The sequence below is a fragment of the Procambarus clarkii genome, chromosome 62 (genome assembly GCF_040958095.1).
Source record: "Procambarus clarkii isolate CNS0578487 chromosome 62, FALCON_Pclarkii_2.0, whole genome shotgun sequence".
Taxonomy (NCBI): Eukaryota; Metazoa; Arthropoda; class Malacostraca; order Decapoda; family Cambaridae; genus Procambarus; species Procambarus clarkii.
Genome location: NC_091211.1, coordinates 27,034,736 through 27,104,696, shown reverse-complemented (window position 1 = coordinate 27,104,696; position 69,961 = coordinate 27,034,736). Strand labels below are relative to the sequence as shown.

The 69,961-nt window shown below is 54.0% G+C and overlaps 5 protein-coding genes across 5 annotated transcripts; 3 read left to right on the top strand and 2 right to left on the bottom strand.

The window, feature by feature from the left end:
- Nucleotides 1-3,059: 3,059 nt before the first annotated feature.
- On the bottom strand, nt 3,060-11,310 carry LOC138354369 (suprabasin-like). Its single transcript, XM_069308543.1, has 5 exons — nt 11,268-11,310; nt 6,054-6,478; nt 5,433-5,786; nt 4,110-4,490; nt 3,060-3,437 (listed from the first exon to the last, which is right to left on the bottom strand). Exons 1-5 carry the CDS (start codon nt 11,308-11,310, stop codon nt 3,060-3,062), a joined length of 1,581 nt encoding a protein of 526 aa, XP_069164644.1.
- Nucleotides 11,311-33,527: 22,217 nt separating this feature from the next.
- LOC123766671 (mucin-4-like) lies at nt 33,528-40,338 on the bottom strand. The gene is made up of 3 exons (XM_069308542.1): nt 40,332-40,338; nt 35,484-36,807; nt 33,528-35,259 (listed from the first exon to the last, which is right to left on the bottom strand). The coding sequence occupies exons 1-3, from the start codon at nt 40,336-40,338 to the stop codon at nt 33,528-33,530; spliced, it is 3,063 nt and encodes a 1,020-aa protein (XP_069164643.1).
- A 48-nt stretch (nt 40,339-40,386) lies between these two features.
- LOC138354368 (A-kinase anchor protein 5-like) lies at nt 40,387-57,075 on the top strand. The gene is made up of 3 exons (XM_069308541.1): nt 40,387-40,586; nt 44,742-46,089; nt 56,554-57,075. The coding sequence occupies exons 1-3, from the start codon at nt 40,387-40,389 to the stop codon at nt 57,073-57,075; spliced, it is 2,070 nt and encodes a 689-aa protein (XP_069164642.1).
- A 5,510-nt stretch (nt 57,076-62,585) lies between these two features.
- On the top strand, nt 62,586-63,824 carry LOC123766672 (defective chorion protein, FC106 isoform-like). The gene has a single exon (XM_045755951.2). It carries the CDS (start codon nt 62,586-62,588, stop codon nt 63,822-63,824), a length of 1,239 nt encoding a protein of 412 aa, XP_045611907.2.
- On the top strand, nt 63,824-65,110 carry LOC138354367 (defective chorion protein, FC106 isoform-like). Its single transcript, XM_069308539.1, has one exon. The coding sequence runs from the start codon at nt 63,824-63,826 to the stop codon at nt 65,108-65,110; it is 1,287 nt and encodes a 428-aa protein (XP_069164640.1).
- The last annotated feature ends 4,851 nt before the right edge of the window (nt 65,111-69,961 follow it).

Below are 69,961 nucleotides of genomic sequence, written 5' to 3'. Positions count from 1 at the left end.
CTGAGCCGCCTGGAGCCGTTGTCCGCCCTGGCCGCCTGGAGACCGTTGACTGTCCTGGCCGCCAGGAGACCGTTGTCCGCCCTGGCCGCCTGGAGACCATTGACTGTCCTGGCCGCCTGGAGACCGTTGTCCGCCCTGGCCGCCTGGAGACCGTTGTCTGTCCTGGCCGCCTGGAGACCGTTGTCCGCCCTGGCCGCCTGGAGACCGTTGTCTGTCCTGGCCGCCTGGAGACCGTTGTCTGTCCTGGCCGCCTGGAGATCGTTGTCCGCCCTGGCCGCCTGGAGACCGTTGTCTGTCCTGGCCGCCTGGAGACCGTTGACTGTCCTGGCCGCCTGGAGACCGTTGTCTGTCCTGGCCGCCTGGAGACCGTTGTCCGCCCTGGCCGCCTGGAGACCGTTGTCTGTCCTGGCCGCCTGGAGACCGTTGTCCGCCCTGGCCGCCTGGAGACCGTTGTCTGGCCTGGCCGCCTGGAGACCGTTGACTGTCCTGGCCGCCTGGAGACCGTTGACTGTCCTGGCCACCTGGAGACCGTTGTCTGTCCTGGCCGCCTGGAGACCGTTGTCCGCCCTGGCCGCCTGGAGACCGTTGTCTGTCCTGGCCGCCTGGAGACCGTTGTCCGCCCTGGCCGCCTGGAGACCGTTGTCCGCCCTGGCCGCCTGGAGACCGTTGTCCGCCCTGGCCGCCTGGAGACCGTTGTCCGCCCTGGCCGCCTGGAGACCGTTGTCCGCCCTGGCCGCCTGGAGACCGTTGTCCGCCCTGGCCGCCTGGAGACCGTTGTCCGCCCTGGCCGCCTGGAGACCGTTGTCTGTCCTGGCCGCCTGGAGACCGTTGTCCGCCCTGGCCGCCTGGAGACCGTTGTCCGTCCTGGCCGCCTGGAGACCGTTGACTGTCCTGGCCGCCTGGAGACCGTTGTCTGTCCTGGCCGCCTGGAGACCGTTGACGGTCCAGGCCGCATGGAGACCGTTGACTGTCCTGGCCGCCTGGAGACCGTTGTCCGCCCTGGCCGCCTGGAGACCGTTGACTGTCCTGGCCTCCTGGAGACCGTTGACTGTCCTGGCCGCCTGGAGACCGTTGTCCGTCCTGGCCGCCTGGAGACCGTTGTCAGCCCTGGCCGCCTGGAGACCGTTGTCTGTCTTGGCCGCCTGGAGACCGTTGTCCGCCCTGGCCGCCTGGAGACCGTTGACTGTCCTGGCCGCCTGGAGACCGTTGACTGTCCTGGCCGCCTGGAGACCGTTGTCCGCCCTGGCCGCCTGGAGACCGTTATCCGCCCTGGCCGCCTGGAGACCGTTGACTGTCCTGGCCGCCTGGAGACCGTTGTCCGTCCTGGCCGCCTGGAGACCGTTGACTGTCCTGGTCGCCTGGAGACCGTTGTCTGTCCTGGCCGCCTGGAGACCGTTGACTGTCCTGGCCGCCTGGAGACCGTTGACTGTCCTGGCCGCCTGGAGACCGTTGACTGTCCTGGCCGCCTGGAGACCGTTAACTGTCCTGGCCGCCTGGAGACCGTTGACTGTCCTGGCCGCCTGGAGACCGTTGACTGTCCTGGCCGCCTGGAGACCGTTGTCCGCCCTGGCCGCCTGGAGACCGTTGACTGTCCTGGCCGCCTGGAGACCGTTGTCCGTCCTGGCCGCCTGGAGACCGTTGACTGTCCTGGCCGCCTGGAGACGGTTGTCCGCCCTGGCCGCCTGGAGACCGTTGACTGTCCTGGCCGCCAGGAGACCGTTGTCTGTCCTGGCCGCCTGGAGACCGTTGACTGTCCTGGCCCCCTGGAGACCGTTGTCCGCCCTGGCCGCCTGGAGACCGTTGACTGTCCTGGCCGCCTGGAGACCGTTGTCAGCCCTGGCCGCCTGGAGACCGTTGTCTGTCCTGGCCGCCTGGAGACCGTTGACTGTCCTGGCCGCCTGGAGACCGTTGTCCGCCCTGGCCGCCTGGAGACCGTTGTCCGCCCTGGCCGCCTGGAGACCGTTGACTGTCCTGGCCGCCTGGAGACCGTTGACTGTCCTGGCCGCCTGGAGACCGTTGTCAGCCCTGGCCGCCTGGAGACCGTTGTCTGTCCTGGCCGCCTGGAGACCGTTGACTGTCCTGGCCGCCTGGAGACCGTTGTCCGCCCTGGCCGCCTGGAGACCGTTGACTGTCCTGGCCGCCTGGAGACCGTTGTCCGCCCTGGCCGCCTGGAGACCGTTGACTGTCCAGGCCGCCTGGAGACCGTTGTCCGCCCTGGCCGCCTGGAGACCGTTGTCCGTCCTGGCCGCCTGGAGACCGTTGACTGTCCTGGCCGCCTGGAGACCGTTGTCTGTCCTGGCCGCCTGGAGACCGTTGACTGTCCTGGCCGCCTGGAGACCGTTGACTGTCCTGGCCGCCTGGAGACCGTTGTCCGTCCTGGCCGCCTGGAGACCGTTGTCTGTCCTGGCCGCCTGGAGACCGTTGTCTGTCCTGGCCGCCTGGAGACCGTTGTCCGTCCTGGCCGCCTGGAGACCGTTGTCTGTCCTGGCCGCCTGGAGACCGTTGACTGTCCTGGCCGCCTGGAGACCGTTGACTGTCCTGGCCGCCTGGAGACCGTTGTCCGCCCTGGCCGCCTGGAGACCGTTGTCCGCCCTGGCCGCCTGGAGACCGTTGACTGTCCTGGCCGCCTGGAGACCGTTGTCCGTCCTTGCCGCCTGGAGACCGTTGTCTGTCCTGGCAGCCTGGAGACCGTTGTCTGTCCTGGCCGCTTGGAGACCGTTGTCCGTCCTGGCCGCCTGGAGACCGTTGTCTGTCCTGGCCGCCTGGAGACCGTTGACTGTCCTGGCCGCCTGGAGACCGTTGACTGTCCTGGCCGCCTGGAGACCGTTGTCCTCCCTGGCCGCCTGGAGACCGTTGTCCGCCCTGGCCGCCTGGAGACCGTTGACTGTCCTGGCCGCCTGGAGACCGTTGTCCGTCCTTGCCGCCTGGAGACCGTTGTCTGTCCTGGCAGCCTGGAGACCGTTGTCTGTCCTGGCCGCTTGGAGACCGTTGTCCGTCCTGGCCGCCTGGAGACCGTTGTCTGTCCTGGCCGCCTGGAGACCGTTGTCCGTCCTGGCCGCCTAGAGACCGTTGTCCGTCCTGGCCGCCTGGAGACCGTTGTCTGTCCTGGCAGCCTGGAGACCGTTGTCTGTCCTGGCCGCCTGGAGACCGTTGACTGTCCTGGCCCCCTGGAGACCGTTGTCCGTCCTGGCCGCCTGGAGACCGTTGTCCGCCCTGGCCGCCTGGAGACCGTTGTCTGTCCTGGCCGCCTGGAGATCACTGTCCGCCCTGGCCGCCTGGAGACCGTTGTCCGCCCTGGCCGCCTGGAGACCGTTGTCTGTCCTGACCGCCTGGAGACCGTTGTCTGTCCTGACCGCCTGGAGACCGTTGTCCGCCCTGGCCGCCTGGAGACCGTTGTCCGCCCTGGCCGCCTGGAGACCGTTGTCTGTCCTGGCCGCCTGGAGACCGTTGTCCGTCCTGGCCGCCTGGAGACCGTTGTCCGCCCTGGCCGCCTGGAGACCGTTGACTGTCCTGGCCGCCTGGAGACCGTTGACTGTCCTGGCCGCCTGGAGACCGTTGTCCGTCCTGGCCGCCTGGAGACCGTTGTCAGCCCTGGCCGCCTGGAGACCGTTGTCTGTCCTGGCCGCCTGGAGACCGTTGTCCGCCCTGGCCGCCTGGAGACCGTTGACTGTCCTGGCCGCCTGGAGACCGTTGACTGTCCTGGCCGCCTGGAGACCGTTGTCCGCCCTGGCCGCCTGGAGACCGTTGTCCGCCCTGGCCGCCTGGAGACCGTTGACTGTCCTGGCCGCCTGGAGACCGTTGTCCGTCCTGGCCGCCTGGAGACCGTTGTCTGTCCTGGCCGCCTGGAGACCGTTGACTGTCCTGGCCGCCTGGAGACCGTTGACTGTCCTGGCCGCCTGGAGACCGTTGACTGTCCTGGCCGCCTGGAGACCGTTGACTGTCCTGGCCGCCTGGAGACCGTTGACTGTCCTGGCCGCCTGGAGACCGTTGACTGTCCTGGCCGCCTGGAGACCGTTGTCCGCCCTGGCCGCCTGGAGACCGTTAACTGTCCTGGCCGCCTGGAGACCGTTGTCCGTCCTGGCCGCCTGGAGACCGTTGACTGTCCTGGCCGCCTGGAGACCGTTGTCCGTCCTGGCCGCCTGGAGACCGTTGACTGTCCTGGCCGCCTGGAGACCGATGTCCGCCCTGGCCGCCTGGAGACCGTTGACTGTCCTGGCCGCCTGGAGACCGTTGTCCGTCCTGGCCGCCTGGAGACCGTTGACTGTCCTGGCCGCCTGGAGACCGTTGTCCGCCCTGGGCGCCTGGAGACCGTTGTCCGCCCTGGGCGCCTGGAGACCGTTGACTGTCCTGGCCGCCTGGAGACCGTTGACTGTCCTGGCCGCCTGGAGACCGTTGTCCGCCCTGGGCGCCTGGAGACCGTTGTCTGTCCTGGCCGCCTGGAGACCGTTGACTGTCCTGGCCGCCTGGAGACCGTTGTCCGCCCTGGCCGCCTGGAGACCGTTGTCCGCCCTGGCCGCCTGGAGACCGTTGACTGTCCTGGCCGCCTGGAGACCGTTGTCTGTCCTGGCCGCCTGGAGACCGTTGACGGTCCTGGCCGCCTGGAGACCGTTGACTGTCCTGGCCCCCTGGAGACCGTTGTCCGCCCTGGCCGCCTGGAGACCGTTGACTGTCCTGGCCGCCTGGAGACCGTTGTCAGCCCTGGCCGCCTGGAGACCGTTGTCTGTCCTGGCCGCCTGGAGACCGTTGACTGTCCTGGCCGCCTGGAGACCGTTGTCCGCCCTGGCCGCCTGGAGACCGTTGTCCGCCCTGGCCGCCTGGAGACCGTTGACTGTCCTGGCCGCCTGGAGACCGTTGACTGTCCTGGCCGCCTGGAGACCGTTGTCAGCCCTGGCCGCCTGGAGACCGTTGTCTGTCCTGGCCGCCTGGAGACCGTTGACTGTCCTGGCCGCCTGGAGACCGTTGTCCGCCCTGGCCGCCAGGAGACCGTTGACTGTCCTGGCCGCCTGGAGACCGTTGTCCGCCCTGGCCGCCTGGAGACCGTTGACTGTCCTGGCCGCCTGGAGACCGTTGTCCGCCCTGGCCGCCTGGAGACCGTTGTCCGTCCTGGCCGCCTGGAGACCGTTGACTGTCCTGGCCGCCTGGAGACCGTTGTCTGTCCTGGCCGCCTGGAGACCGTTGACTGTCCTGGCCGCCTGGAGACCGTTGACTGTCCTGGCCGCCTGGAGACCGTTGTCCGTCCTGGCCGCCTGGAGACCGTTGTCTGTCCTGGCCGCCTGGAGACCGTTGTCTGTCCTGGCCGCCTGGAGACCGTTGTCCGTCCTGGCCGCCTGGAGACCGTTGTCTGTCCTGGCTGCCTGGAGACCGTTGACTGTCCTGGCCGCCTGGAGACCGTTGACTGTCCTGGCCGCCTGGAGACCGTTGTCCGCCCTGGCCGCCTGGAGACCGTTGTCCGCCCTGGCCGCCTGGAGACCGTTGACTGTCCTGGCCGCCTGGAGACCGTTGTCCGTCCTTGCCGCCTGGAGACCGTTGTCTGTCCTGGCAGCCTGGAGACCGTTGTCTGTCCTGGCCGCTTGGAGACCGTTGTCCGTCCTGGCCGCCTGGAGACCGTTGTCTGTCCTGGCCGCCTGGAGACCGTTGACTGTCCTGGCCGCCTGGAGACCGTTGTCCGTCCTGGCCGCCTGGAGACCGTTGTCTGTCCTGGCCGTCTGGAGACCGTTGACTGTCCTGGCCGCCTGGAGACCGTTGACTGTCCTGGCCGCCTGGAGACCGTTGTCCTCCCTGGCCGCCTGGAGACCGTTGTCCGCCCTGGCCGCCTGGAGACCGCTGACTGTCCTGGCCGCCTGGAGACCGCTGACTGTCCTGGCCGCCTGGAGACCGTTGTCCGTCCTTGCCGCCTGGAGACCGTTGTCTGTCCTGGCAGCCTGGAGACCGTTGTCTGTCCTGGCCGCTTGGAGACCGTTGTCCGTCCTGGCCGCCTGGAGACCGTTGTCTGTCCTGGCCGCCTGGAGACCGTTGTCTGTCCTGGCCGCCTAGAGACCGTTGTCCGTCCTGGCCGCCTGGAGACCGTTGTCTGTCCTGGCAGCCTGGAGACCGTTGTCTGTCCTGGCCGCCTGGAGACCGTTGACTGTCCTGGCCCCCTGGAGACCGTTGTCCGTCCTGGCCGCCTGGAGACCGTTGTCCGCCCTGGCCGCCTGGAGACCGTTGTCTGTCCTGGCCGCCTGGAGATCACTGTCCGCCCTGGCCGCCTGGAGACCGTTGTCCGCCCTGGCCGCCTGGAGACCGTTGTCTGTTCTGACCGCCTGGAGACCGTTGTCTGTCCTGACCGCCTGGAGACCGTTGTCCGCCCTGGCCGCCTGGAGACCGTTGTCCGCCCTGGCCGCCTGGAGACCGTTGTCTGTCCTGGCCGCCTGGAGACCGTTGTCCGTCCTGGCCGCCTGGAGACCGTTGTCCGTCCTGGCCGCCTGGAGACCTAGCCTAGCTTAGACCAAGCATATGCTAGACTGAGCATATCCTGGACTAAGCATATCCTAGACTAAACATATCCTAGACTAAGCATATCCTAGACTAAGCATATCCTGGACTAAGCATATCCTAGACTAAGCATATCCTGGACTAAGCAAATCCTAGACTAAGCATATCCTAGACTGAGCATATCCTGGACTAAGCATATCCTGGACTAAGCATATCCTGGAATAAGCATATCCTGGACTAAGCAAATCCTAGACTAAGCATATCCTAGACTGAGCATATCCTGGACTAAGCATATCCTGGACTAAGCATATCCTAGACTAAGCATATCCTGGACTAAGCATATCCTAGACTAAGCATATCCTGGACTAAGCAAATCCTAGACTAAGCATATCCTAGACTGAGCATATCCTGGACTAAGCATATCCTGGACTAAGCATATCCTGGACTAAGCATATCATAGAACTAGCAAATTCTGGATCTAGTCTATCCAAAACATAACCTAGCCCAGGCTATCTAAATAAAATAATTTGTTATAATTAGCTTATTGGTGAAGCCTAGGTTAGGTTCAGTTATCTATAGTTATAATAACATGATTATAATAACTGCATAATTCATGAAGGAGGGAAGGAGGGAGGGAGGGAGAGCGGGGGGGAGAGAGAGGGAGGGAGGGAGAGCGGGGGGGAGAGAGAGGGAGGGAGGGAGGGAGAGAGAGAGAGAGAGAGAGAGAGAGAGAGAGAGAGAGAGAGAGAGAGAGAGAGAGAGAGAGAGAGAGAGAGAGAGAGAGAGAGAGAGAGAGAGAGAGAGAGAGAGAGAGAGAGAGAGAGAGAGAGAGAGAGAGAAACAGAGAGACAGAGACAGAGACAGAGAGAGAGAGAAAGAGAGAGAGACAGAGAGAGCAGGGAAGGAGAAGGACTTAAGGCAGGTGCCGTTAAGATAAAGACAGGAGCAGACAGCCACATCATGCCGGATCAAATTAATGTGAGGAAAAAGGGGGGTAGTGATCACGAGGCAAGGGATATATTGGATATGTAAATCAACATGAGAGGGACGAATTAATTTGTCGTGGGGAGAGACGCGACCAGAAGACGCGGCGACAAATGGAGACAGATGGTGGAGGGAGGGAGGCCAGGTGGCTCTCTCCTTGTATGATTTAACCTATTTTTATTCTCCTATTTGTCCCTGCAAGGTCGAGCTCTTGGATCCCACCTCTTTAACCGTTGCTTGTCTAATGTACTGAATGTCGACCTATTTTCTGTATCATATCTTACATTTATTTATCTCTCTCTCTCTCTTACACACACACACACACACTAACCCACTCACACACCCACACACAGATAATGGAAATCTGTGATAATTTGCCAGCTAATGGAAAGGAAAAGAGCTGTAGTAGTGGTAGGTGTGAAGGAACAAGAGGGCTCCACAAGGGAGGAATGGAGGACTAAAGACAAAGCTGCAGTGGCAGGGATATTAACGGAGATAGGAATGGAAGGGGCTGAACAGGGCATAGAACAGTTTTTCCAGATTGGCCAGTACAACAGAGACAAAAAGAGATTTATCAAGGTAGTATTCAAGAGCGAGGACATCAAAGAGGACATCCTAGTAAAGAAGAGCAAACTGAGGTATACAAGGAACTACAAAGAGGTATATGTTCAAAGGGACAAGATCAGGGACGAGATAGTAATGGCAGCAGATGCAAGGAAAAGGCGCAAGGAGAAGGAAGGGAGCCAGGGAACCTCCATCCCAGCAACCCCAGAGGGGAGTGGGGAACCCCAATCTAGCAACCCAGGAACCCCAGGGGGGAATGCAACACCTCAGCCCACCACCCAATAGGGCCCCCCCTATCCCCCAGCACAAACCCTTCCCTGCACCTGCACAATGCCCATCATAAAACCCAAATCCTCCCTCTGTCCTTACCCCAAGTATACCCTGCTTTCCCAGCCCCTGGTCTTCTCCCTGCCCCAAGCAGGCCCAGGCGAGACCTAAGCCCTCCATCCCCCACTCCACCTCCCCCGAAACCCCTGTCAACTACACCGCAGGAGGGCGTGCCCTCTCCCCAAGCAATCCCTGCCCCCTCACCCCCAGACTTCTTCTTGCCCCAAGCAAGCCTGAGGAAGACCTAAGCCCTCCATCCCCCACTCCACCTCCCCCTGAACCCCTGGCAACTACCTCACAGGAGGAGGAGCCTACCCAAGTAGCAATGACCATAGAACAACTTCCTACACTTGTGGGGAGTGAGGGTGAAATTGAATATAAGAAAGTGAGCTTCAAGGTAATGTACTCAAACATTGATGGGATTACCAATAAAGCAAGTGAACTGGCAGAAAGGGCACAAGAAGGAAACCCTGATGTAATAGGACTCACGGAAACAAAATTGTCAGGAGTCATAACAGATGCTGTTTCCAAAGGACTACTATATAGTAAGGAAAGAAAGGGAAGGGAGAGGAGGTGGAGGAGTGGCCCTGCTGATAAGGAAGGACTGGAGTTTTGATGAGATGGAAACTCCAGACTGTGATGGGTTCAGAGATTACATAACAGGAACTATAACAATGGGTGGACCTAAGATAATAGTGACAGTTATTTACAACCCTCCCCTAAATGACAGAAGACCTAGACAGGAGTTTGATAGGAACAACATAGCAACCATTAATATAATAGAGAGAGCAGCTTCAGTTGCCTGTAAGAATGGTTCAAGACTCTTAATCATGGGCGATTTCAACCATGGAAAGATAGACTGGGAGAATGGGGACCCACCTGGTGGTGCAGATACGTGGAGAGCTAAACTCTTGGAAGTGGCAACAAGGAACTTTCTGAGCCAGCATGTCAGGGAACCCACAAGAGTGAGAGGCAATGATGAACCAGCTAGACTCGACTTAATATTCACCCTGAATGAGTCAGAAATAAGGGAAGTCAAATTTGAAGCCCCCATAGGAATGAGTGACCACAGTGTACTGACTTTTGAATACTTGGTGGAGGTAGGGATAACCTATCCAAGGATGGGATCAGAGGGAAAAAGACTAAATTACCGAAGAGGAAAATATGACGAGATGAGGAACTTCCTCAGGGGAATACCAAAGGAAACAGAACTTAGAGACAAGAATGTGCAGGACATGATGGATTTTGTCACCCAGAAGTGCCAGGAAGCTGCAGACAGGTTTATCCCCGTCCAAAAGGAGAAAAACGAAAAACAACAGAAAAACCCATGGTTCAACCAGGAATGTAAGGTAGCGAAGCAACTGAGTAAAAGAACATGGAGAAACTACAGAAATAACAGAACACCAGAGAGCAGGAAGAGATACCAGAGGGCCAGAAATGAGTACCTCAGAGTGAGGAGAGAAGCAGAGAGACAGTTTGAAAATGACATCGCGAGTAAAGCTAAGACCCAACCAAAGCTGCTCCACAGCCACATTAGGAGGAAAACAGCAGTGAAGGAACAAGTGATGAAACTGAGAAAAGGGGAGAACAGATACACAGAGAATGACAAGGATGACAGAGACTACAGGATGACCTGGACAAACTGGAGGAATGGTCTAGAAAATGGCTGCTAAAGTTCAACTCAGGAAAGTGTAAGGTAATGAAGTTAGGCGAAGGGAGCAGGAGGCTGAACACAAGGTATCATATGGAGGTGAAATCGTGCAAGAGTCAAATAGAAAGAAATATCTGGGGGTTGATATCACACCAAACCTGTCCCCAGAGGCCCACATCAAAAGAATATCATCAGCGGCATATGCTAGACTGGCCAACATAAGAACTACCTTTAGAAACTTGTGTAAGGAATCGTTCAGGACCCTGTATACCACTTATGTAAGACCAATCCTGGAGTATGCAGCTCCAGCCTGGAGTCCATACCTAGTTAAACACAAGACAAAAGTTAGAGAAGATTCAGCAGTATGCCACCAGGCTCGTCCCGGAACTGAGAGGATTGAGCTACGAGGAAAGGCTATAGGAGATGAACCTCACATCCCTGGAAAACAGAAGAGTAAGGGGAGACATGATAACCACCTATAAAATTCTCAGGGGAATTGACAGGGTGGACAAAGACAAACTCTTCAGCACGGGTGGGACACGAACAAGGGGACACAGGTGGAAATTCAGTACCCAGATGAGCCACAGAGACGTTAGAAAGAATTTTTCAGTGTCAGAGTAGTTAATAAATGGAATGCATTAGGAAGTGATGTGGTGGAGGCTGACTCCATACACAGTTTCAAGTGTAGATATGATAGAGCCCAATAGGCTCAGGAACCTGTACACCTGTTGATTGACAGTTGAGAGGCGGGACCAAAGAGCCAAAGCTCAACCTACACAAGCACAAGCAGGTGAGTACATCCCCAAGATGCAAGATGTTTATAAGATTCTTATGTACATTCCAAACTCAATACTGAGATGGGATGTGTTGCTTCTCCACTTATGACTCTAAGGTCGAAGATTTGTGATATTGTGACACGTTTTAGGTCTCCAGTTCCCTTCTATGTCCCCTCGTCTTACTGATCCCTGTTTGAAAATTACACCTCTGTCTATTAAGCAAATTCTCTGTTGAAGCTTACTTGTGTTGGTTATGTCTGCTCTGTTCTATCTTGGCTCCATCGTGGCGAGCTCCAGTTTCTTGTTAAGGTTCCTAAAAGCACTTTCGTTATTGGCCAACCTTGCCCATGTAGCCAATATTCGTCCCACGTTGGCTTCGGGAGACATAGCCAGTGTTATCAACCTTTAAGTCTTTTGTTTGTTGTTTAAGATTCGCTACCTGGAACAAAAAGTTCCAAGTAGCACGGGCTATGGTGAGCCCGTAGTTGACTTACCTTTAAGTCTTTTTCCTCCATCCGATTCTATTAGTGTTTCCATTCTTATTTGGTGTATTGTATCAGCCCGTCTGTTGTGTCAACCCCATAAGGGATGTCCCTACCCTATAAGACATACACCCACCCCATAAGGGATGTCCCTACCCTATAAGACATACACCCACCCCATAAGGGATGTCCCTACCCTATAAGACATACACCCACCCCATAAGGGATGTCCCTACCCTATAAGACATACACCCACCCCATAAGGGATGTCTCTACCCTATAAGACATACACCCACCCCATAAGGGATGTCCCTACCCTATAAGACATACACCCACCCCATAAGGGATGTCTCTACCCTATAAGACATACACCCACCCCATAAGGGATGTCCCTACCCTATAAGACATACACCCACCCCATAAGGGATGTCTCTACCCTATAAGACATACACCCACCCCATAAGGGATGTCTCTACCCTATAAGACATACACCCACCCCATAAGGGATGTCCCTACCCTATAAGACATACACCCACCCCATAAGGAATGTCCCTACCCTATACTCTCTGCTAGCAGCACTTTTAGGTCTAAAAGGTCTAGCAGTGGTCTAAAAGGAGGCTTTTAGACCACTGCATATCAGCAATGTGAGGCCAGTGAGGGACTATACCGCCACAACGTGAAGCCCCAGCTTACAAAAAACACACAAGGAAGCTCGAAAAGGTGCAGAAGTTTGCGACGAGACTCGTCCCGGAGCTGCGAGGTACGAAGACAGACTGAAAGAACTAAACCTGACCACGTTAGAAAAACGGGAGGGAGAGGAGGGACATAATACAGACATATAAAATACTTAGAGATCGACAAGGTGGAAACACAGGAAATGTTTACAATGAATAACAATAGAACAAGGGGGGCCACGGATGGAAGTTTGAGACTCAGATGTGCCATAGAGATGTTAAAAAGTTTTCCTTTAGCGTAAGACTAGTGAGTAAATGGAATGACCTTAAATAGCAGGTTATAGAGGCTAACTCCATTCATAACTTTAAAAGCAGGTATGATAAGAGCAACAGGCCCAGGAGTCATTGCATTAGACAACCAACGGCTAGAAAGGCGGGGTCTAAGAGCTGGAGCGTGATCCTGCAGGCCCAAACAGGCGGGTAGTGCCCCGTCGACTAATGAGGAAGGAGTGCCAGGCGTGTCATCTGACACACAAGCCCACAGTGCATAACTGATGCATAAATTACCAGATATACATTATTCAATGACTTAATCATCAGATAACCCGGATGTGATGATACGGAATGAACCTCGTTACTGCGACCGCATGACACACAACCCCATAGCTGACAATCAAGGGTCAAGGGGTCCAGGACAGCTGACAGTCAAGGGTCAAGGGGTCCATGACAGTTAACAGTCAAGGCCCAAGGGGTCCAGGGTCGCTGACAGTCAAGCCACAAGGGGTCAAGCACAGCTGACAGTCAAGACAAGGGAGTCAGCCACACGTAATAGTCACAGCAAGTGTTTGGGACAAATTTCCTTCCACTTGATTCCTCTGTTCACCCAGTAGTTTAGAAAGCTCTTGTGGGATACATCCTCGAAATAGTCAGTAGTTACCCTAGTAGATATGATAGAGAAAATAGTTCAGGGGGTCAGTACAACAGACAACCGAAGGTTTAAATGGTTAAAAAGGCGGGGTCCAAGAGATAAAACCTCCATCGTATAGGCAGAAACAGGTGAACATACACACACACACACACACACACACACACACACACACACACACACACACACACACACACACACACACTCTCTCTCTCTCTGGGTGAAAAGTAAACCCACAGAAATAGTTGTGGTCCGTCGTACTTGTGCTCCTCTCTATATTCAACCCGTTCTCGCACTTGCTTATAGTCAATATCTTACTTATGAATAAGTGCATATGTGACACACTAATTTATTGTGAATATTTGAGTTTACCTTGAAAAGCTGAATAGAAAACCACAACCTAACCTAACTTTCTTAGTATGTTAATACTAAGTACAATTAGTACTGAACCTATACCTTTATGGTATACAATTAGTACTGACGCTATACCTTTATGGTATACAATTAGTACTGACGCTATACCTTTAGGGTATACAATTAGTACTGAAGCTATACCTTTAGGGTATACAATTAGTACTGAAGCTATACCTTTAGGGTATACAATTAGTACTGAAGCTATAAATATATTGATATTTCAGTTTTATACAAATAATAAAACAAAACTAAAATATATAAATTGTAAAGTAACTCAGGATATTGTCAAATTTTGTATAAAATCTCTATTGTTTAATAAAACTGAGAGAAAAAGTTAGTGCCTTGAAAAAAAACATGGCTTGGAATATGTCACATATATACTTATTTATAAGCGAAATAGTGACTATAAGTAATAAGTAATATTTGTGCGAGAGTAAGTTGTAACATTTACCAGTCAACAGGTAAACAGTGTAAGGTGTAAAGAATAGGTGAATAGGGAACATTTATGTACACTAAGCCAACTATATATGTGCCCACGTGTATGAATAAAGTATTTCAATTAAACAATGTCAAAACATTGCCCATTGCATGGTTGGGTGTTGATGGTGAGGAGACACAGCCAGGGGGGATGTTGATGGTGAGGGGGAGACACAGCCAGGGAGGGTGTTGATTGTGAGGGGGAGACACAGCCAGGGGGGGTGTTGATGGTGAGGGGGGAGACACAGCCAGGGGGGATGTTGATGGTGAGGGGGGAGACACAGCCAGGGGGGGTGTTGATTGTGAGGGGGAGACACAGCCAGGGGGGGTGTTGATTGTGAGGAGACACAGCCAGGGGGGTGTTGATGGTGAGGGGGAGACACAGCCAGGGGGGGTGTTGATTGTGAGGAGACACAGCCAGGGGGGGTGTTGATGGTGAGGGGGGAGACACAGCCAGGGGGGTGTTGATTGTGAGGGGGAGACACAGCCAGGGGGGGGGTGTTGATGGTGAGGGGGGAGACACAGCCAGGGGGGGTGTTGATGGTGAGGGGGGAGACACAGCCAGGGGGGGTGTTGATGGTGAGGGGGGAGACACAGCCAGGGGGGGTGTTGATGGTGAGGGGGGAGACACAGCCAGGGGGGGTGTTGATTGTGAGGAGACACAGCCAGGGGGGATGTTGATGGTGAGGGGGAGACACAGCCAGGGGGGGGGGTGTTGATTGTGAGGGGGAGACACAGCCAGGGGGGTGTTGATGGTGAGGAGACACAGCCAGGGGGGGTGTTGATGGTGAGGAGACACAGCCAGGGGGGTGTTGATGGTGAGGAGACACAGCCAGGGGGGGTGTTGATTGTGAGGGGGAGACACAGCCAGGGGGGGTGTTGATGGTGAGGGGGGAGACACAGCCAGGGGGGGTGTTGATGGTGAGGGGGGAGACACAGCCAGGGGGGGTGTTGATGGTGAGGGGGAGACACAGCCAGGGGGGGGTGTTGATTGTGAGGGGGAGACACAGCCAGGGGGGGGGGGTGTTGATTGTGAGGGGGAGACACAGCCATGGGCGTGTTGATGGTGAGGGGGGAGACACAGCCAGGGAGGGTGTTGATTGTGAGGGGGAGACACAGCCAGGGGGGGGATGTTGATTGTGAGGGGGAGACACAGCCAGGGAGGGTGTTGATGGTGAGGGGGGAGACACAGCCAGGGAGGGTGTTGATGGTGAGGGAGGGACACAGTCAGGGAGGGTGTTGATGGTGAGGGGGAGACACAGTCAGGGAGGGTGTTGATGGTGAGGAGACACAGCCAGGGAGGGTGTTGATGGTGAGGGGGAGACACAGTCAGGGAGGGTGTTGATGGTGAGGAGACACAGTCAGGGAGGGTGTTGATGGTGAGGGGGAGACACAGCCAGGGAGGGTGTTGATGGTGAGGAGACACAGCCAGGGAGGGTGTTGATGGTGAGGGGGAGACACAGTCAGGGAGGGTGTTGATGGTGAGGAGACACAGCCAGGGAGGGTGTTGATGGTGAGGGGGAGACACAGTCAGGGAGGGTGTTGATGGTGAGGAGACACAGCCAGGGAGGGTGTTGATGGTGAGGGGGAGACACAGCCAGGGAGGGTGTTGATGGTGAGGAGACACAGCCAGGGAGGGTGTTGATGGTGAGGAGACACAGCCGGGGAGGGTGTTGATGGTGAGGGGGAGACACAGTCAGGGAGGGTGTTGATGGTGAGGAGACACAGCCAGGGAGGGTGTTGATGGTGAGGGGGAGACACAGCCAGGGAGGGTGTTGATGGTGAGGGGGGAGACACAGTCAGGGAGGGTGTTGATGGTGAGGAGACACAGCCAGGGAGGGTGTTGATGGTGAGGGGGAGACACAGTCAGGGAGGGTGTTGATGGTGAGGGGGAGACACAGCCAGGGAGGGTGTTGATGGTGAGGCGGAGACACAGCCAGGGAGGGTGTTGATGGTGAGGAGACACAGCCAGGGAGGGTGTTGATGGTGAGGAGACACAGTCAGGGAGGATTACACATCTTTTGACGACACTTATGATGCTTCGCTGATGAATACGTTGATGGGTGGCCGCTCTCACACTGTGATGAAGGAGCCGCCAGTGTGCCCCGTCGCCCCGTGCACCAGTGCCGCCCTCTCCACACCACCACCACCACGCTCCCCACCGTCTTGTGCTGCCACTGCTGTAGGCACTCTCTTGGTGCGGTGGGTGGTGGGTGGGTTGTGGGTGGTTGGTGGGTGTGTGGCCAGTGGTTGGTGGGTGGGTGGCCAGTGGTTGGTGGGTGGGTGGCCAGAGGTTGGTGGGTGGGTGGCCAGTGGTTGGTGGGTGGGTGGCCAGTGGTTGGTGGGTGGGTGGTGGGTGGTGGAACTGTGACCGGAAATCAGGGAAGTGAGTGAACATTGTGTCCTAGAGGCGTCCTCCTGGTAGGGTGGTGAACACTGTGTGTCCTAGGGGCGTCCTCCTGGTGGGGTGGTGAACACTGTGTGTCCTAGGGGCGTCCTCCTGGTGGGGTGGTGAACACTGTGTGTCCTAGGGGCGTCCTCCTGGTGGGGTGGTGGACACTGTGTGTCCTAGGGGCGTCCTCCTGGTGGGGTGGTGGACACTGTGTGTCCTAGGGGCGTCCTCCTGGTGGGGTGGTGGACACTGTGTGTCCTAGAGGCGTCCTCCTGGTGGGGTGGTGAACACTGTGTGTCCTAGGGGCGTCCTCCTGGTGGGGTGGTGGACACTGTGTGTCCTAGGGGCGTCCTCCTGGTGGGGTGGTGGACACTGTGTGTCCTAGGGGCGTCCTCCTGGTGGGGTGGTGGACACTGTGTGTCCTAGAGGCGTCCTCCTGGTGGGGTGGTGAACACTGTGTGTCCTAGGGGCGTCCTCCTGGTGGTGTGGTGAACACTGTGTCCTAGAGGCGTCCTCCTGGTGGTGTGGTGAACACTGTGTGTCCTAGGGGCGTCCTCCTGGTGGTGTGGTGAACACTGTGTGTCCTAGAGGCGTCCTCCTGGTGGTGTGGTGAACACTGTGTGTCCTAGAGGCGTCCTCCTGGTGGTGTGGTGAACACTGTGTGTCCTAGAGGCGTCCTCCTGGTGGTATGGTGAACACTGTGTGTCCTAGAGGCGTCCTCCTGGTGGTGTGGTGAACACTGTGTGTCCTAGAGGCGTCCTTCTGGTGGTGTGGTGAACACTGTGTGTCCTAGAGGCGTCCTCCTGGTGGTGTGGTGAACACTGTGTGTCCTAGAGGCGTCCTCCTGGTGGTGTGGTGAACACTGTGTGTCCTAGAGGCGTCCTCCTGGTGGGGTGGTGAACACTGTGTGTCCTAGAGGCGTCCTCCTGGTGGGGTGGTGAACATTGTGTGTCCTAGAGGCGTCCTCCTGGTGGTGTGGTGAACACTGTGTGTCCTAGAGGCGTCCTCCTGGTGGTGTGGTGAACACTGTGTGTCCTAGAGGCGTCCTCCTGGTGGGGTGGTGAATATTGTGTGTCCTAGAGGCGTCCTCCTGGTGGGGTGGTGAACATTGTGTGTCCTAGAGGCGTCCTCCTGGTGGTGTGGTGAACACTGTGTGTCCTAGGGGCGTCCTCCTGGTGGTGTGATGAACACTGTGTGTCCTAGAGGCGTCCTCCTGGTGGTGTGGTGAACACTGTGTGTCCTAGAGGCGTCCTCCTGGTGGTGTGGTGAACACTGTGTGTCCTAGAGGCGTCCTCCTGGTGGTGTGGTGAACACTGTGTGTCCTAGAGGCGTCCTCCTGGTGGTGTGGTGAACACTGTGTGCCCTAGAGGCGTCCTCCTGGTGGTGTGGTGAACACTGTGTGTCCTAGAGGCGTCCTCCTGGTGGTGTGGTGAACACTGTGTGTCCTAGAGGCGTCCTCCTGGTGGTGTGGTGAACACTGTGTGTCCTAGAGGCGTCCTCCTGGTGGTGTGGTGAACACTGTGTGTCCTAGAGGCGTCCTCCTGGTGGGGTGGTGAACATTGTGTGTCCTAGAGGCGTCCTCCTGGTGGTGTGGTGAACACTGTGTGTCCTAGGGGCGTCCTCCTGGTGGTGTGGTGAACACTGTGTGTCCTAGAGGCGTCCTCCTGGTGGTGTGGTGAACACTGTGTGTCCTAGAGGCGTCCTCCTGGTGGTGTGGTGAACACTGTGTGTCCTAGGGGCGTCCTCCTGGTGGTGTGGTGAACACTGTGTGTCCTAGAGGCGTCCTCCTGGTGGTGTGGTGAACACTGTGTGTCCTAGGGGCGTCCTCCTGGTGGTGTGGTGAACACTGTGTGTCCTAGGGGCGTCCTCCTGGTGGTGTGGTGAACACTGTGTGTCCTAGTGGCGTCCTCCTGGTGGTGTGGTGAACACTGTGTGTCCTAGGGGCGTCCTCCTGGTGGTGTGGTGAACACTGTGTCCTAGAGGCGTCCTCCTGGTGGTGTGGTGAACACTGTGTGTCCTAGAGGCGTCCTCCTGGTGGTGTGGTGAACACTGTGTGTCCTAGAGGCGTCCTCCTGGTGGTGTGGTGAACACTGTGTCCTAGAGGCGTCCTCCTGGTGGGGTGGTGGACACTGTGTGTCCTAGAGGCGTCCTCCTGGTGGTGTGGTGAACACTGTGTGTCCTAGTGGCGTCCTCCTGGTGGTGTGGTGAACACTGTGTGTCCTAGGGGCGTCCTCCTGGTGGGGTGGTGGACACTGTGTGTCCTAGGGGCGTCCTCCTGGTGGGGTGGTGAACACTGTGTCCTAGGGGCGTCCTCCTGGTGGGGTGGTGGACACTGTGTGTCCTAGGGGCGTCCTCCTGGTGGGGTGGTGGACACTGTGTGTCCTAGGGGCGTCCTCCTGGTGGGGTGGTGAACACTGTGTCCTAGAGGCGTCCTCCTGGTGGGGTGGTGGACACTGTGTGTCCTAGGGGCGTCCTCCTGGTGGGGTGGTGAACACTGTGTCCTAGGGGCGTCCTCCTGGTGGGGTGGTGGACACTGTGTGTCCTAGGGGCGTCCTCCTGGTGGGGTGGTGGACACCGCGTGTCCTAGAGGCGTCCTCCGTCACTGGCCTCGGTGTGGCATGATGGACGAGAGCTACCAGGTGGTGGCTCAGGTTGTTGGGCGGCGCTACTCACATCTACTCACAACACTCAAGGTGTCAGAGGATACCTGCACCCTGCAGGTACCCTCTTCACCTGTAACATGAGGCAATCCTGCCACTTTTGACACCGAGTCTAGTAAGTAAATCCCAGAACAATACAGTGTGACTGGATAAAGAGTGATCACCTAAGAAATGGAAGCTGAATTCATTTAAACAATATCTAACTACCTTTCCTTAGCATAGAGAGAAGACTTAACACTTACCCTGCTGCCATAGTGTTGTGTTCACCCTGCAGGGAGACCTGATCACTCCGTCTTACCTGTGTAAAGGCAACAGGGAACGTTTACATTTGACGTGGAATGTAATTGATGTGTAAATGTCTTATGGCGTCCGGCTGTAAATGACATGTTAGATAAAACAGTGAAAATACTGTACACTGCAAAGATAATTTGATAGACACGTTTAAAGCATACCTGATGCATCGGTATGTTACTCAGGTTATGGGTGACAATGTGTATCAGTGCTATACCGACGGCTCTGTAGAAGAAGGTGGACGATGTACCGGATGTGCATGTAACATATTTGAACAATCTTCTCTCGTACATACAGCAATAAAGCGCGACAATGACTGGGCAAGTACAACTCAAACCCAACTAGCAGGCATATACCTTGCTGCTGAACTTGTAAAAGACAAAGGCAGTGGACTTATATACTGTGACTCGCAGAGTGCCCGAAACGCTTTGCGTAATAGTGGCTTTAGGCATTGTATGTACTAGCTCTATCTATAAATCCATCAATGTTTGTATCTCACCTTGTATGTATGTACTTTACCTGAATAAACATTTGAATTGATTTGAGTGCACTCCTGGCATTGAACGCACATAGTAGTGACACCCAGAAAATAGTCAGTGATATTCGAATGAATGTTTTAGCTGCTAATGAAAACAGATTTGAAATTAAATTCCTATGGATACCATCACATGTTGGCATCTCAAGGCATGACACTGTTGATATGCTTGCTAAGTCAGCCTGCAGAAAACCAGTGGTAGAAATTGATATGGGTGTTTCATTAGCAGTGACAAAGAGAATACTTAAACAAATATCAAATGAAAATCTTACTTATGTAACAAATTCACAAAGTCTGAAAGTTGTAGCATTAAATATTATGATAGATATCGTGAGGAGACATTCACATATGGGACTAATAGAACATGAACCCGGCAATGTGATGTTATAGTGGCCAGAATACGCCTGGGATATAGACGTATCTGGCAGCTTTCTCAAAACCCAAATGTCCAATACACCATCTTGAGGTTATCTTGAGATGATTTCGTTTTTTTTTTTTTTAGTGTCCCCGCGGCCCGATCCTCGACCAGGCCTCCACCCCCAGGAAGCAGCCCGTGACAGCTAACTAACACCCAGGTACCTATTTTACTGCTAGGTAACAGGGGGCATAGGGTGAAAGAAACTCTGCCCATTGTTTTTCGCTGGTCCGCTCGGCCGACCGGCTCCATGTGTCAACTTTGTGGAAGTGTCCAATACACCATGTGTCAACTTTTTGAAAGTGTCCAATACACCATGTGTCAACTTTGTGAAAGTGTCCAATACACCATGTGTCAACTTTGTGAAAGTGTCCAATACACAATGTGTCAACTTTGTGAAAGAGAAAACATGAACTCCCTTGAACATTATATTGTAGAATGTCCCATACTGACTGACTTTCGCCCTCCTGGGCTGAGGTATTCTGAACTCTATAACTACTATATGAGTACTGGAACACTTGATGATATATTGGACTTGTACCCAAGATTACATGACTATATAATGCATCAGTTATACAATGTGATGTAACTATAACCTGAACTTGTAAAAGCATCTTAATCACCTTCAGTGGTTTAGTGCTTAATAACACAGCAGCAGCTATCTTACCCTGTCAAAGTAGGAAAGACATAAATGTCACAATTGCATTTCATCTTAGTAAACTAACATTAATGACATTATGTAAATATATATATCGAACACTGTTTTGGTAGAGCAGACGTTAATCTGTGTATTTATGTTCGTAGGTTAGATTTTAAAGCACTACAATCACCTTCTGTGGTTGATTGTTCAATAAAACACTGAACTATATATTTAACAGATCTCTCACCCTGTCCATGGAGGACAGAAGAAAATGTTTATATCTTGAGGTTACCTTGAGATGATTTCGGGGCTTAGCGTCCCCGCGGCCCGGTCCTCGACCAGGCTACTCCTTTTTGTTACAGATTCCCAGGCAGCAGCCCGTAGCAGCTGACTAACTCCCAGGTACCTATTTACTACTAGGTAACAGGGGCATAGGGTGAAAGAAACTCTGCCCATCGTTTCTCGCCGGCGCCCGGCATCGAACCCGGGACCACAGGATCACGTGCCTAGCGTGCTGTCCGCTCGGCCACCGGCTCCCCTCTGTGTGTGTGTGTGTGTGTGTGTGTGTGTGTGTGTGTGTCTGTGTGTGTGTGTGTGTGTGTGTGTGTGTGTGTGTGTGTGTGTGTGTGTGTGTGTGTGTGTGTGTGTGTGTGTGTGTGTGTGTGTGTGTGTGTGTGTGTGTGTGTGTGTGCGTGTGTGTGTGTGTGTGTGTGTGTGTGTGCGCGCGCGTGCGTGTGTGTGTGCGTGTGTGTGTGTGTGTGTTACCACCATTGGTTCTAGTTTACTGACTGACAACAGCCCGGTCTCTTCTCAGAGTGGATGGTGCTGTTAAGGAAATCCTCAGCCGAGCTTCAATGGCTGTTTACAGGCGCCTGAGAGACGGGAAGGAGGGCCGGACAAATCCCTATAACCAGGTGGAGGAGGTGTGAGTAGGCCGGATGTAACGAGGAGTGGTGAGGCCGGTCTGACGAGACGGTCCGGATGGCCCGCCACAGCCCCAAACGCGGCCATAACTCCAATATCCGCTGTTTATCATCCTTTGGCAGGAGCAGCGCGGTGGGCCATCTGTCAGTATCATGGCTGCAGCCGAGGGGTGAAGGGGCTCTCAGATATTACTAAATACGCCATTTCAGTTCTCTGCTTCCCCCCCGAGCCAGGAAGGAGCAGCGGCCTTAATGGGATCTTCGTACAGCTTTCGTAGACTTGTTTTTGTTCAATGATGCGACTTGTATAAGAATATTCAATCTCTGAACATCAATACAAGAATATTCGAGCTATGTTATATATGCAAGTTTTGTAAAATGCTCAGACTTAGACTCTTCATATTGGGATGCATATTTAACGGGAAGAGAAAACAAGTGGTGCCATAGTAACAATGACTAGTTCCTCCCTCATACTAGTCAACAGCTTGTGAGGACAAGCTCCGGCCTCACCCTCACGCCTGAGCTTCCTCATCATTCTCACTCTGCTCTCCACCCCCTCATACATGAGCTCGTCTCATTCCACCATATCCTCATCGTAGACGTCTGCGTGTTCTCTTGCATTTACAGCCATTATGGAACTTACATGTACACCTGTGCCACCGCTCCAGCGCAGGTCACAGAGAACCTTACCTTGAGGTTACCTTGAGGTGCTTCCGGGGCTTAGCGTCCCCGCGGCCCGGTCGTCGACCAGGCCTCCTGATTGCCGGAGGCGAGAAAGTTGGTGTCAGTATCTCGTCTCTCTGTGCTACTGATTTCTTTCAGATCTGTTGCCAGGTAAGTTTCGAAAGCAAACATATCTATCGGATTGGAAATCCATTAGACCTTCAGACCAGAGCACCCTGGAATACCTCGCTGTTCAATGACATTAGCCTGATTGAAGAATTCTACACGGTCACACACCCATCATTTCATCTTTCCTTCAAGATTCTGAAAGCTAAAGCGTCATGCATAGGAACATGTCGAATGGCGCTGTAAGCCCTTCAGTGCTTCAGGGTGCGCCTTCAGCGCATTTCGCTCAGAGGGTTTTCTGGATCTTTGCCTCCAAGTGGAAAGATTAGCAATCATTGAGACCTATACCTGCAGATCTGACCCATTCTCAACTGACTGACAAAGGTAACCATACTGGCTGAGGCCTCGTGGAGGGACAAAGGTAACCATGCTGGCTGAGGCCTCGTGGAGGGACAAAGGTAACCATACTGGCTGAGGCCTCGTGGAGGGACAAAGGTAACCATGCTGGCTGAGGCCTCGTGGAGGGACAAAGGTAACCATGCTGGCTGAGGCCTCGTGGAGGGACAAAGGTATCCATGCTGGCTGAGGCCTCGTGGAGGGACAAAGGTAACCATACTGGCTGAGGCCTCGTGGAGGGACAAAGGTAACCATGCTGGCTGAGGCCTCGTGGAGGGACAAAGGTAACCATGCTGGCTGAGGCCTCGTGGAGGGACAAAGGTAACCATGCTGGCTGAGGCCTCGTGGAGGGACAAAGGTAACCATGCTGGCTGAGGCCTCGTGGAGGGACAAAGGTAACCATACTGGCTGAGGCCTCGTGGAGGGACAAAGGTAACCATACTGGCTGAGGCCTCGTGGAGGGACAAAGGTAACCATGTTGGCTGAGGCCTCGTGGAGGGACAAAGGTAACCATGTTGGCTGAGGCCTCGTGGAGGGACAAAGGTAACCATGCTGGCTGAGGCCTCGTGGAGGGACAAAGGTAACCATGCTGGCTGAGGCCTCGTGGAGGGACAAAGGTAACATTATTATTGGTTTAAGATTCTTCAAGACCAAAGTACACTGACCCGATACTAAAATCTTCGCTAACTTGTCATACAAGTTATCCAGCATCAACCAAGTACTCAAAAAACAGGTTTAAAATTAACTCGTATCTCGTTAAACTTTTCCTGAGCAGCACAAAATCTTGACAGTGGAGGACCCGAGGGTCAGGTGACGCAGTAGCGAGAACTGCAGCATATCTTGAGTGGGTTCTGGTAGTTCTCCGCGGGGCCAGGCTTGACTTGTGATAACTTGGTCCAACAGGCTGTTGCTTGAGTGGCCCGCAGCCCCACGCATTCACCAAAAACCGGTTTGGTCCGGCACGTCTTGCTCGAACTTGTCTAATGGCTTCTTGAACACGTCCACTTTTGTTCGGGCAATATTTATGTTTGTTGGTAGAATATTGGATAGCCGTGGACCTCTGATGTTGAGACAGTCTTCCCGCGGACCTCTGATGTCGAGACAGTCTTCCCGCGGACCTCTGATGTTGAGACAGTCTTCCCGCGGACCTCTGATGTCGAGACAGTCTTCCCGCGGACCTCTGATGTTGAGACAGTCTTCCCGCGGACCTCTGATGTCGAGACAGTCTTCCCGCGGACCTCTGATGTTGAGACAGTCTTCCCGTGGACCTCTGATGTCGAGACAGTCTTCCCGTGGACCTCTGATGTCGAGACAGTCTTCCCGCGGACCTCTGATGTTGAGACAGTCTTCCCGCGGACCTCTGATGTTGAGACAGTCTTCCCGCGGACCTCTGATGTTGAGACAGTCTTCCCGCGGACCTCTGATGTCGAGACAGTCTTCCCGTGGACCTCTGATGTCGAGACAGTCTTCCCGCGGACCTCTGATGTTGAGACAGTCTTCCCGCGGACCTCTGATGTTGAGACAGTCTTCCCGCGGACCTCTGATGTTGAGACAGTCTTCCCGCGGACCTCTGATGTCGAGACAGTCTTCCCGTGGACCTCTGATGTCGAGACAGTCTTCCCGCGGACCTCTGATGTTGAGACAGTCTTCCCGCGGACCTCTGATGTTGAGACAGTCTTCCCGCGGACCTCTGATGTTGAGACAGTCTTCCCGCGGACCTCTGATGTTGAGACAGTCTTCCCGCGGACCTCTGATGTTGAGACAGTCTTCCCGCGGACCTCTGATGTTGAGACAGTCTTCCCGCGGACCTCTGATGTTGAGACAGTCTTCCCGCGGACCTCTGATGTTGAGACAGTCTTCCCGCGGACCTCTGATGTTGAGACAGTCTTCCCGCGGACCTCTGATGTTGAGACAGTCTTCCCGCGGACCTCTGATGTTGAGACAGTCTTCCCGCGGACCTCTGATGTTGAGACAGTCTTCCCGCGGACCTCTGATGTTGAGACAGTCTTCCCGCGGACCTCTGATGTTGAGACAGTCTTCCCGCGGACCTCTGATGTTGAGACAGTCTTCCCGCGGACCTCTGATGTTGAGACAGTCTTCCCGCGGACCTCTGATGTTGAGACAGTCTTCCCGCGGACCTCTGATGTTGAGACAGTCTTCCCGCGGACCTCTGATGTTGAGACAGTCTTCCCGCGGACCTCTGATGTTGAGACAGTCTTCCCGCGGACCTCTGATGTTGAGACAGTCTTCCCGCGGACCTCTGATGTTGAGACAGTCTTCCCGCGGACCTCTGATGTTGAGACAGTCTTCCCGCGGACCTCTGATGTTGAGACAGTCTTCCCGCGGACCTCTGATGTTGAGACAGTCTTCCCGCGGACCTCTGATGTTGAGACAGTCTTCCCGCGGACCTCTGATGTTGAGACAGTCTTCCCGCGGACCTCTGATGTTGAGACAGTCTTCCCGCGGACCTCTGATGTTGAGACAGTCTTCCCGCGGACCTCTGATGTTGAGACAGTCTTCCCGCGGACCTCTGATGTTGAGACAGTCTTCCCGCGGACCTCTGATGTTGAGACAGTCTTCCCGCGGACCTCTGATGTTGAGACAGTCTTCCCGCGGACCTCTGATGTTGAGACAGTCTTCCCGCGGACCTCTGATGTTGAGACAGTCTTCCCGCGGACCTCTGATGTTGAGACAGTCTTCCCGCGGACCTCTGATGTTGAGACAGTCTTCCCGCGGACCTCTGATGTTGAGACAGTCTTCCCGCGGACCTCTGATGTTGAGACAGTCTTCCCGCGGACCTCTGATGTTGAGACAGTCTTCCCGCGGACCTTGATGTTGAGACAGTCTTCCCGCGGACCTCTGATGTTGAGACAGTCTTCCCGCGGACCTCTGATGTTGAGACAGTCTTCCCGCGGACCTCTGATGTTGAGACAGTCTTCCCGCGGACCTCTGATGTTGAGACAGTCTTCCCGCGGACCTCTGATGTTGAGACAGTCTTCCCGCGGACCTCTGATGTTGAGACAGTCTTCCCGCGGACCTCTGATGTTGAGACAGTCTTCCCGCGGACCTCTGATGTTGAGACAGTCTTCCCGCGGACCTCTGATGTTGAGACAGTCTTCCCGTGGACCTCTGATGTTGAGACAGTCTTCCCGAGGACCTCTGATGTTGAGACAGTCTTCCCGCGGACCTCTGATGTTGAGACAGTCTTCCCGGATTCTCTATGTTGCTCATCTCTTTTGTGAGTTCCTTAATTGTTGCTCTGGTGTGAACAATAAAATAATAACGAGGTATGTTTTCTCTGGTGTGGAGTCTCTGAAGAGACTGCCTTAACTATACAGATGCACATGGTGAATGGAGAATCTTATTATATACATGTTAAGTATTGGTGAAATGTGTATATTTACTATTTGTGCCTGCAGGATTAAGCTGTTAGCTCTTGGACCCGCCTTTCTACACGTCAGTAGTTTGATGTACTTAATTACTTCCCACTTAGTTTTTGTTTTTATCATATTTACTACACATATTTCTCTCTCTCTTTCTCTCTCTCTCTCGCACACACACACACACACACACGCGCCTTGTATACCATATATGTCAGACCAATACTAGAGTATGCGCCTGCAGCATGGAGTCCACACCCTGTCAAGTATAGGACGAAGCTGGAGAAGGTTCAACGGCATGCCACTAGGCTAGTCCCAGAACTAAGCGGGTATGAGTTACAAGGAAAGGCTGCGGGAAATGAACCTTACGACACTGGAAGACAGAAGAGTAAGGGGAGACATGAATGATCACTACCTACAAAATTCTCAGAGGAATTGACAGAGTTCATAGGGATAAACTGTTTAACACGGGTGGTACGCGAATAAGGGGACACATGTGGAAACTGAATACCCAAATGAGCCACAGGGACGTTAGAAAGAACTTTTTCAGTGTCAGAGTAGTTAACAGATGGAATTTCACCTCACGTCGCTGGAAGACAAAAGAATTAGGGAAGGCATGATCACCACATACAACATTCGCAGCGGAATAGACAGAGTAGATAAAAACATTATTTAGCACGGGAGGTACACGCTTAAGGGGACGTAGGTGGAGACTGAGTACCCAAACGAGCCACCGAGACATTAGAGAAACAAATTTGAGTGCCAGAGTAGTTAATATATGGAATGCATTAGGAATTCAGTAATGTGGTGGAGGCTGACTCCGTGCACAGTTTCAAATGCATATATGACAGAGCCCAATAGGTTCAGGAACCTGTACACCAATTAACAGTTCAGAGGCGGGACCAAAGAACTGAAGCTCAACTTCCACAAACACAATTAGGTAAGTACAATTGGTTGAGTATGCGCACACACCCAGGAATCAGCCATAGCAGGTGTCTAACTTCCAGGTACTTATTTATTGCTAGGTGAACAGAGGCGTCAGGTGAAGCGAACTCTGCTGCCCATTTGTTTCTGTTTGAAGAGTCTGCCGGAACTGGAGAGATGCACATGCCTCAGCCGGGAATCGAACCTGGGCTCTTTGGACGACTCCCGAGCGCTGTCCGCTCGACCGCGAGGACCTGTTTATGTGTGTGTGCTCGTGTCTCGCATCTCAAATATTTATATTTGTTTTTCTTTGAGAAGCGAAGGAAGGAGCAGCGCCTGAGAGAACAAAGTATCCCAGGAGAGCTGACGGCACGACAGTGGAGGGAGGTGGGGTTTGATGGTGGGGGGGGGGCTACAGCAGGGGTGAGGGGTGGCTCAGGGGAGGGGGGCTACAGAAGGGGTGAGGGGTGGCTCAGTGGAGGGGGTGGGATACAGATGGGGGTGGGGAAGGGGGGCTCAAAGCTGTGTCGTAGATTGGCGAGCTGAAGATAAAATGCATGACTGAACAGGAAGGACGTCCATTCCAGAAATTAACTGCCAAATAACTTTGGAAACTCTTTGGAAAAAGTCTTGAATAGCTGAATCACTTTAGGAAATTACTGCTGTATCGCTTGGGGTTCTAGAGACATAAGATTCAAAAGGGTTTGAAGCACAAGACCTGGTTTGATGGGGAAAAGTGAGCTGCTTATGAGGCTTCAACTCCGTCGCAAGCCAAGAGGGAAACACTCCTGTTTCAAGTCCCGCTTCGAATACAAGTGAGATATCTCAAAGTTTATGGAATGGTTTTTTCTCACAAGTTTGTGTGATCCTCTCAATTCATGTGGCGACGTCAGACCTCAAAGAGAACAAGTCTGAATAGTGTGAAGTTTGTGATGTCTGAGGTAAGAACAACATTAAGGTAGGAGGGAGAGTGGAGGGCGTGGTGTGACCTCAAGCCTTCCCTACCAGGCCCTACCCTCCACCAACGACATAATTACCTCTCAACAGCCTCCCCTACGAGGCCCTACCCTCCACCAACGGCATAATTACCTCTCAACAGCCTCCCCTACCAGGCCCTACCCTCCACCAACGGCATAATTACCTCTCAACAGCCTCCCCTACGAGGCCCTACCCTCCACCAACGGCATAATTACCTCTCAACAGCCTCCCCTACGAGGCCCTACCCTCCACCAACGGCATAATTACCTCTCAACAGCCTCCCCTACCAGGCCCTACCCTCCACCAACGGCATAATTACCTCTCAACAGCCTCCCCTACCAGGCCCTACCCTCCACCAACGGCATAATTACCTCTCAACAGCCTCCCCTACCAGGCCCTACCCTCCACCAACGGCATAATTACCTCTCAACAGCCTCCCCTACCAGGCCCTACCCTCCACCAACGGCATAATTACCTCTCAACAGCCTCCCCTACCAGGCCCTACCCTCCACCAACGACATAATTACCTCTCAACAGCCTCCCCTACGAGGCCCTACCCTCCACCAACGACATAATTACCTCTCAACAGCCTCCCCTACGAGGCCCTACCCTCCACCAACGACATAATTACCTCTCAACAGCCTCCCCTACGAGGCCCTACCCTCCACCAACGACATAATTACCTCTCAACAGCCTCCCCTACGAGGCCCTACCCTCCACCAACGACATAATTACCTCTCAACAGGTGTCTCACAGTATCCCACATTATATTTTCGCCACAGCTGCGAGACAAAGGTTGCGGCAATGAACCGTCGAGTTCCACGCAGACGTTTCATTTTAAACAACTTATATCCGTTTGTTGGTTGACTATACTGAGTCTATCAATTTATATATAGGTCTGCAGCCCCCTGTAGGTAACCTGACGTCGGTCAGTATGGCATATAGGCCAACGTTAGTCTGCTAAAGTGTGGCTCTGCTGTTAGAGTTGAAGCTGTCTACTCCCAAGTCTATAATTTATTCATGATCCTGAATCTGTCTTCCAGCCATTTTACACAGCTGAAAGGATTTTGTCACTACAGTTCATCTAGCAATATACAACAGCCCTTCCCTCATAGCATTCATCTCAAAAGGTTTTCACCATTGGCAAATATTTATATAAAAAACATATTTCATCTGCAAGTTGGACTAGCGTAAATTGGGGACAAAATTGGTCTTAGTACCGGCCTTATGGTACTGTAGTCCACCCATTACCTCTTTGTACTCTGTCTTTACCCTCTCAGTGTGTGACTGTTTCTTCCCAGACCAGTACTCCCCCTCGACCATCATGGCTGCCCCCAGAGTGCCTCTCTAGCGTGAGTGGCTGTCTCTTCTCTGGGACAGTGAGTATCTTTTCAGTTCAAGTTGGTCTTAAATAATCAGGAATATCCTCAGTATCACTTAGTCAATTTGTCAGTTCATGTTGACCAGACCACACACTAGAAATTGAAGGGACGACGACGTTTCGGTCCGTCCTGGACCATTCTCAAGTCGATTTGTCAGTTCATTAATATGTATGGAAATATCTAATTTATCTCTGCCAATAGTTGATCATATATTCTATTTACCTCAGACATCTTTACCCGTTTCTTCCTTGTGTTTGCGCCGTCTTTCCCGACATTGTTCTCCTTCTGTGGCCGCCTCCCTGGTTCCCGGCTCTTGCTCAGTGCTGGGAACCGTAGCTCTTGCTCAGTGCTGGGAACCGTAGCTCTTGCTCAGTGCTGGGAACCGTAGCTCTTGCTCAGTGCTGGGAACCGTAGCTCTTGCTCAGTGCTGGGAACCGTAGCTCTTGCTCAGTGCTGGGAACCGTAGCTCTTGCTCAGTGCTGGGAACCGTAGCTCTTGCTCAGTGCTGGGAACCGTAGCTCTTGCTCAGTGCTGGGAACCGTAGCTCTTGCTCAGTGCTGGGAACCGTAGCTCTTGCTCAGTGCTGGGAACCGTAGCTCTTGCTCAGTGCTGGGAACCGTAGCTCTTGCTCAGTGCTGGGAACCGTAGCTCTTGCTCAGTGCTGGGAACCGTAGCTCTTGCTCAGTGCTGGGAACCGTAGCTCTTGCTCAGTGCTGGGAACCGTAGCTCTTGCTCAGTGCTGGGAACCGTAGCTCTTGCTCAGTGCTGGGAACCGTAGCTCTTGCTCAGTGCTGGGAACCGTAGCTCTTGCTCAGTGCTGGGAACCGTAGCTCTTGCTCAGTGCTGGGAACCGTAGCTCTTGCTCAGTGCTGGGAACCGTAGCTCTTGCTCAGTGCTGGGAACCGTAGCTCTTGCTCAGTGCTGGGAACCGTAGCTCTTGCTCAGTGCTGGGAACCGTAGCTCTTGCTCAGTGCTGGGAACCGTAGCTCTTGCTCAGTGCTGGGAACCGTAGCTCTTGCTCAGTGCTGGGAACCGTAGCTCTTGCTCAGTGCTGGGAACCGTAGCTCTTGCTCAGTGCTGGGAACCGTAGCTCTTGCTCAGTGCTGGGAACCGTAGCTCTTGCTCAGTGCTGGGAACCGTAGCTCTTGCTCAGTGCTGGGAACCGTAGCTCTTGCTCAGTGCTGGGAACCGTAGCTCTTGCTCAGTGCTGGGAACCGTAGCTCTTGCTCAGTGCTGGGAACCGTAGCTCTTGCTCAGTGCTGGGAACCGTAGCTCTTGCTCAGTGCTGGGAACCGTAGCTCTTGCTCAGTGCTGGGAACCGTAGCTCTTGCTCAGTGCTGGGAACCGTAGCTCTTGCTCAGTGCTGGGAACCGTAGCTCTTGCTCAGTGCTGGGAACCGTAGCTCTTGCTCAGTGCTGGGAACCGTAGCTCTTGCTCAGTGCTGGGAACCGTAGCTCTTGCTCAGTGCTGGGAACCGTAGCTCTTGCTCAGTGCTGGGAACCGTAGCTCTTGCTCAGTGCTGGGAACCGTAGCTCTTGCTCAGTGCTGGGAACCGTAGCTCTTGCTCAGTGCTGGGAACCGTAGCTCTTGCTCAGTGCTGGGAACCGTAGCTCTTGCTCAGTGCTGGGAACCGTAGCTCTTGCTCAGTGCTGGGAACCGTAGCTCTTGCTCAGTGCTGGGAACCGTAGCTCTTGTTCAGTGCTGGGAACCGTAGCTCTTGCTCAGTGCTGGGAACCGTAGCTCTTGCTCAGTGCTGGGAACCGTAGCTCTTGCTCAGTGCTGGGAACCGTAGCTCTTGCTCAGTGCTGGGAACCGTAGCTCTTGCTCAGTGCTGGGAACCGTAGCTCTTGTTCAGTGCTGGGAACCGTAGCTCTTGCTCAGTGCTGGGAACCGTAGCTCTTGCTCAGTGCTGGGAACCGTAGCTCTTGCTCAGTGCTGGGAACCGTAGCTCTTGCTCAGTGCTGGGAACCGTAGCTCTTGCTCAGTGCTGGGAACCGTAGCTCTTGCTCAGTGCTGGGAACCGTAGCTCTTGCTCAGTGCTGGGAACCGTAGCTCTTGCTCAGTGCTGGGAACCGTAGCTCTTGCTCAGTGCTGGGAACCGTAGCTCTTGCTCAGTGCTGGGAACCGTAGCTCTTGCTCAGTGCTGGGAACCGTAGCTCTTGCTCAGTGCTGGGAACCGTAGCTCTTGCTCAGTGCTGGGAACCGTAGCTCTTGCTCAGTGCTGGGAACCGTAGCTCTTGCTCAGTGCTGGGAACCGTAGCTCTTGCTCAGTGCTGGGAACCGTAGCTCTTGCTCAGTGCTGGGAACCGTAGCTCTTGCTCAGTGCTGGGAACCGTAGCTCTTGCTCAGTGCTGGGAACCGTAGCTCTTGCTCAGTGCTGGGAACCGTAGCTCTTGCTCAGTGCTGGGAACCGTAGCTCTTGCTCAGTGCTGGGAACCGTAGCTCTTGCTCAGTGCTGGGAACCGTAGCTCTTGCTCCCATGTATGCCAGTTTCCTCTCATGTCTCTTGTTTACTGTTGTTTTTCATTTGTCTTTCATACATTCCTAGATTTGTTAAAATGTTTGACTCCATCTTATGTATTAATTCCTGCAGGGCGCCCCATTAATGGTGAGTCCTGGCCTCAGCTTCAACCACACTCACCTCTACCTCATCAACCACACTCACCACTACCTCATCAACCACACTCACCACTACCTCATCAACCACATTCACCACTACCTCATCAACCACACTCACCTCTACCTCATCAACCACACTCACCACTACCTCATCAACCACACTCACCTCTACCTCATCAACCACACTCGCCTCTACCTCATCAACCACACTCACCTCTACCTCATCAACCACACTCACCACTACCTCATCAACCACACTCACCACTACCTCATCAACCACACTCACCACTACCTCATCAACCACACTCACCACTACCTCATCAACCACACTCACCACTACCTCATCAACCACACTCACCACTACCTCATCAACCACATTCACCACTACCTCATCAACCACACTCACCACTACCTCATCAACCACACTCACCACTACCTCATCAACCACACTCACCTCTACCTCATCAACCACACTCACCTCTACCTCATCAACCACACTCACCTCTACCTCATCAACCACACTCACCACTACCTCATCAACCACACTCACCTCTACCTCATCAACCACACTCACCTCTACCTCATCAACCACACTCACCACTACCTCATCAACCACACTCACCACTACCTCATCAACCACACTCACCACTACCTCATCAACCACACTCACCACTACCTCATCAACCACACTCACCACTACCTCATCAACCACACTCACCACTACCTCATCAACCACACTCGCCTCTACCTCATCAACCACACTCACCACTACCTCATCAACCACACTCACCTCTACCTCATCAACCACACTCACCTCTACCTCATCAACCACACTCACCTCTACCTCATCAACCACACTCACCTCTACCTCATCAACCACACTCACCACTACCTCATCAACCACACTCACCTCTACCTCATCAACCACACTCACCTCTACCTCATCAACCACACTCACCACTACCTCATCAACCACACTCACCACTACCTCATCAACCACACTCACCTCTACCTCATCAACCACACTCACCACTACCTCATCAACCACACTCACCACTACCTCATCAACCACACTCACCTCTACCTCATCAACCACACTCACCACTACCTCATCAACCACACTCACCACTATCTCATCAACCACACTCACCTCTACCTCATCAACTACACTCACCTCTACCTCATCAACCACACTCACCACTATCTCATCAACCACACTCACCTCTACCTCATCAACTACACTCACCTCTACCTCATCAACCACACTCACCACTACCTCATCAACCACACTCACCACTACCTCATCAACCACACTCACCACTACCTCATCAACCACACTCACCACTACCTCATCAACCACACTCACCACTACCTCATCAACCACACTCACCACTACCTCATCAACCACACTCACCACTACCTCATCAACCACACTCACCACTACCTCATCAACTCCGGTCAGCCGCCATGTTGCCATCTTGGCCTCCTCTCTTGGGCGGCCTGTAGAGGCTGATGCTGCGGGCGGCCTGTAGAGGCTGATGCTGCGGGCGACCTGTAGAGGCTGAAGCAGCGGGCGGCCTGTAGAGACTGATGCTGCGGGCGTCCTGTAGAGGCTAATGCTGCGGGCGGCCTGTAGAGGCTGAAGCAGCGGGCGACCTGTAGAGGCTGATGCTGCAGGCGACCTGTAGAGGCTGATGCTGCGGGCGTCCTGTAGAGGCTAATGCTGCGGGCGGCCTGTAGAGGCTGAAGCAGCGGGCGGCCTGTAGAGGCTGATGCTGCGGGCGTCCTGTAGAGGCTAATGCTGCGGGCGGCCTGTAGAGGCTGAAGCAGCGGGCGACCTGTAGAGGCTGATGCTGCAGGCGACCTGTAGAGGCTGATGCTGCGGGCGTCCTGTAGAGGCTGATGCTGCGGGCGGCCTGTAGAGGCTGATGCTGCGGGCGGTCTGTAGAGGCTGATACTGCGGGCGGTCTGTAGAGGCTGAAGCAGCGGGCGGCCTGTAGAGGCTGATGCTGCGGGCGGCCTGTATAGGCTGATGCTGTGGGCGGCCTGTAGAGGCTGATGCTGCAGGCGGCCTGTAGAGGCTGATGCTGCGGGCGTCCTGTAGAGGCTAATGCTGCGGGCGTCCTGTAGAGGCTGATGCTGCGGGCGGCCTGTAGAGGCTGATGCTGCGGGCGGCCTGTAGAGGCTGATGCTGCGGGCGGCCTGTAGAGGCTGATGCTGCAGGCGACCTGTAGAGGCTGATGCTGCGGGCGGCCTGTAGAGGCTGATGCTGCGGGCGACCTGTAGAGGCTGATGCTGCAGGCGACCTGTAGAGGCTGATGCTGCGGGCGTCCTGTAGAGGCTGATGCTGCGGGCGGCCTGTAGAGGCTGATGCTGCGGGCGGTCTGTAGAGGCTGAAGCAGCGGGCGGCCTGTAGAGGCTGATGCTGCGGGCGGTCTGTAGAGGCTGAAGCAGCGGGCGACCTGTAGAGGCTGATGCTGCGGGCGGCCTGTAGAGGCTGATGCTGCGGGCGGTCTGTAGAGGCTGATGCTGCAGGCGACCTGTAGAGGCTGATGCTGCGGGCGGCCTGTAGAGGCTGATGCTGCGGGCGGTCTGTAGAGGCTGATACTGCGGGCGGTCTGTAGAGGCTGAAGCAGCGGGCGGTCTGTAGAGGCTAATGCTGCGGGCGTCCTGTAGAGGCTGAAGCAGCGGGCGGCCTGTAGAGGCTGATGCTGCGGGCGGTCTGTAGAGGCTGAAGCAGCGGGCGGCCTGTAGAGGCTGATGCTGCGTGCGGCCTGTAGAGGCTGATGCTGCGGGCAGCCTGTAGAGGCTGATGCTGCGGGCGGCCTGTAGAGGCTGATGCTGCGGGCAGCCTGTAGAGGCTGATGCTGCGGGCGGCCTGTAGAGGCTGATGCTGCGGGCGGCCTGTAGAGGCTGATGCTGCGGGCGGTCTGTAGAGGCTGATGCTGCGGGCGGCCTGTAGAGGCTGATGCTGCGGGCGGCCTGTAGAGGCTGATGCTGCGGGCGGCCTGTAGAGGCTGATGCTGCGGGCGGTCTGTAGAGGCTGATGCTGCAGGCGACCTGTAGAGGCTGATGCTGCGGGCGTCCTGTAGAGGCTAATGCTGCGGGCGGCCTGTAGAGGCTAATGCTGCGGGCGGCCTGTAGAGGCTGAAGCAGCGGGCGACCTGTAGAGGCTGATGCTGCAGGCGACCTGTAGAGGCTGATGCTGCGGGCGTCCTGTAGAAGCTAATGCTGCGGGCGGCCTGTAGAGGCTGATGCTGCGGGCGGCTTGTAGAGGCTGAAGCAGCGGGCGACCTGTAGAGGCTGATGCTGCAGGCGACCTGTAGAGGCTGATGCTGCAGGCGACCTGTAGAGGCTGATGCTGCAGGCGACCTGTAGAGGCTGATCCTGCGGGCGTCCTGTAGAGGCTAATGCTGCAGGCGGCCTGTAGAGGCTAATGCTGCGGGCGGCCTGTAGAGGCTGATGCTGCAGGCGTCCTGTAGAGGCTGAAGCAGCGGGCGGCCTGTAGAGGCTGAAGCAGCGGGCGGCCTGTAGAGGCTGAAGCAGCGGGCGGCCTGTAGAGGCTGATGCTGCAGGCGACCTGTAGAGGCTGATGCTGCAGGCGACCTGTAGAGGCTGATGCTGCGGGCGGTCAGTAGAGGCTGATGCTGCAGGCGACCTGTAGAGGCTGATGCTGCAGGCGACCTGTAGAGGCTGATGCTGCAGGCGACCTGTAGAGGCTGATGCTGCGGGCGGTCAGTAGAGGCTGATGCTGCGGGCGGCCTGTAGAGGCTGAAGCAGCGGGCGGCCTGTAGAGGCTGAAGCAGCGGGCGGCCTGTAGAGGCTGAAGCAGCGGGCGACCTGTAGAGGCTGAAGCAGCGGGCGGCCTGTAGAGGCTGAAGCAGCGGGCGGCCTGTAGAGGCTGAAGCAGCGGGCGACCTGTAGAGGCTGAAACAGCGGGCGGCCTGTAGAGGCTGAAGCAGCGGGCGGCCTGTAGAGGCTGAAGCAGCGGGCGGCCTGTAGAGGCTGAAGCAGCGGGCGGCCTGTAGAGGCTGAAGCAGCGGGCGGCCTGTAGAGGCTGAAGCAGCGGGCGACCTGTAGAGGCTGAAACAGCGGGCGGCCTGTAGAGGCTGAAACAGCGGGCGGCCTGTAGAGGCTGAAGCAGCGGGCGGCCTGTAGAGGCTGAAGCAGCGGGCGGCCTGTAGAGGCTGAAGCAGCGGGCGGCCTGTAGAGGTTGAAGCAGCGGGCGGCCTGTAGAGGCTGAAGCAGCGGGCGGCCTGTAGAGGCTGAAGCAGCGGGCGGCCTGTAGAGGCTGAAGCAGCGGGCGGCCTGTAGAGGCTGAAGCAGCGAGCGGCCTGTAGAGGCTGAAGCAGCGGGCGACCTGTAGAGGCTGAAGCAGCGGGCGGCCTGTAGAGGCTGAAGCAGCGGGCGGCCTGTAGAGGCTGAAGCAGCGGGCGGCCTGTAGAGGCTGAAGCAGCGGGCGGCCTGTAGAGGCTGAAGCAGCGGGCGGCCTGTAGAGGCTGATGCTGCGGGCGGCCTGTAGAGGCTGAAGCAGCGGGCGGCCTGTAGAGGCTGAAGCAGCGGGCGGCCTGTAGAGGCTGAAGCAGCGGGCGGCCTGTAGAGGCTGATGCTGCGGGCGGCCTGTAGAGGCTGAAGCAGCGGGCGGCCTGTAGAGGCTGAAGCAGCGGGCAGCCTGTAGAGGAAGCCTTGTAACAAGCGTGGTAAACAGGTGGAGGGCAGGCAGCTCGGGGCTCATCGGCTGTTGCAATAAATATCCACTAATGCAAGTTCACTTACCAGTTAACAGGAATATATTGCTTGGAGGAAGGGGAATGTATCTCATCTTCAGACACCCGTCCGCAACGCGCATTTAAATTTACATCTCCAAGCATAACTTCTCTCCTCGGTCTCTTGCAACATGTATTAAATGTCGCTTATTTCTGCGTGACAAATTATTCATTATACCGGGCATAACTACAGTGGGACTGTTTTATTGTGCAGCATAACAGTAACAAGAACGGTGGGGAGAGCGCGCCAGGGAGGAATTAGCCAGCTCCCGTGTGTCTAGCGCAGCTAACGCTACCTCTCTCGGGACGCATAAATTGCCCGCCCGACACCGCGCGGAAACTCCCGCAAGAAACAAGTAAAACACTTCACGTTTTTCCCCCGAGCTGAAAAAAAAGAGAGAGGAAGAAGAGGGGGGGGACAAGGAGCCTGAATACGGGAAGGAATATATTGTCAGGACAGTGTTAATGTCGCCGCCACAACGCTAATGGGCCGTATATGGGGTTATCTCGAGATGAGATGACATATTATTTTGAGATGATTTCGGGGCTTTAGTGTCCTCGCGGCTCGGTCCTCGACCAGGCCTATGGAATTCAAAGGGACCTGGAATTCAAATTGCCTCCAAGCCAGATGCTTAGCTCGCGGCTCCGTGCTCCGCGACGTCCACACTACGCTCAAAACAATAATAAATGACCTCGCGTTCTCACTCATTTTCCTTATTCACAGGTGCACAAGACACCACAAAACATGAATAACATTATTAGTGAGCGCTTTCGTCTCCGGACGGAGACGTTATCAGACTGGCACACACTGGAGAGACACCCAAGGGTAGGAAGGGAGAGACAGCCAAGGGTAGGAAGGGAGAGACAGCCAAGGGTAGGAAGGGAGAAACAGCCAAGGGTAGGAAGGGAGAGACAGCCAAGGGTAGGAAGGGAGAGACAGCCAAGGATAGGAAGGGAGAAACAGCCAAGGGTAGGAAGGGAGAGACAGCCAAGGATAGGAAGGGAGAGACAGCCAAGGATAGGAAGGGAGAAACAGCCAAGGGTAGGAAGGGAGAGACAGCCAAGGATAGGAAGGGAGAGACAGCCAAGGGTAGGAAGGGAGAGACAGCCAAGGATAGGAAGGGAGAAACAGCCAAGGGTAGGAAGGGAGAGACAGCCAAGGGTAGGAAGGGAGAAACAGCCAAGGGTAGGAAGGGAGAGACAGCCAAGGGTAGGAAGGGAGAGACAGCCAAGGATAGGAAGGGAGAAACAGCCAAGGGTAGGAAGGGAGAGACAGCCAAGGATAGGAAGGGAGAGACAGCCAAGGGTAGGAAGGGAGAGACAGCCAAGGGTAGGAAGGGAGAGACAGCCAAGGATAGGAAGGGAGAGACAGCCAAGGGTAGGAAGGGAGAGACAGCCAAGGGTAGGAAGGGAGAGACAGCCAAGGATAGGAAGGGAGAGACAGCCAAGGGTAGGAAGGGAGAAACAGCCAAGGGTAGGAAGGGAGAGACAGCCAAGGGTAGGAAGGGAGAGACAGCCAAGGGTAGGAAGGGAGAAACAGCCAAGGGTAGGAAGGGAGAGACAGCCAAGGGTAGGAAGGGAGAGACAGCCAAGGATAGGAAGGGAGAAACAGCCAAGGGTAGGAAGGGAGAGACAGCCAAGGATAGGAAGGGAGAGACAGCCAAGGGTAGGAAGGGAGAGACAGCCAAGGGTAGGAAGGGAGAGACAGCCAAGGATAGGAAGGGAGAGACAGCCAAGGGTAGGAAGGGAGAGACAGCCAAGGGTAGGAAGGGAGAGACAGCCAAGGATAGGAAGGGAGAGACAGCCAAGGGTAGGAAGGGAGAGACAGCCAAGGGTAGGAAGGGAGAAACAGCCAAGGGTAGGAAGGGAGAGACAGCCAAGGATAGGAAGGGAGAGACAGCCAAGGGTAGGAAGGGAGAGACAGCCAAGGGTAGGAAGGGAGAAACAGCCAAGGGTAGGAAGGGAGAGACAGCCAAGGGTAGGAAGGGAGAGACAGCCAAGGATAGGAAGGGAGAGACAGCCAAGGGTAGGAAGGGAGAGACAGCCAAGGATAGGAAGGGAGAGACAGTCAAGGGTAGGAAGGGAGAGACAGCCAAGGAAAGGAAGGGAGAGACAGCCAAGGGTAGGAAGGGAGAGAAAGCCAAGGGTAGGAAGGGAGAGACAGCCAAGGGTAGGAAGGGAGAGACAGCCAAGGATAGGAAGGGAGAGACAGCCAAGGGTTGGAAGGGAGAGAAAGCCAAGGGTAGGAAGGGAGAGAAAACCAAGGGCAGGAGGGGAGAGAAAGCCAAGGGTAGGAAGGGAGAGACAGCCAAGGGTTGGAAGGGAGAGAAAGACAAGGGTAGGAAGGGAGAGACAGCCAAGGGCAGGAAGGGAGAGAAAGACAAGGGTAGGAAGGGAGACAGCCAAGGGCAGGAAGGGAGAGACAGCCAAGGGTTGGAAGGGAGAGACAGCCAAGGGTAGGAAGGGAGAGACAGCCAAGGGCAGGAAGGGAGAGACAGCCAAGGGCAGGAAGGGAGACAGCCAAGGATAGGGAGGGAGAGAAAGCCAAGGGTAGGAAGGGAGAGGCAGCCAAGGGCACGAAGGGAGAGACAGCCAAGGATAGGGAGGGAGAGAAAGACAAGGGTAGGAAGGGAGAGACAGCCAAGGGTTGGAAGGGAGAGACAGCCAAGGGTACGAAGGGAGAGAAAGCCAAGGGCAGGAAGGGAGAGAAAGACAAGAGTAGGAAGGGAGAGACAGCCAAGGGCAGGAAGGGAGACAGCCAAGGATAGGGAGGGAGAGACAGCTGAGGGCAGGAAGGGAGAGACAGCCAAGGGCAGGAAGGGAGAGACAGCCAAGGGCAGGAAGCGAGACAGCCAAGGATAGGGAGGGAGAGAAAGCCAAGGGTAGGAAGGGAGAGACAGCCAAGGGCAGGAAGGGAGAGACAGCCAAGGGTACGAAGGGAGAGACAGCCAAGGATAGGGAGGGAGAGAAAGACAAGGGTAGGAAGGGAGAGACAGCCAAGGGTTGGAAGGGAGAGACAGCCAAGGGTACGAAGGGAGAGAAAGCCAAGGGCAGGAAGGGAGAGAAAGACAAGGGTAGGAAGGGAGAGAAAGACAAGGGTAGGAAGGGAGAGACAGCCAATTGTTGGAAGGGAGAGAAAGCCAAGGGCAGGAAGGGAGAGACAGCCAAGGGCAGGAAGGGAGAGACAGCCAAGGGCAGGAAGGGAGAGACAGCCAAGGGCAGGAAGGGAGAGACAGCCAAGGGTAGGAAGGGAGAGACAGCCAAGGGTAGGAAGGGAGAGACAGCCAAGGGCAGGAAGGGAGAGACAGCCAAGGGCAGGAAGGGAGAGAAAGACAAGGGTAGGGAGAGGAAGCGAAACAGTTTCCAACTAGGTACTGAACATAAGTATGAGTGGGCAAGTGGGCAAAAAATGCTCTAGCAATACTCAACGTTATCGACATTGTTTTAAGATCAATAGCACCATTAAAATCTGCTTTAACCCTACGAACAAACTCACATTTCATACTTCACAAGAGTCGCTAGGATTGGAATAAGAGGCCATCCTTCTGAAGATGGGCACTGGGTCGACCCCCAGCCACCCTATGACACTCCTCATACGATCACACATCACCATGCAAAGTTCCGTGAGGCCTAGCCCTAAGCCTCTGGGCCTCCAAACTCGCAGAAACAGACAGACGTCCTATTATATAGATATAGATATACCCATTAACGAGAAGTGGATCCCTAAAATAGGCAGCGAGGGTGTTGAAGGGTTATCTTGAGGTTATCTTCAGATGATTTCGGGGCTTAGCGTCCCCGCGGCCCGGTCCTCGACCAGGCCTCCTTTGTGTTACACACCCCCAGGAAGCAGCCCGTAGCAGCGGTCTAACTACCAGATACCTATTTACTGCTAGGTAACAGGAGCATCAGGATGAAAGAAACATTTTGCCCATTTGTCTCCGCCTCCACCGGGGATCGAACCCGGACCCTCAGGCCTACGAATCCGAGTGGGTGGGACAGGCAGCGACTTGGAAGACGGCACAAGAATACATTACGGGAGGATGTAAAGGGGAATCTGCGTGTTGGGGGTAAGGAGTAATGGGCCTTCAAGGCGATATCGAAGGACAAATATAAATCCAGAGCCCACTAGATCCCGCCACGAATGGTAAAGATTCCATTTGAGACATGGGGACTGGATGGGTAGACAAGGACCAGGCTAGCAGGTGTGAGGGGGAGAGGGGGAGGGGGAGAGGGGGGGACATGGACCAGGCTAGCTAGCAGGTGTGAGAGGGAGAGGGGGGGACAAGGACCAGGCTAGCTAGCAGGTGTGAGAGGGAGAGGGGGAGAGGGGGGGACAAGGACCAGGCTAGCTAGCAGGGGAGAGGGGGAGAGGGAGGGACAAGGACTAGGCTAGCTAGCAGGTGTGAGAGGGAGAGGGGGAGAGGGGGGGACAAGGACCAGGCTAGCTAGCAGGGGAGAGGGGGAGAGGGAGGGACAAGGACTAGGCTAGCTAGCAAGTGTGAGGGGGAGAGGGGGGGACAAGGACCAGGCTAGCTGGCAGGTGTGAGGGGGAGAGAGGGGGAGGGGGAGAGGGGGGAGGGGGCGGGGGGGGAGGGGGAGAGGGGGGACAAGGACCAGGCTAGCTAGCAGGTGTGAGAGGGAGAGGGGGAGAGGGGGGGACAAGGACCAGGCTAGCTAACAGGGGAGAGGGGGAGAGGGAGGGACAAGGACTAGGCTAGCTAGCAAGTGTGAGGGGGAGAGGGGGGGACAAGGACCAGGCTAGCTAGCAGGTGTGAGGGGGAGAGGGGGGGACAAGGACCAGGCTAGCTAGCAGGTGTGAGGGGGAGAGGGGGAGAAGGGGGGACAAGGACCAGGCTAGCTAGCAGGTGTGAGGGGGAGAGGGGGGGACAAGGACCAGGCTAGCTAGCAGGTGTGAGAGGGAGAGGGGGAGAGGGGGGGACAAGGACCAGGCTAGCTAGCAGGGGAGAGGGGGAGAGGGAGGGACAAGGACTAGGCTAGCTAGCAGGTGTGAGAGGGAGAGGGGGAGAGGGGGGGACAAGGACCAGGCTAGCTAGCAGGGGAGAGGGGGAGAGGGAGGGACAAGGACTAGGCTAGCTAGCAAGTGTGAGGGGGAGAGGGGGGGACAAGGACCAGGCTAGCTAGCAGGTGTGAGGGGGAGAGAGGGGGAGGGGAGAGGGGGGAGGGGGCGGGGGGGAGGGGGAGAGGGGGGACAAGGACCAGGCTAGCTAGCAGGTGTGAGAGGGAGAGGGGGAGAGGGGGGGACAAGGACCAGGCTAGCTAACAGGGGAGAGGGGGAGAGGGAGGGACAAGGACTAGGCTAGCTAGCAAGTGTGAGGGGGAGAGGGGGGGACAAGGACCAGGCTAGCTAGCAGGTGTGAGGGGGAGAGGGGGGGACAAGGACCAGGCTAGCTAGCAGGTGTGAGGGGGAGAGGGGGAGAAGGGGGGACAAGGACCAGGCTAGCTAGCAGGTGTGAGGGGGAGAGGGGGGGACAAGGACCAGGCTAGCTAGCAGGTGTGAGAGGGAGAGGGGGAGAGGGGGGGACAAGGACCAGGCTAGCTAGCAGATGTGAGGGGGAGAGGGGGGGACAAGGACCAGGCTAGCTAGCAGAGAGAGAGAGAGAGAGAGGGGGAGAGGGGGGACAAGGACCAGGCTAGCTAGCAGGTGTGAGGGGGAGAGGGGGAGAGGGGGGGGACAAGGACCAGGCTAGCTAGCAGGTGTGAGGGGGAGAGGGGGAGAGGGGGGACAAGGACCAGGCTAGCTAGCAGGTGTGAGGGGGAGAGGGGGGGACAAGGACCAGGCTAGCTAGCAGGTGTGAGGGGGAGAGGGGGAGAAGGGGGGACAAGGACCAGGCTAGCTAGCAGGTGTGAGGGGGAGAGGGGAGAGGGGGGGACAAGGACCAGGCTAGCTAGCAGGTGTGAGGGGGAGAGGGGGAGAGGGGGGGACAAGGACCAGGCTAGCTAGCAGGTGTGAGGGGGAGAGGGGGAGAAGGGGGGACATGGACCAGGCTAGCTAGCAGGTGTGAGGGGGAGAGGGGGAGAGGGGGGGACAAGGACCAGGCTAGCTAGCAGGTGTGAGAGGGAGAGGGGGGGACAAGGACCAGGCTAGCTAGCAGGTGTGAGAGGGAGAGGGGGGGACAAGGACCAGGCTAGCTAGCAGATGTGAGGGGGAGAGGGGGAGAGGGGGGGACAAGGACCAGGCTAGCTAGCAGGTGTGAGGGGGAGAGGGGGAGAGGGGGAGAGGGGGGGACAAGGACCAGGCTAGCAGGTGTGAGGGGGAGAGGAGGAGGGGGGACAAGGACCAGGCTAGCTAGCAGGTGTGAGGGGGAGAGGGGGAGAGGGGGGACAAGGACCAGGCTAGCAGGTGTGAGGGGGAGAGGGGGAGAGGGGGGGACAAGGACCAGGCTAGCTAGCAGGTGTGAGGGGGAGAGGGGGGGACAAGGACCAGGCTAGCTAGCAGGTGTGAGGGGGAGAGGGGGAGAAGGGGGGACAAGGACCAGGCTAGCTAGCAGGTGTGAGGGGGAGAGGGGGGGACAAGGACCAGGCTAGCTAGCAGGTGTGAGAGGGAGAGGGGGAGAGGGGGGGACAAGGACCAGGCTAGCTAGCAGATGTGAGGGGGAGAGGGGGGGACAAGGACCAGGCTAGCTAGCAGAGAGAGAGAGAGAGAGAGGGGGAGAGGGGGACAAGGACCAGGCTAGCTAGCAGGTGTGAGGGGGAGAGGGGGAGAGGGGGGGACAAGGACCAGGCTAGCTAGCAGGTGTGAGGGGGAGAGGGGGAGAGGGGGGACAAGGACCAGGCTAGCTAGCAGGTGTGAGGGGGAGAGGGGGGGACAAGGACCAGGCTAGCTAGCAGGTGTGAGGGGGAGAGGGGGAGAAGGGGGGACAAGGACCAGGCTAGCTAGCAGGTGTGAGGGGGAGAGGGGAGAGGGGGGGACAAGGACCAGGCTAGCTAGCAGGTGTGAGGGGGAGAGGGGGAGAGGGGGGGACAAGGACCAGGCTAGCTAGCAGGTGTGAGGGGGAGAGGGGGAGAAGGGGGGACATGGACCAGGCTAGCTAGCAGGTGTGAGGGGGAGAGGGGGAGAGGGGGGGACAAGGACCAGGCTAGCTAGCAGGTGTGAGAGGGAGAGGGGGGGACAAGGACCAGGCTAGCTAGCAGGTGTGAGAGGGAGAGGGGGGGGACAAGGACCAGGCTAGCTAGCAGATGTGAGGGGGAGAGGGGGAGAGGGGGGGACAAGGACCAGGCTAGCTAGCAGGTGTGAGGGGGAGAGGGGGAGAGGGGGAGAGGGGGGGACAAGGACCAGGCTAGCAGGTGTGAGGGGGAGAGGAGGAGGGGGGACAAGGACCAGGCTAGCTAGCAGGTGTGAGGGGGAGAGGGGGAGAGGGGGGGACAAGGACCAGGCTAGCAGGTGTGAGGGGGAGAGGGGGAGAGGGGGGGACAAGGACCAGGCTAGCTAGCAGGTGTGAGGGGGAGAGGGGGAGAGGGGGGGACAAGGACCAGGCTAGCAGGTGTGAGGGTGAGAGGGGGAGCGGGGGAGGGGGGGACACAGACGGTATCTGGTCAAAGGGAGACCGTCTAGGGCCAGTGGATGGGTCACACCTGCATAGTTATCTTGAGGTTATCTTGAGATGATTTCGGGGCTTTAGTGTCCCCGCGGCCCGGTCCTCGACCAGGCCTCCACCCCCAGGAAGCAGCCCGTGACAGCTGACTAACACCCAGGTACTTATTTTACTGCTAGGTAACAGGGGCATAGGATGAAAGAAACTCTGCCCATTGTTTCTCACCGGCGCCTGGGATCGAACCCAGGACTACAGGATCACAAGTCCAGTGTGCTGTCCGCTCGGCCGACCGGCTCCCACCAGTGACCAGAGAAACGCAGAGACGCGAAAGCAAATGCAACAGCGTGGGTTAGGGGAGATAAAGCAGAGGAAGAGGCAACTGGCAATAAAGCAGAGGAAGAGGCAACTGGCAATAAAGCAGAGGAAGAGACAACTGGCAATAAAGCAGAGGAAGAGACAACTGGCAATACAGCAGAGGAAGAGACAACTGGCAATAAAGCAGAGGAAGAGACAACTGGCAATAAAGCAGAGGAAGAGACAACTGGCAATAAAGCAGAGGAAGAGACAACTGGCAATAAAGCAGAGGAAGAGACAACTGGCAATAAAGCAGAGGAAGAGACAACTGGCAATAAAGCAGAGGAAGAGACAACTGGCAATAAAGCAGAGGAAGAAACAACTGGCAATAAAGCAGAGGAAGAGGCAACTGGCAATAAAGCAGAGGAAGAGACAACTGGCAATAAAGCAGAGGAAGAGACAACTGGCAATAAAGCAGAGGAAGAGACAACTGGCAATAAAGCAGAAGAGGAGGCAACTGGCAATAAAGCAGAGGAAGAGACAACTGGCAATAAAGCAGAGGAAGAAACAACTGGCAATAAAGCAGAGGAAGAGGCAACTGGCAATAAAGCAGAGGAAGAGACAACTGGCAATAAAGCAGAGGAAAAGACAACTGGCAATAAAGCAGAGGAAGAGACAACTGGCAATAAAGCAGAAGAGGAGGCAACTGGCAATAAAGCAGAGGAAGAGACAACTGGCAATAAAGCAGAGGAAGAGGCAACTGGCAATAAAGCAGAGGAAGAGACAACTGGCAATAAAGCAGAGGAAGAGACAACTGGCAATAAAGCAGAGGAAGAGACAACTAGCAATAAAGCAGAGGAAGAGACAACTGGCAATAAAGCAGAGGAACAGACAACTGGCAATAAAGCAGAGGAAGAGACAACTGGCAATAAAGCAGAGGAAGAGACAACTGGCAATAAAGCAGAAGAGGAGACAACTGGCAATAAAGCAGAGGAACAGACAACTGGCAATAAAGCAGAGGAAGAGACAACTGGCAATAAAGCAGAGGAAGAGACAACTGGCAATAAAGCAGAGGAACAGACAACTGGCAATAAAGCAGAGGAAGAGACAACTGGCAATAAAGCAGAGGAAGAGACAACTGGCAATAAAGCAGAAGAGGAGACAACTGGCAATAAAGCAGAGGAAGAGACAAGTGGCAATAAAGCAGAGGAAGAGACAACTGGCAATAAAGCAGAGGAAGAGACAACTGGCAATAAAGCAGAGGAAGAGACAACTGGCAATAAAGCAGAAGAGGAGACAACTGGCAATAAAGCAGAGGAAGAGACAAGTGGCAATAAAGCAGAGGAAGAGACAAGTGATGAGAGAGACAAGTTAGAAGAGAGAGACAAGTGTGGGGCCATACCATGTGTATGTCCAGCCAAGAATAGGAAGCCCTTAATTGCCTTGTGACGTTTACCCTCCCAGTGTACGAGGGTGTGTTCACCCATCCAGGCACTAGCCACACCTAATGGCTCTTAGCCCACACAGTCACGCACAGGGAGGTTTGCCTGATGTCCCGTTTTCTATTCGTGGGTCCTCGGTTAGGTTAGGATCGGGTCATTCAGTGCATCAGTGTAGTGACGTTGTGACCGCTCAAGAGGACGGGCTACACTGCAGCCCCGCGTATGTGTGTGTGTACTCGCCTAGTTGTGCTTGCTGGGGGCTGAGCTCTGGCTCTTTGGGCCCGCCTCTCAACTGTTAATCTAAAACTGCCATAATCAATCACTGTGTTTTTCTTTTCACACACGCAAGCACGCACGCGCACACACACACACACACACACACACACACACACACACACACACACACACACACACACACACACACACAAAGAGATCCTTAAAGGAGGTAAGGATTGAGGGAGCTGAGCAAAATGTTGAAAAGGTTTTCAGGCTTGGAAAGTACAACAAGGACAGAGACCGAATGATAAAGGTGGTTTTCATGAGCGAAATCGCGAAAGAGGAACTGTTAGAAAGGAAGTGTTGTCTAGCAGGTGTAGAGAAGTTCAAAAGAGTATTCTTGCAGAGGGATATGACAAGGGAAGAGAGAATGCAGGCAACAGACGCGAGGAAGGAGCGCAGGGAGAGAGAAAGGAATCAGGGAGCCACACCCCTGATCCTTACGATCCCAGAGGGGAATGGGGAACCCTCCTCAAACAGTGCATTAGCCACAGGGAGTGTGGCACTACCCCCACATTCTACCCAACAGACACCCTACCTGCCCCAACCCCTGTCAGCCCCCCACTAAGTACCCACCTAAGGCACCCTCCCCCAACCCACCCCTCTCCTCCCACTCACCCCCCTCCTCCCACTCCCCCCTCCCCCCAGGACCTCCCTTCTCCCCCATCCCCCAAGCCCTCCCTTCTCCCACATGCCCTTCCATCCCTCCCACCCACAAGCCCTCCATTCTCCCCCACCCCCCTAAGCTCCCCACTCTCCCCCACCCCACCTGAGCCTTCCCCTCTCCACCACTCCCCAAAACCCTCCCCTCTTCCTCAACCACCTCAGCCTTCCCTTTCCCCCCACGCCCCCCAAGCCCTCCCCACTTTATTGCCCCCCCCAAACCCCCCTTTCCCCCCCCCCACCCCCCCAACCCTCCCCCTCTCACCCCCCCCCCAACCCTCCCCCCCCTCACCCACTCCCCCTACCCTCCCCCTCCCCCCTCACCCACTCCCCCTACCCTCCCCCTCCCCCCCCCTCACCCACTCCCCCTACCCTCCCCCTCCCCCCCCTCACCCACTCCCCCTACCCTCCCCCTCCCCCCCCCCTCACCCACTCCCCCTATCCTCCCCCCTCCCCCCCCTCACCCACTCCCCCTACCCTCCCCCTCCCCCCCTACCCCCCCAAGCCCTTCCTCCTCCACCATTCTTCCCATACCAGATCCTCCCAGCTCCCGCTCACCCCAGACCGCACAGGTCCCCCCCAGAGGAGAAGCAGAAGAGAGTTAGTTTCAGGGCAATGTACTCGAACATAGATGGGATCACAAGCAAGGCAAGTGAACTAAGGGAAAGAGCACAAGAAGTGAACCCAGATGTAATTGGACTCACTGAAACAAAACTCTCTGGAATCATAACGAATGCCGTGTTTCCCCAGGAGTACAAAATAATAAGGAAAGAGAGGGAAGGTAGGGGAGGAGGCGGAGTGGCCCTACTCATGAGAAAGGAATGGAATTTTAAGGAGATGGCTATCCCGGGCTGTGAGGGTTTCAGAGACTACATAGCAGGCACCATGACAATGGGAGGACCAAGGATAGTAGTAGCAGTAATATATAATCCTCCACCAAATGACAGAAGACCCAGTCAAGAGTACGAAAGCAACAACATGGCAGTTAACACTATAATTGAGAGGGCAGCCTCTTCTGCCTGTAGAAATAGATCCCACCTGCTCATCATGGGGGACTTCAATCACGGCAGGATTGATTGGGAGAACAAGGAACCGCATGGAGGCGAGAATAGGTGGAGAGCCAAACTACTGGAGGTGGCGACTAGAAACTTCCTAACCCAGCATGTCAGAGAACCCACAAGGATGAGAGGAAATGACGAACCAGCGAGACTCGACCTGGTTTTCACCCTGAACGACTCTAACATAAGAGAAATCAGTTTTGAGGACCCAGTAGGAATGAGCAACCACAGTGTATTGGTGTTTGAGTACCTGATTGAAGAAGGGTTATTGAACTCGAGGAGGGATACCGAAACCAAAAGGTTAGCATACCGAAAGGGAAACTATGAGGAGATAAGAAAATGCCTAGCAGATATAGCATGGGAAACAGAGCTCAGGGAAAAGACGGCCCAAGATATGATGGAATACATCACGCAAAAATGCAAGGACGCAGCAAACAAGTTTGTCCCAGTCCAAAAGGAAAACAGTGAAATGAAGATGAGAAACCCATGGTTTAATCAGAGATGTAGGCTAGCTAAGCAGCAAAGTAAAAGGGCATGGAGAAACTATAGGAATAACAGGACACTGGAGAGCAGAGAAAGATACCAGGATGCCAGGAATGAATATGTCAGGATGAGAAGAGAGGCAGAAAGTCAATACGAAAATGACATCGCAAGCAAGGCAAAGACTCAGCCTAAATTGTAGCATAGCCACATCAGGAGAAAAACAACAGTAAAGGAACAGGTTATGAAATTAAGGATAGGGGCAGAAGGATTCACTACAAACGACAAGGAAGTGTGTGAGGAACTGAATAAGAAATTCCAAGAGGTCTTCACCTTAGAGCAAGGAGAAATACCAGAGATAAGAGAGGGAATAGCTAACCAGGAACCACTGGAAGAGTTTGAGATTACCAGCGGGGAAGTAAGGAAGTGTTTACTAGAATTGGATGTGACAAAGGCTACAGGCCCAGATGGAATCTCCCCTTGGATACTAAAGGAAGGAGCAGAAGAACTGTGCCTCCCGCTCACCATAGTGTATAACAAATCACTGGCAACAGGGGAACTGCCAGAAATTTGGAAAGCAGCTAACGTAGTCCCGAAATACAAGAAAGGGGGATAGACAGGAGGCACTGAATTACAGACCAGTGTCCCTAACCTGCATACCATGCAAGATGATGGAGAAGATTGTGCGAAGAAAGCTAGTGGAGCACCTGGAGCGAAAGAACTTTGTAACACAGCATCAACATGGATTCAGGGATGGCAGGTCCTGCCTCACAGGGTTACTTGAATTCTACGACCAGGCAACAAAAATAAGGCAAGAAAGAGAAGGGTGGGCAGACTGCATATTTTTGGATTGTCAGAAAGCCTTTGATACAGTGCCACACAAGAGGCTAGTGAAAAAACTGGAGATGCAGGCTGGAGTGAAAGGGAAGGTACTCCGTTGGACACAGGAGTACCTAAGTAACAGGAGACAACGAGTCAGTGTGAGGGGTGAGGTCTCAGATTGGCGAGACGTTACGAGTGGAGTACCGCAGGGGTCAGTCCTTGGACCTATACTGTTTCTGATATATGTAAATGATCTTCCAGAGGGTATAGAATCGTTTCTCTCAATGTTTGCCGATGATGCAAAAATTATGAGGAGGATTGAAACTGAGGACGATAGTAGGAGGCTACAAGATGACCTAGACAGACTGAGTGAATGGTCCAACAAATGACTGTTGAAGTTCAACCCGAGTAAATGCAAAGCAATGAAACTAGGTGGTGGAAATAGGAGGCCAAACACAGGATACAGAATAGGAGATGAAGTACTTAATGAAACGAACAGAGAGAAAGATCTAGGAGTTGATATCACACCAAACCTGTCTCCTGAAGCCCACATAAAAAGAATAACGTCTGCGGCATATGCGAGGCTGGCTAACATCAGAACAGCGTTCAGGTACCTGTGTAAGGAATCATTCAGAATCTCGTACACCACAAATGTAAGACCAATCCTGGAGTATGCGGCCCCAGCATGGAGCCCGTACCTTGTCAAGCACAAGACGAAGCTGGAAAAAGTCCAAAGGTATGCCACTAGACTAGTCCCAGAACTAAGAGGCATGAGTTACGAGGAAAGGCTGCGGGAAATGCACCTTACGACACTGGAAGACAGAAGAGTAAGGGGAGACATGATCACAACCTACAAAATCCTCAGAGGAATCGACCGGGTAAACAAGGATAAACTATTCAACACTGGTGGGACGCGAACAAGGGGACACAGGTGGAAACTGAGTACCCACATGAGCCACAGAGACGTTAGAAGGAACTTTTTCAGTGTCAGAGTAGTTAACGGATGGAATGCATTAGGCAGTGATGTGGTGGAGGCTGACTCCATACACAGTTTTAAATGTAGATATGATAGAGCCCAGTAGGCTCAGGAATCTGTACACCAGTTGATTGACAGTTGAGAGGCGGGACCAAAGAGCCAAAGCTCAACCCCCGCAAGCACAAATAGGTGAGTACACACACACACACGGGAAGCAGCCCGTAGCACCTGTCTAACTACCAGCTATTTATTTACTGCCAGGTGAGCAGGAACATCAGGGAAAAATAAAACATTTGTTTCCGCCTCCGCTGGGGATCGATCCCCGGACTCTAGGACTTCGAATCCCGAGCGCTATCCACTCAGCCGTCCGACCCCCCTGGGTGTGTGTGTGTGTGTGTGTGTATGTGTGTGTGTGTGTGTGTGTGTGTGTGTGTGTGTGTGTGTACTCACCTAGTTGTACTCACCTAGTTGTGTTTGCGGGGGTTGAGCTCTGGCTCTTTGGTCCCGCCTCTCAACCGTCAATCAACAGGTGTACAGATTCCTGAGCCTATCGGGCTCTGTCATATCTACACTTGAAACTGTGTGTGTGTGTGTGTGTGTGTGTGTGTGTGTGTGTGTGTGTGTGTGTGTGTGTGTGTGTGTGTGTGTGTGTGTGTGTGTAGAGTAAGGTGAGGTTGAGCATGACAGTAGCAGGCTACGTCAACTATACCGTGGAGACAGGCAGCGACCTCACCAAAACTCTCCTTGATGGCTGGATGCCACAGTAACCGTGATAGTTAGTGGTGATAGTTTTTTCCTCTCTTTACCACAGACGTGGCCGGACATTTACAGTGCTAATCAGAATATATACATTTTCTTCTGTCCTCCATGGACAGGGTGAGAGATCTGTTAAACATATAGTTCAGGGGTTTATTGAACAATCAACCACAGAAGGTGATTGTAGTGCTTTAAAATGCTAATCTAACCTACATTTGTAAATACACAGAGTTACGTCTGTCCTACATAAACAGTGTCCGAGGTGCCTTTATGTGCGTTTTTAGTGTCATTAACGTGTTTACAAAGATGAAATGCATTTCTGCCCACTTTACATATCTCCTGTATACAAATACACATATATACACATATCCACAAATATCCACATACACCTGTGTCTATCGACCTTTGACAGGGTAAGATAGCGTCTATTGAAACTAGTGTGTTATTAAACACTTAACAACTGAAGGTGATTAAGATTTAAGATGCTTTTACAAGCTCAGGTTATAGTGACATACGTTGTATAAAAGATGTATTACATATTGTATAGGTACGATACATTGTATTAAAGATGCATTACATAGTTAATCTTGGGTACAAGTCCAATATATCATCAAGTGTTCCAGTACTCATATAGTAACTACAGAGTTCAGCATACCTCAGCCCAGGAGGGCGAAAGTCAGTCAGTATGGGACATTCTACAATATAATGTTCAAGGGAGTTCATGTTTTCTCTTTCACAAAGTTGACACATTGTGTATTGGACACTTTCACAAAGTTGACACATTGTGTATTGTACACTTTCACAAAGTTGACACATTGTGTATTGGACACTTTCACAAAGTTGACACATTGTGTATTGTACACTTTCACAAAGTTGACACATTGTGTATTGGACACTTTCACAAAGTTGACACATTGTGTATTGTACACTTTCACAAAGTTGACACATTGTGTATTGTACACTTTCACAAAGTTGACACATTGTGTATTGGACACTTTCACAAAGTTGACACATTGTGTATTGTACACTTTCACAAAGTTGACACATTGTGTATTGTACACTTTCACAAAGTTGACACATGGTGTATTGTACACTTTCACAAAGTTGACACATTGTGTATTGTACACTTTCACAAAGTTGACACATGGTGTATTGTACACTTTCACAAAGTTGACACATTGTGTATTGGACACTTTCACAAAGTTGACACATTGTGTATTGTACACTTTCACAAAGTTGACACATTGTGTATTGTACACTTTCACAAAGTTGACACATTGTGTACACGACATTTGGGTTTTGATAAAGCTGCCAGATGTGATGGCCGGTCAGTACTAGCAGGGGTAATTTTTGACAGCTGAGGGATGATGGTTCCTAGTGGTGGCAGTTGCCATAAGGATGACAGTGGCTAGTGGTGACAGTTGCCATAAGGATGACAGTGGCTAGTGGTGGCAGTTGCCATAAGGATGACAGTGGCTAGTGGTGACAGTTGCCATAAGGATGACAGTGGCTAGTGGTGGCAGTTGCCATAAGGATGACAATGGCTAGTGGTGGCAGTTGCCATAAGGATGACAGTGGCTAGTGGTGACAGTTGCCATAAGGATGACAGTGGCTAGTGGTGGCAGTTGCCATAAGGATGACAGTGGCTAGTGGTGGCAGTTGCCATAAGGATGACAATGGCTAGTGGTGGCAGTTGCCATATGGACGACAGTGGCTAGTGGTGGCAGTTGCCATAAGGATGACAGTGGCTAGTGGTGGCAGTTGCCATAAGGATGACAGTGGCTAGTAGTGGCAGTTGCCGTAAGGATGACAATGGCTAGTGGTGGCAGTTGCCATATGGACGACAGTGGCTAGTGGTGGCAGTTGCCATAAGGACGACAGTGGCTAGTGGTGGCAGTTGCCATAAGGACGACAGTGGCTAGTGGTGGCAGTTGCCATAAGGATGACAGTGGCTAGTGGTGGCAGTTGCCATAAGGATGACAGTGGCTAGTGGTGGCAGTTGCCATAAGGATGACAGTGGCTAGTGGTGGCAGTTGCCATAAGGATGACAGTGGCTAGTGGTGGCAGTTGCCATAAGGATGACAATGGCTAGTGGTGGCAGTTGCCTTAAGGATGACAATGGCTAGTGGTGGCAGTTGCCATATGGACGACAGTGGCTAGTGGTGGCAGTTGCCATAAGGACGACAGTGGCTAGTGGTGGCAGTTGCCATAAGGATGACAGTGGCTAGTGGTGGCAGTTGCCATAAGGATGACAGTGGCTAGTGGTGGCAGTTGCCATAAGGATGACAGTGGCTAGTGGTGGCAGTTGCCATAAGGATGACAGTGGCTAGTGGTGGCAGTTGCCATAAGGATGACAGTGGCTAGTGGTGGCAGTTGCCATAAGGATGACAGTGGCTAGTGGTGGCAGTTGCCATAAGGATGACAATGGCTAGTGGTGGCAGTTGCCATAAGGATGACAATGGCTAGTGGTGGCAGTTGCCATATGGACGACAGTGGCTAGTGGTGGCAGTTGCCATAAGGACGACAGTGGCTAGTGGTGGCAGTTGCCATAAGGATGACAGTGGCTAGTGGTGGCAGTTGCCATAAGGACGACAGTGGCTAGTGGTGGCAGTTGCCATAAGGATGACAGTGGCTAGTGGTGGCAGTTGCCATAAGGATGACAGTGGCTAGTGGTGGCAGTTGCCATTAGGATAACAGTGGCTAGTGGTGGCAGTTGCCATAAGGATGACAATGGCTAGTGGTGGCAGTTGCCATATGGACGACAGTGGCTAGTGGTGGCAGTTGCCGTAAGGACGACAATGGCTAGTGGTGGCAGTTGCCGTAAGGACGACAATGGCTAGTGGTGGCAGTTGCCATAAGGATGACAATGGTGGCGGTGGCGATGTAAAGAAACAACCACACTTAGATTTTTTACTTATTCGTAATTTACCTTCCATAAAAATAACGTTCCCGAGATAACGTTCGCAAAAGATAAGTTAAGCTAAACCAGGATACTCTCAGCACTAACACGACTCGTGCGGAGGCCAGAGGCACCGCGCTTGTATACACATTTTGGCGGGAAAGTACCGAGCCATTTACGTTCAGAAATAACACGAATCCCTGGCGACGGACAAATATCGTGTCGTAGGTGTTTCTTTCACTGCCACTATGAGGGAAGGGATATGGTAGAGGCACTCTCCGGGCATTACGAGCCTTCTCAAACTTTTCAGCCGAGTCATCCACACCGAGGTAACGCGATCTGGCACGAGACAGCTGTTGTGTCTTGCATGTGGCACTTTGTGCCGTTTGTTGTGATGAGGGTGTCACCTGTATGCCCGCACAGACGCACGCACAAGAGACCCATTCTTGAGTATGCTACTTTAGCATGGAACCCCGACCTGTAGAAAGAAAAGTAGAAAAGTAGATCTAGCGTCCATTACGTTGTGAGCCAGGACCCTACAGACAGGAACCAGGAGCTCTAACCAACTCCCCAGAGACATGGCTCGACAAGAACACAGAGGCGTCACAAGTGAGAACCACCTGCATGAGAGAGTGAACGACAATGTCCATGAGTATCTCCCCCACCAGCGACCAGCATGGGATATGACCAGGACGGGGACAAGTCTCCCACCAGCGACCAGCATGGGATATGACCAGGACGGGGACAAGTCTCCCACCAACGACCAGCATGGGATATGACCAGGACGGGGACAAGTCTCCCACCAGCGACCAGCATGGGATATGACCAGGACGGGGACAAGTCTCCCACCAGCGACCAACATGGGATATGACCAGGACGGGGACAAGTCTCCCACCAACGACCAGCATGGGATATGACCAGGACGAGGACAAGTCTCCCACCAGCGACCAGCATGGGATATGACCAGGACGGGGACAAGTCTCCCACCAGCGACCAGCATGGGATATGACCAGGACGGGGACAAGTCTCCCACCAGCGACCAGCATGGGATATGACCAAGACGGGGACAAGTCTCCCACCAGCAACAAGGTCCCGCCAAGACACCTTCCTTCTCCTGGGAAATCACAGCAAATGAGAGGGAAACGCCGGTCGCGGCAGCCAGGTGCACACACACACTCTGCTTCTGCACGAATACCAACATTCAGGAATAAGCTGAAAAATATGAAATTCTCACACACACACGTACGTACGTACGTCCTCGCAGCCGAACGGACAGCGCTCGGGAGTCGTGGTCCTAATGACTAGATTGGCAGCCGAGGCAGAATCAGAGGGCCATAGTTTCTTTCACTTGATGCCTTTCTTCACCTCGCAGCAAATAGATACCCGTTATTAGACAACTGCTACCGGTTAAATTCTCGGGATATGTATTAAAGATAAATATATGTAGTAGATGTGATAAAAGAAAACCGGTCAGAAGTCAGAACATAATAACCGAGGGTTAGAAAGGCAGGATCCAAAAGCTAACACCTCGATCCTGAAGGCACAAATAGTAAACACACACATACAGTGAATGGTCTCGTTAAAGATGCTAGAAGATTCAAGTTTCCTCTAAACCAAACCTTAAAAATACACTTTCGCGAGCCTGTGAAAGGATGGAAGGGCCCCTGACCCGAGCCAGCGGGAGAAAGAAAAGTTCACTCCCTTGCGGGACTACAATGGAAGAGGCCACAATCTACCCTACCTGGTGGGATGGCTGACGGTGTGTCTCGGCTCTCAGTTTAGCACTGCTGGAACACTTTTGTAAATGTAACATATCAGAGACAGTGATAGAGAACTAGAACTAGTCGGATGGATGACGGTTTGTCTAGGTCCTCAGTTCAGCAATGCTGGATGGATGACGGTTTGTCTAGGCCCTCAGTTCAGCAATGCTGGAAGGATGACGGTTTGTCTAGGTCCTCAGTTCAGCAATGCTGGATGGATGACGGTTTGTCTAGGTCCTCAGTTCAGCAATGCTGGAAGGATGACGGTTTGTCTAGGTCCTCAGTTCAGCAATGCTGGATGGATGACGGTTTGTCTAGGCCCTCAGTTCAGCAATGCTGGATGGATGACGGTTTGTCTAGGCCCTCAGTTCAGCAATGCTGGATGGATGACGGTTTGTCTAGGCCCTCAGTTCAGCAATGCTGGAAGTCTCTTATAAATATAACACATCAGAGAGAATGATATAGAACTAGATTTGTGGCTGAAAGAAGAGGCGCAAGACTGGTGAGGTTACCAAGTGGCTCACTAGCCATTGCCACGGGTGCTCTTCATAACAACCAATCACCGTCTTGGATGTGGCTAATTTTTTACCAATCAGCTTTGTGATTGGTAATACATTTCCACCACTCGCCTTCAGGAATCTGCTGTCGCCCATTCTCCGCCAGTCACTAGCTGCTATGACTTCACTTGTAATATTCAGCGAAGAGTGACCATACATTCCGTAATTGAGGACGCTACTAGCACTCCACCAACGTCGAGGACGCTACTAGCACTCCACCAAGGTCGAGGACGCTACCAGCACTCCACCAAGGTCGAGGACGCTACCAACACTCCACCAAGGTCGAGGACGCTACCAGCACTCCACCAAGGTCGAGGACGCTACTAGCACTCCACCAAGGTCGAGGACGCTACCAACACTCCACCAAGGTCGAGGACGCTACCAGCACTCCACCAAGGTCGAGGACGCTACCAGCACTCCACCAAGGTCGAGGACGCTACCAGCACTCCACCAAGGTCGAGGACGCTACCAGCACTCCACCAAGGTCGAGGACGCTACCAGCACTCCACCAAGGTCGAGGACGCTACCAGCACTCCACCAAGGTCGAGGACGCTACTAGCACTCCACCAAGGTCGAGGACGCTACTAGCACTCCACCAAGGTCGAGGACGCTACCAGCACTCCACCAAGGCCGAGGACGCTACTAGCACTCCACCAAGGTCGAGGACGCTACCAGCACCTCACCTAGGTCGAGGACGCTACTAGCACTCCACCAAGGTCGAGGACGCTACTAGCACTCCACCAAGGTCGAGGACGCTACTAGCACTCCACCAAGGTCGAGGACGCTACTAGCACTCCACCAAGGTCGAGGACGCTACCAGCACTCCACCAAGGTCGAGGACGCTACTAGCACTCCACCAAGGTCGAGGACGCTACCAGCACTCCACCAAGGTCGAGGACGCTACTAGCACTCCACCAAGGTCGAGGACGCTACTAGCACTCCACCAAGGTCGAGGACGCTACTAGCACTCCACCAAGGTCGAGGACGCTACCAGCACTCCACCAAGGTCGAGGACGCTACCAGCACTCCACCAAGGTCGAGGACGCTACTAGCACTCCACCAAGGTCGAGGACGCTACCAGCACTCCACCAAGGTCGAGGACGCTACCAGCACTCCACCAAGGTCGAGGACGCTACCAGCACTCCACCAAGGTCGAGGACGCTACCAGCACTCCACCAAGGTCGAGGACGCTACTAGCACTCCACCAAGGTCGAGGACGCTACCAGCACTCCACCAAGGTCGAGGACGTGACGGTGATCTCATAAGAGGCGACATGCGAGCCATGAACCTTTACTCTTAAACATTTTAATGTTGTGAGTGTTGAATGGATGGCCAACATTTCTCCTAATACTTCACATTGTAACATAATCGGTCAATCCGTTCCAAAATGAGACTTGCCACTGAACCACTGAAAACGTTTTCGAAGATTCAGCCTTGGTAAGGTTAAATCAGTCCGTCCTCCAAACAAATATCCAAAAGTGATTCCATGCACCCGCCAAACCCCCTGTTTATGAATGAAAAGCGGTTTACACACGACTCACAACTGCTGACGTTCGAACATATCCGGAACAAGTGTTTCGCTGACGAATTTTGTTCGAATCACAACGCTGTAAATGCTTCACCCACGGACTACAAATACTAATAATCGCCAACAGAACCTAAACACCTAACCTAACCTATGTCTATATATGCATAATAGGCTAATATAATATTAATATAGCTTTGAGAAAATTCTTGTTTTGAATAAATAGTATGTAAAAATTTATGAATGGACCTGTGGGGTCGACCGCTGGATGTAATGGAGTCGAAGACGGGTTGGGTTAAATTGTCTCACTTGGGTTCGTACGGTACGGTTTTTGTTAGGCAAAAAGTTTGTTTTTATACGGCAAATCGAAAGAAAGGGTTGGTGCGTCACTCAACAACTCATCCTTAAGTCAGGTCTAATATTGGAAAATATAGTGGACCCACAGCTTTTAAAAGGCCCCGGGTGTGTTGTGATGCAGCTTGGTAAGATGAAGATGCACTCGCTCGCGTGGACGCCCCTCCAGCAGCTCTCTCTGCCATAGCGTGTTGTGCAGCGTATGCAGGCGTGCAGCAGCATCCTACACGTGCAGCTGGCAGTTGGCATGGTAATAGTGCCAAACTGGCAGTCGTGAGTAAGTCAGCCACACAGAGACAAGTGACAGACCTGGTGTTAATGACACGGTTCTATTGTGGAAGTCACCGTGTGGCGTCCAGGACTCGTCTCACAAGTGCTCTCCAGCCCTCTATTGCGACCCTTCACAATATAATAACGGAACCATCAGTCTGCAGTTAATATTTATGGACATCACGCGTGTTTTATCCGCGAGGCTGGGGTTGTGCGGGTGTTTGGAGGTGTTTTGTTATATCTTAGGCGTAGTCGCCCTGACGGTCGGTATGTTGTACCACCTTAATGACACTTTTTAAGTCTTCACAGTGAGTGATCTCACAGGATAATTACACACTGCCAAGTGCAGCCACCACGTGCAGCCACCACGTGCAGCCGCCGCCACCACAAGCTGCCACCACCACGTGCAGCCCCACTACCACAAGCTGCCGCCACCACGTGCAGCCCCACTACCACAAGCTGCTGCCACCACCACGTGCAGCCCCACTACCACAAGCTGCCGCCACCACGTGCAGCCCCGCTACTACAAGCTGCCGCCACCACCACGTGCAGCCCCGCTACCACAAGCTGCCGCCACCACCACGTGCAGCCCCGCTACCACAAGCTGCCGCCACCACCACGTGCAGCCCCGCTACCACAAGCTGCCGCCACCACGTGCAGCCACCACCACGTGCAGCCCCGCTACCACAAGCTGCTGCCGCCACCACGTGCAGCCCCGCTACCACAAGCTGCCGCCACCACGTGCAGCCCCACTACCACAAGCTGCTGCCACCACCACGTGCAGCCCCGCTACCACAAGCTGCTGCCACCACCACGTGCAGCCCCGTTACCACAAGCTGCTGCCACTACGTGCAGCCACCACCACGTGCAGCCCCGCTACCACAAGCTGCCGCCACCACGTGCAGACACCGCCACCACGTGCAAATACCACGTGCAGACACCACCACCACGTGCAGACACCACGTGCAGCCGCCACCACGAGCCGAGGACACGTTAGATTAATCAGTTCATTAAAATTTATATTAAATGTCACCACAAGAGTTGGCAAGTGTTGTATTATTTACATAATGTCTAGCATTATTGAGGGAGAGCGAGTATAAACATGGCGTCGAGCTATGTACTCAAAGCATCAGAGATTTATATAGTCATCAACATTCTAGAGGCAAAGGAAAGTCTCGTAGGATATGAGAACAAAAAACGTGATTCAGGTGACGAATTTACTCGCCGCCATGTTTGAACCCGGGGAACTGGGTCACCCAGACTAAAGGGAGAAAATTCAGGTTGTGAAAGGTTCCCTTCCACCCGATTCCCATGGCTGAAGTAAACGCAGTGATCCGGCCGAGTCATCTCTCTAATGGACGCTTTGTGGTAATCGTATGAAGGCGGCCGTGGTTCCATTGAGCAACAGCGCCCTTTGTGCACACCCGTCCAGGAGCGCCAGCCTGCAGGCAGGAGGCACAAGTGTAAGGGGAAGGGGGGAGTAGTTCACGGTGGGGTGGGGGGTGGACACACTAGTTAAAGTGTTGGTCTTGCCGGACAAAAACAGGTGCTGGTTTACGGATTAAGACGGACACACGCGGAGTGATAAGGTAATCAAGAATAATACAAAGACAAGAGGCAGGTGTCAGTGGGTGTTGACATTTTAAATCATTTGTCAGTCATGGAGGACACACATGTGGAGTCTTCCAGCACTGCAATAATAATAATAATATAAAAAAGTCTGAGCTTTGACAGGTCTTAAGCCTGACACATAGCTTAAAGGAAATGAAGTTTACGTTAAGATATCATTCGTCGAGATGAATATAACGTGTTATAAAATGTCGAACACGGAGAATTTAACCCACCCAGTGTCACCTCTTCTGTCGACTGGTTCTCTCTCTCCAGCAGACAAAAATCGAAATATGACCCGCACAATCTTTGTCTCTCCCTTGGGAGATCGACCAGCGCTCTTCACCCCGCAATGATCGACCAGAGTCCTCCGCCCCCGCAATCATTGACCAGGGCCCTCTGCCCGCAATGATCGATCAAGGCCCTCTTCCCGCAATGATCGACCAGGGCCCTCTGCCCACAATGATCGACCAAGGCCCTCTGCCCACAATGATCAACCAGGGCCCTCCGCCCGCAATGATCGACCAGGGCCCTCTGCCCGCAATGATCGACCAGGGCCCTCTGCCCGCAATGATCGACCAGGGCCCTCTGCCCACAATGATCGATCAGGGCCCTCTGCTCGCAATAATCAATCAGGGCCCTCCTCCCTGCAATGATCGACCAGGGCCCTCTGCCCGCAATGATCGATCAGGGCAGAGCCGGTCGGCCGAGCGGACAGCACACTGGACTTGTGATCCTGTGGTCCTGGGTTCGATCCCAGGCGCCGGCTAGAAAAAATGGGTAAAAGTTTCTTTCGCCCTATGCCCCTGTTACCTAGCAGTAAAAATAGGTACCTGGGTGTTTGTCAGCTGTCACGGGCTGCTTCCTGGGGGTGGAGGCCTGGTCGAGGACCGGGCCGCGGGGACACTAAAAAAAAAGCCCCGAAATCATCTCAAGATAACCTCTGCCCGCAATGATCGACCAGGGCCCTCAGCCCGCATTGATCGACCAGGGTCTTCTGCCCGCAATGATCGACCAGGGCCCTCTGCCCGCATTCATCGATCAAGGCCCTCTGATCGCAATGATCGACAAGAGCCCTCTGCCCGCAATGATCGATCAGGGCCCTCTGCCGCATTGGTCGACCAGGGGGCACTCTGCCCGCGTCGACCAGGGCCCTCTGCTCGCAATGATCGACCAGGGCCTTCTGCCCGCAATGATCGACCAGGGCCCTCTGCCCGCAATGATCGACCAGGGCCCTCTGCCCTGCAATGATCGACCAGGGCCCTCTGCCCTGCAATGATCGACCAGGGCCCTCTGCCCTGCAATGATCGACCAGGGCCCTCTGCCGGCAATGATCGACCAGGGCCCTCTGCCCTGCAATGATCGACCAGGGCCCTCCTCCCTGCAATGATCGACCAGAGCCCTCTGCCCACAATGATCGACCAGGGCCCTCCTCCCTGCAATGATCGACCAGAGCCCTCTGCCCACAATGGTCGACCATGCAGGGTCCTCTGCCCGCAATGATCGACCAGGGCCATCTGCCCGCAATGGTCGACCAGGGGACCTCTGCCCACAATGATCGACCAGGGCCCTCTGCCCGTAATGATCGACCAGGCCCTCTGCCCGCAACGATCGACCAGGGCCCTATGCCCACAATGGTCGACCAGGGCCCCTCCTCCCTGCAATGATCGACCAGGGCCCTCTGCCCACAACGATCGACCAGGGCCCTCCTCCCTGCAATGATCGACCAGGGCCCTCTGCCCACAATGATCGACCAGGGCCCTCCTCCCTGCAATGATCGACCAGAGCCCTCTGCCCGCAATGATCGACCAGGGCCCTCTGCCTGCAATGATCGACCAGGGCCCTCTGCCCGCAATGATCGACCAGGGCCCTCTGCCCGCAATGATCGACCAGGGCCCTCAGCCTCGCAATGATCGACCAGGGCCCTCTGCCCGCAATGATCGACCAGGGCCCTCTGCCCGCAATGATCGACCAGGGCCCTCTGCCCGCAATGATCGACCAGGGCCCTCTGCCCGCAATGATCGACCAGGGCCCTCAGCCTCGCAATGATCGACCAGGGCCCTCTGCCCGCAATGATCGACCAGGGCCCTCTGCCCGCAATGATCGACCAGGGCCCTCTGCCCGCAATGATCGACCAGGGTCCTCTGCCCGCAATGATCGACCAGGGTCCTCAGCCCCGCAATGATCGACCAGGGCCCTCCGCCTGCAATGATCGATCAGCGCCCCGCAATGATCGACCAGGCCCCACAATGATCGACCAGCGCCTCACAATGATCGACCAGGCCTCGCAATGATCGACCAGCGCCCCACAATGATCGACCAGCGCCCCGCAATGATTGAACAGCGCCCCGCAATGATCGACCAGCGCCCCGCAATGATCGACCAGCGCCCCGCAATGATCGACCAGCGCCCCGCAATGATCGACCAGCGCCCCGCAATGATCGACCAGGCCCCGTAATGATCGACCAGCGCCCCACAATGATCGACCAGCGCCCCACAATGATCGACCAGCGCCCCGCAATGATCGACCAGCGGCCTGCAATGATCGACCAGCGCCCCACAATGATCGACCAGGGCCCCGCAATGATCGACCAGCGCCTTGCAATGATCGGCCAGCACCCCGCAATGATCGACCAGGGCCCCGCAATGATCGACCAGGGCCCCGCAATGATCGACCAGCGCCCCGCAATGATCGACCAGCGCCCCGTAATGATCGACCAGGGCCCCGCAATGATCGACCAGCGCCCCGCAATGATCGACCAGCGCCCCGTAATGATCGACCAGGGCCCTGCAATGATCGACCAGCGCCCCGTAATGATCGACCAGCGCCCCATAATGATCGACCAGCGCCCCGCAATGATCGACCAGCGCCCCGTAATGATCGACCAGGGCCCCGCAATGATCGACCAGCGCCCCGCAATGATCGACCAGCGCCCCGTAATGATCGACCAGGGCCCCGCAATGATCGACCAGCGCCCCGCAATGATCGACCAGCGCCCCATAATGATCGACCAGGGCCCCGCAATGATCGACCAGCGCCCCATAATGATCGACCAGCGCCCCACAATGATCGACCAGCGCCCCGCAATGATCGACCAGCGCCCCGCAATGAACGACCAGCGCCCCATAATGATCGACCAGCGCCCCACAATGATCGACCAGCGCCCCGCAATGATCGACCAGCGCCCCGCAATGATCGACCAACGCCCCGCAATGATCGACCAGCGCCCCGTAATGATCGACCAGGGCCCCGCAATGATCGACCAGCGCCCCGTAATGATCGACCAGCGCCCCGCAATGATCGGCCAGCGCCTTGCAATAATCGACCAGCACCCCGCAATGATCGACCAGGGCCCCACAATGATCGACCAGCGCCTTGCAATGATCGACCAGCACCCCGCAATGATCGACCAGGGCCCCGCAATGATCGACCAGCGCCCCGCAATGATCGACCAGCGCCCCGCAATGATCGACCAGCGCCCCGTAATGATCGACCAGCGCCCCGCAATGATCGACCAGCGCCTTGCAATGATCGACCAGCACCCCGCAATGATCGACCAGGGCCCCACAATGATCGACCAGCGCCTTGCAATGATCGACCAGCACCCCGCAATGATCGACCAGCTCCCCGCAATGATCGACCAGCGCCCCGCAATGATCGACCAGCGCCCCGCAATGATCGACCAGGCCCCGTAATGATCGACCAGCGCCCCACAATGATCGACCAGCGCCCCACAATGATCGACCAGCGCCCCGCAATGATCGACCAGCGGCCTGCAATGATCGACCAGCGCCCCACAATGATCGACCAGGGCCCCGCAATGATCGACCAGCGCCTTGCAATGATCGGCCAGCACCCCGCAATGATCGACCAGGGCCCCGCAATGATCGACCAGGGCCCCGCAATGATCGACCAGCGCCCCGCAATGATCGACCAGCGCCCCGTAATGATCGACCAGGGCCCCGCAATGATCGACCAGCGCCCCGCAATGATCGACCAGCGCCCCGTAATGATCGACCAGGGCCCCGCAATGATCGACCAGCGCCCCGTAATGATCGACCAGCGCCCCATAATGATCGACCAGCGCCCCGCAATGATCGACCAGCGCCCCGTAATGATCGACCAGGGCCCCGCAATGATCGACCAGCGCCCCGCAATGATCGACCAGCGCCCCGTAATGATCGACCAGGGCCCCGCAATGATCGACCAGCGCCCCGCAATGATCGACCAGCGCCCCATAATGATCGACCAGGGCCCCGCAATGATCGACCAGCGCCCCATAATGATCGACCAGCGCCCCACAATGATCGACCAGCGCCCCGCAATGATCGACCAGCGCCCCGCAATGAACGACCAGCGCCCCATAATGATCGACCAGCGCCCCACAATGATCGACCAGCGCCCCGCAATGATCGACCAGCGCCCCGCAATGATCGACCAACGCCCCGCAATGATCGACCAGCGCCCCGTAATGATCGACCAGGGCCCCGCAATGATCGACCAGCGCCCCGTAATGATCGACCAGCGCCCCGCAATGATCGGCCAGCGCCTTGCAATGATCGACCAGCACCCCGCAATGATCGACCAGGGCCCCACAATGATCGACCAGCGCCTTGCAATGATCGACCAGCACCCCGCAATGATCGACCAGGGCCCCGCAATGATCGACCAGCGCCCCGCAATGATCGACCAGCGCCCCGCAATGATCGACCAGCGCCCCGTAATGATCGACCAGCGCCCCGCAATGATCGACCAGCGCCTTGCAATGATCGACCAGCACCACGCAATGATCGACCAGGGCCCCACAATGATCGACCAGCGCCTTGCAATGATCGACCAGCACCCCGCAATGATCGACCAGCTCCGCGCAATGATCGACCAGCGCCCCGCAATGATCGACCAGCGCCCCGTAATGATCGACCAGCGCCCCGTAATGATCGACCAGCGCCCCGCAGTGATCGACGGTGGGAGCGTCACATGACCAAGACCCCCCAACACTTGCGGGTGTAACAGGAGAGCAAGGCATTAGAGGTGGTGCTGATCCTCTCCCACAGGCGAGGCTATACTCTCTCGCTCACCATAAACTTCACTGTGGTAAAAGTTAGTGTCTTGTCGCGCCAGGGAATAGCTTCGTTATGCTAATTTGCATGCACATTCGAGATGCTGTGTTAGTGTTTCAGATGTTCGCGGTATACTTCAGGTGTGGCGGTATACTCCAGGTGTGACGGTATACTCCAGGTGTGACGGTATACTCCAGGTGTGACGGCATACTGCAGGTGTGGCGGTATACTCCAGGTGTGGCGGTATACTCCAGGTGGGGTTACATATTAGCGTGACTCTTCTGGTCTCACTCCAGGTGTGTTGGTATACCAGTGTGACACGCTCTCGTGTGGTCCTTAAGGAGGCAGTATACCTCCTAGATCTAATACTGACACATAGTGAAGGACTCCAATCCCTCTGAATTTCCACCCCATCTCTCAAGCTGTCCTGGACTAAACGCGAAACACTAACATAATGGCCAGCGCAATAAAGGGAGCTCGGGTTTAAAATGTCAGCTGGGTCAGTGATTTAATGTGCGTGCGAGTGAGGATAGGTGGAGGAGGGTATATAGTGAAAGTAACAACCAGGGATAAGGGTTCCACCACATTTGTCTTAACTCCAAGAAATGACAAATGATTGTGACACTATAGCCAGAGCGCCACCAGGTTTGGGTTGCTGTTCTGTTCACTACAGTGAAAACACAAGAATGCGTTACAGGAGGCAGTTATGGAGTGCAATAAATACTATAGTTTGTGTATCGAGGCGAATGGACATAATATTTATTTATTAAAGTTTGTTCGAAGCGATACTCCATTCTACCAGGCATAGATGAATGGGAACGAACAGTAGTGTAGTTAAAATAAATTTTATCGATCCACTTGCAAGTCTGCGTTCAATTCCCGATGGTGTAAGTCAAGGGTGGCAACCAATGGCACGCGTGCCAAAAGTGACATGCAGGATGAGATTTTCTTAACAAAGTAATTTCTATATATCACTCACAAGGGATTAAGAAAGAATAACTTTAATTTCCTTTTATTGCGATTTAGCCAAATAAAAGGATTATGAGACTGAGCGCTTTAATGTATTGTGAAAACTTGGAAAACTTCTGGCTGACCGATCTCATATAAGAAAAATCAGAATTAGTGTTTATTCTTTGGCTGATGTAAAAAATTGCGACTTTAAATTGTGTGGGTATATATGGCAGAGATAATTACACAAAGGCAAATAAAAAAAAATATGCACGCTATTAACAAGGTAGAACAACCTTCAAGTAAAATTTCCATAACTAAATTTTACATTCATTCAGCTTACAATAATCTTACAATAATCACTGAATATTCTTCGATTTTACCGCTCTAATGTCATTTTATTTGAAAAGGTTTGCCCAATACTTCAAAAGACAAAATAATATGTTTGCCCAAAATTTCGGTTGACACGAGAACATTTTGCGCCAAAGTTTCGAAGATTTTGGTGCGCACACGTGAGAGGTTTGGCCAGCCAACTTAAGACCCCTGGTCTGAGTGGAGTCTCACACATGTTTTAGATTCAGCTACTGGGAACAAAAGTTCCAAGTAGCACAGGCATGACGGGCTAAGGTGAGCCCGTGGTGGACTTACCTGGTACAGGAGCGGGGCTGTAACTGAGCTGCAATGTTGTTGTTGATTGATTGATAAAGATTAAGCCACCCAAGAGGTGGCACGGGCATGAATAGCCCGTAAAATGTTGTTGTTGTTTTAGATTCAGCTAATAATGCCAGCGTCCCTAAGTTAAGGGACACCAAAGGTGGTGTACCTCACCACTCGCACTGGCATACAGTCTTGAAAGTCTGAATGCTTATCTCAGTAGTTACCTAACTTCTTGTACTTAAGGGTTGCAACAGGGAGCTTCTCATTCCTTTAGCACTGGACACCAAAGTGTCTGGGCGCCGGGCCTCGGCAACCTAGTACGTGGTTTATTGCTCCCTCAAGTCTTAGACATTGTATATATCTTCCGTTAGCTTCGTTCTAGATTTACAGTCGGGGGACCAGGGTTTGATTCCCGGGAGTTAGGCAGCTAATGTGGAGTTGCATCCTGGGAAAGATCAGCAGTTCCACTTTGTAGAGACCTCAATACAAGCCTAGAATTATACACGGGTTCCCAGTCCCCAACAACAGGAATTCATATATTACCTTGTAATGATTAGATGCCCAAGTGTGGTTAGGTGAAGATATAAGTGAGGTGAAGCAGTTAGAGAGCAGGTAGAGCTGAAGAATGCCAACGTTCCGCACCACACTGACTTGTGCCGCCCGATACCGCCGCGCCGCCATTATTTGCGTTCGACTGTGAACATTGCTTGGCTTACATATTCGAACCGTATCTCATCAAGTGCTTCACCCATGTTTTATAAATGTTGGAATCATTTCCAACATTAATAAAACTATAAACTATAAAAAATTAAAGTTTTTTTTATTTCTACGTTTTAATACTCGGAACGCGCGCACGAGCGAATGTGCTCCACAAGGCGGCCATAATTTAACTTTTTTAATCTTGCACTTCCATAATCTAGCTGTTTATAATTAACCGCACAAAACTATATTATACTGGTATAATTATTCTTATTTTTATTTTAATATTATTTGCTATTATGTCAAAAATATGAGAAATGCGAATTATACTATAGCTGTGATTTGTATAATACGTTGTCTGCATTAATCTGTAAATATAACTACTGTTCAAAGAATAAACTTTAGAATGAGCGTTGGAAGGTCTTGGGAGCTGCCTGGGACCTTGGCAGCGCTGCGGGTCCCTTGTCAGCAAGTCTTTGAGGCTCGCAAGTGTTTTTGTTCACTAAACAACGTGCACAGGAGATCAAGGGGAGTCGTGGCCCAGCCAGCCTCCTCTGCCGCTCCTCGCGCCTCACATCCCCACCTAAATCTCCTAACACTATTTGGTAACATCTAATTTGGAAATGTTATTTGGTATCAGCCAATTTACTTGTACAATTTGGTAACATTCACTCTCATACTTAGCAACATTGCAGTTGGAATTGGAAGTAATTATCAAAAGAAGGCACCAAACCGGGAAGGCAGTTGGAATTGGTAGTTGGCAATGTTATAATCCTGTAACGAACGATTATGTTACGTTGTTGGGTAGATTAGATACACAGTGTGTAGTGGGTTTCATATTTATTTAGTAGTCTCGGATACAGCAGTGTCGTAGACGATGAGATGGAGCTTGGAGCAGAGCAGAGCTGAGTGAGGTAGGAGTCGCGGAGCTCTATGTGGGAGAGCGTTGTAGCCGGATGCGGTCCTAATCTGCTGTCTGGTTCTGTGTCGAAGCTGTATAGCGTCTTGGAGACGATTAGAACTGCCTATGCCGAGTGCTACATTCTTTACTGTGGAAATTGTACTGTTGGTTATTCACTTTAAGCTTGCTTATATTTGGTGACTACACCTCAGCTTCCTCCACTAGGATAGGAGGATGGAAGAACTGTTACCTGTAATTAGGGGAGAGATTATAGCTTCTGCAATTAGGGCTAATTAGTTACGCCATTAAGCCAATGAGAAGTTGGAGTGAGTATATTGTTTGTACTCGCTACAATCCAATTTGGTAACACCGATCGTGGTAACATTATAATTAACTTACGGTTACATTATTTTTTTATTGTAATGGACATTTATTAATTTTAATATTTCGATAAAATGATCGAGTTCCACAAAAGAGCATTGCCTCCTGTCGCCCTTACTGCGGTAGCAAACCCATGGAATTCCTTACCCGCCGAAGCTGTGAATGACCAGACAAGTCAAGACCAAATTCAGAAGGATCTTCATCAATAATGGAGGGACCCTTGACAAGCCGCCAGCTTCCTTTCCCCATCGAGGCTACAATATAGTCAAGATATAAATTATTTACCCCCCAGCTAAATTCCGGTTATATACATATCCACGAGATGCTACTACAATTACTTACCCGAGAGCATCATCAATCTAGTGGCCTCGGCTGGGACAGGAAGCCGGCGGTTTGTCAACGTCCCCCCCCCCTCCCACCTCCATTTTTTCTGATGATTTTTCCAGCTGGATGTTGAACTGCAGTAATGTTATAGAATTTATGGTTTCGGCGCGTAGGCGGTTCTACGGGTTTAATAAATTTTGTCGGGGACAGGCAGCATGTATGTATGTTAGTCTTATATAGAGGTCCCCCAAAGTCGAAATGCTGACCATCTCCAGGATGCAACCCCCACAACAGTTAACTAATTCCCAGGTACCTATTTTCTACTAAGTGAACAGTGCACTAGGTGAAGGGGCACGTGTCCAACCATTTCTGTCCCGCCTAGGATTCCAACCCGGAATTCCCATTTGTGAGTCGAACAAACCCAGCTGTACTACTAAGACCCATGGGTGAAAAAGCATCTCCTTGTTTCTGTCCTACATTATGGCTCATTGAGAGTGAAGCTGTTGCCTGCGTATGTATTACATTGACCTTTTAAAAAAGTTGTATGGAGTCATACAGAGTGCTCTGCCCCCAGACAACACTCGGTACCATTACTCAAATCTCTGAATATGTTAGAATATGTTAGATTATGTTTGATGAAGTCACTGCACATCCTCTCATGTGTACTCAATATGTTTAAAACTCTGAATTGTAATGTCAATCCTGACCTTAAAAGCTTCTTAGAAGGTTGTAACAGAACCCATGGGCACCACACCAGAAACAAATACCTATTTGATATTCCAAGAGTACGACTTAATCAAACTAGAAATGCTCTACAAATCAAGGGACCCAGAATGTGGAATGACCTTCCCAATCATGTCAA

Excerpts from the sequence above, each read along its gene's own strand:
- LOC138354369 (XM_069308543.1), bottom strand. The coding sequence starts at position 11,310 with ATGGAAACACTAATAGAATCGGATGGAGGAAAAAGACTTAAAG. Across the intron at positions 6,479-11,267 it reads TGGAGGAAAAAGACTTAAAG|CTAGGCTAGGTCTCCAGGCG; the intron begins GTAAGTCAACTA and ends GCTTGGTCTAAG. Across the intron at positions 5,787-6,053 it reads CAGACAACGGTCTCCAGGCG|GCGGCCAGGGAGGACAACGG; the intron begins GCCAGGACGGAC and ends AACGGTCTCCAG.
- LOC123766671 (XM_069308542.1), bottom strand. Across the intron at positions 35,260-35,483 it reads GCCTCTACAGGCCGCCTGCA|GTCGCCTGCAGCATCAGCCT; the intron begins GCATTAGCCTCT and ends CAGCCTCTACAG.
- LOC138354368 (XM_069308541.1), top strand. The coding sequence starts at position 40,387 with ATGGGCACTGGGTCGACCCCCAGCCACCCTATGACACTCCTCATACGA. Across the intron at positions 40,587-44,741 it reads GGCAGCGAGGGTGTTGAAGG|GGGAGATAAAGCAGAGGAAG; the intron begins GTTATCTTGAGG and ends AGCGTGGGTTAG. Across the intron at positions 46,090-56,553 it reads AGTGTGGGGCCATACCATGT|CACTCCACCAACGTCGAGGA; the intron begins GTATGTCCAGCC and ends GGACGCTACTAG.
- LOC123766672 (XM_045755951.2), top strand. The coding sequence starts at position 62,586 with ATGATCGACCAGCGCCCCACAATGATCGACCAGCGCCCCACAATGATC.
- LOC138354367 (XM_069308539.1), top strand. The coding sequence starts at position 63,824 with ATGATCGACCAGCGCCCCACAATGATCGACCAGCGCCCCACAATGATC.